Genomic DNA, 72,089 nt, shown 5'->3' on the forward strand with positions numbered 1-72,089 from the left:
AGGATTTATATCTAATTGACTAAAAGTATGATAATTGTTTACATATTTGACTTGCGGATTAATATTTATAAGCCTTTCCAAATTTTATATCAACAAAGGATTCATAGTTTCACTTCGAATTAGGAAACGTAGCGATAAATCGAGGAACCGATTTTTCAACGGCATTACACCCGCCAGTACTTCGAGACTCATCGTATGTGTCGATTGCATACAACCCATGGCAATAAGCAAACAACGATAATGTATTCGTTCTAGTTTGATCAGGTGGGTTTTCGCGGCGGACCCAAAGCAAAAGCTTCCGTATTCTATGACCGACAGTATCGTCGTTTGGTATAACCTGATGAGGTCCTGTGGATGAGCACCCCATCAGGTTCCAGTAATCGTTCGAAGAAAATTTATCCTCTTTTGGCATTTTTGTTTCAAGTACCTAGTATGTTTTCCCCAGAGGCATTTAGAGTCGAACCAGACACCCAAATATTTAAAACTAAGAGATTGAGTTAGAGTTCTACCCATCATAAGGAGCTCTATTTGAGGAGGGGAATGCTTCCTTGAAAAAACTACTAACTCGGTTTTACTAGGCGAAAACTCGATGCCTAGATTCCTGGCCCAATGTGATAAGTTATTTAGAGTTTCTTGTAACGGAGGTTTAATTTGAGTGCCTGTTTTACCTGTGATATGAACAACACAGTCATCCGCAAGCTGTATTAGCGTGCAATTTTGTGCCATACAAGCATCGATTTCTCGGACATAAAAGTTGTATAGCAGGAGGCTTAAACATGAGCCTTGGGGTAGACCCATGTAACTAATTCGTTTAACGTTGGTTTCTCCATGACTAAAATTCATGATTTTTTCAGACAACAGGTTATATAGAAAATTGTTCAATATTGGTGAAAGTCCGCAAGAGTTAAGATTACTAGATAGCACTTCTATGGACACCGAATCGAATGCCCCTTTGATGTCCAGAAAAACTGCCCCCATCTGCTCTTTTTGGGCAAACGTCAATTGAATGTCTGATGAAAGTAATCCTAGACAGTCGTTCGTACCCTTGCCTCTACGGAAACCAAATTGTGTACTTGACAACAGATTGTTTGATTCAACCCATTTATCCAGCCGAAAGAGAATCATTTTTTCGAGCAATTTCCGGAGACACGAGAGCATTGCAATCGGCCTATACTAATTGTAATCAGAAGCTGGTTTTCCCGGTTTTTGGATGGCGATGACTTTCACTTGTCTCCAGTCATGCGGAACAATGTTCAGTTCCAAACACTTATTGAATAAATTCAATAAACGTTTTTTAGCGGAATCTGGTAGATTCTTCAACAAGTTGAATTTGATTCTGTCCAGTCCGGGAGCTGAATCGTTGCAGGACCAGAGCGCAAGTGAAAGTTCGACCATCGATAATTTATCCTCGGTTTCGGAACTATCCTCTGTATCCCGGTATATTTTCAGAGCTGGTGCTGCGTCCGGGCAGACCTTTTTTCGCGAACTTTAATAGCCATCGACTCGAACTTTCCTCACTTTCGTTCGTGGAAGTGTGATTACGCATGTTTCGTGCTGTTTGCCAAAGTGTGCGCAGAGACGTTTCTCGAGATAACCCATCAACGAATCGCCTCCAATACCCACGTTTCTTGGCCCTTATCAAGTTCTTGAACTTGCGTTCCAAAGCCAAGTAACGTTGGAACTTCTCTGGCAATCCGGTTCTGCGAAACTCGACAAACGCCTTGCGCTTTTCATTTCCCACGCGAGAACACTCACCGTCCCACCACGGAGTAGGAGGTCTTTTCAGGATCGTCGAGTTTTCGTTTCGTCTGACCTGTCCCTCGTTTGCACAGTCCACAATTGTCCCGGAAATAAAACTGTACTCTGCCTCCGGAGGCAGTTCGTCTGTTGAGTCGATGGCTTCAATGACATCCGATGCATACTTTTTCCAATCTATATTCCTTATGAGGTCATAAGGAATATTGATTTCTTCGGGTGAACTACGACCACTGGTAATAGAAATATGGATAGGCAAATGATTGCTTCCCTGAGGGTCTTGGATTACCTTCCACGTACAATCCAAGCTCAGAGAGGAAGAAGCTAAAGAAAGGTCTAAAATACTATGCTGTGATTGGGATCCATTAATTCGAGTCACTTCCCCATTGTTTAAGACAGTTATGTTGAAGTCGTCGCACAGCTCATAAATAATGTTAGCACGTTCATCATCACGTGAGCAACCCCATCCCACGCCATGGGAGTTAAAATCTCCCAGAACTAGCCGGGGTTCTGGGAGAAGTGAAATAATATTCGCCATTTGGTTCCGGCTCACGCTTGAAGATGGTGGAATATAAACCGAGGCTAGACAAAGGTCTTGACCTTTTATTCTAGCTTGGCAACTAACGACTTCAATAGCTGGAGATGGTTGTAGTGGAATACGATAGAAAGAGTGGCATTTCTTGATCCCCAAAAGAACGCCGCCCCCTCTTTGACCATCACGATCCAGGCGAATTATGTTGTGGCTATGGAAGGTGAAATCTTCGTTTGGAGAGAGCCAAGTTTCGCATAAGACGAACACATCACAATTCAAATTGTGTACCAATATTTTAAATGGGTCTATTTTTGGTAAAATACTTCTGCAGTTCCATTGCAATACAGAAACAATTTCTCTCCCCTCATTGGATGAATTATCCATCGAAAGCAATTGCTTCTGCGATGAGGGTCATAGTGAGAGCTTTCTTTTTCAAGAATTCTCTCAAAAGGGGTACAAACATATTAACCATAGTCCTCCATCCTGCTGGTACACTGAAAAAGTCCAGGATGAACGCAACAATTTCCGAGAATTTCATCTTACCATCAGCCGAAAAGCTGAGAAAACCATTTGACGATGGATCAGATGCAGTTTCTCTGGGAATTGTTGCATTCCTGTTAGCTACTGATGGGCCTGAATTCTGAAGGAAAGCCTGGGGTTTTGACTTCCCAGAAAGTGGAGGAAAGTTCTTCGGGGACGGATTTAAACCCGGAGGACTTTGAATAGGAGGGTTAGAATCACTATTTCCACTCTGAGGATTTCTTTTAGTATTAAGTTTGCTGGCAGCTACTCTGGTTTGTGTTTTAGTGATGCGTTTCCTTTTTGGAGCCTGTGAAACATTATTTTTTGAAAATGGCCCAGTTGATGTTCCTTCACATGGATCCTCCCCTTCGGATTCATAGTCACTTAGAAGGTCAAACTGGTTCTCTGAGACGATTGGCAAAGACTTCAGAACCATGTCTCTATAGGACATTTTTACACGATTTTTCAAAGAAGTCTTGATTTTTTCCCGGCGCGATATGTACTTCGGACACGCCGAGAGAGCATGAGAGGCTTCACCAGTGCAATACAAGCACCTGCTTGATGCTTGTATTGTACACGAAGCTTCCTCATGCTTCTTCCCGCACTTAGAGCAGCGTGCCTGATTGCAGCAGTAGGCGGCCGTATGATCCAACTGCTTGCAGTTCTGGCAGAACATGACCGAAGGCACATAAAGTCTCACAGGTAGACGAACCTTCCCGATCGCAACGTAATCAGGAAGTGCAGTGCCGGAAAAAGTAACCCGAAAAGAGTTCGACAGGGAAATCTTCCGTTTTCCCCCTCGCCTGATGCTGATTTTAGTTGACACGCGTCCAACACCTTGACCGTTGGAAGAGCAGGATCCTTGAATCGGCCAACACCTGATTCTATTAGGTCATCGACGGTCAAACCCTCTTCGGTCACCACTCCGTCGATTTCCACGTCACGAGCGGGAACGTAAACGCGGTACTCGATCGTAAACCTCTCGTCACAAGCAATGGCGTTTGCTTCCTTCAAGCTACCAACAACAACGCGCATTTTGTTCCGACTCATCGGCTGGTAGCTGACTACGGAAGAGTACGATCGGTCGAGGTCTCGGGAAATTGAAATTGTGTTTAGAGGTTTCGATTTGGACCGGAAGTATACTACCCATGGTCCCGTCGATTCATTTTGATAAACCCGACGGCGAGGGGGAGATTTCGGCAATGTTGCAACATTATCGGAGGGGGAATCAGATTGGTCTGTTGAGGGAGTACCGAACATAAATGGTTTGGCTTGGTTTGATGTTCTGGGAAGAGTTTCATTAATTGAAAGGGAATTGCCGAATCTAAAGGGCTGTTGAGCTGGATTGAGAGCGGGGGAAGGGGAATCTTCGGTGTCCGATAGGTACATCGGTTGGATGGGTGTATTTTTAGATTCCACGGGAGGGATTTCTTCCCGATATGGAGGGTGCTCATCATCCTCGCCGTCGTCATCCGATAATCGGTTGCTTTCCGACATACCGGGCTAACGTGGAGAACAAAACCTTATTAACTCGATAATAAACAGAGAGAAAAAAAAATTGTGACAAAAAACACAAGGAAAAAAACTTATATAGAAAAAAAAACTTATATAGAAAAAAAAATATTAGAAAGAAAGTGAAAAGTTATACTTATTTGGTACACACTGTACCGATCTGTATTCGAACCAACAGCGAGGTCTATTGTGTTGAATGGCTGACAATTATGCACGGTACCAATGTCTATTGTCTACAAGACGATGATGGTGATGATAATGGCGGCCAGCTTCGAGGGTGATGCGATGAATGAAGAATCCTTTTAACCTTGGTCACAACACACGCGGATAACTTTAATAACTTATCGCACTTGCTCGTAACTGCAAAACTGCTCTTACGATAACTATTCCCGGATTTAAAAAAGCAAATAAACTTCTTCTTATATATTATAAAAATTATTCATTGAAATCATATTCACGTTTGAGACTCAAGTAACCCCTCCTCATGGTCAGATCTTTCTGAAATATGGCAAATGATTTTTGGTAACCTAATTATCTATTTTTAACTCGAGGGAGTGAGATTTACTATACCTATTTAATCATTCCTTTCCTATGGTAAGTACAACGCGGATCGTTGAATTTTTCAAAAATTTAAAAAATACTGTTATTGTAAAAATTAACCATAACATCAGTAATTTTCAATCGATTTTAACAAATCACCACTTGAAAACTTTGTCTTGAATTGACATTTAAAGTCAATAAAAAATCAGATTTTTTGAATGTTGGCATCGAGTCTAAAACTTTTGATAGAACAAAATTTTCTGTAAAGGATTGCGTTTTTTATAATTTTTTCTATCACAAAGACAATCATATCAACAATACTGTGGATCATACGCAAATATAAAGCTCAGATGATCGAAAGAAAATAAATTCACCTTCAATATGCGAGAAATATATTTCAAATTACTGCAATGCTGTCAGAGATATTTGAGCCTAATTACAGATACTTTTTTTTTACGAAATTTCATATTTGGAGCATAACTCAAAAACTATTATACTGAGATTTTTTTCAATTTCATTTTCGGATTCAGCGCCCGATTTAAACTTTGAAAATATAAGTCGACCATTAAAGTTCATTATTTTTTAATTATGTAAATTAGTGTTATCATCTCTGTTAATTTGATGGTTAGGAAAAATCCACGGTTTTTTGCGTGGTTTTTCTCAAATAACGCGGTATCAGTCTATTTATTTCAGTGGAAATAAATTGGATCTGGCAATAAATGACCGGTGGCATGAAATCCCCAAAATATGACTAATATTTGACAAAAAAACTTCAAATAAAATAAAATCCCAAATATCTGACGCCGAAATGCCGAAAAGTAATTAAGGAAATTTCTGACAAATGTATGATAAAACTGTGAAAATTTATGATATAGATGGTAGAAATTTGGTAAAAATTTGACATTGAAATTACAAAAATATGACAAATTATCTAAAATATTCCAAAGTTTTGAAAAAAACATGAAAAAAGGCAAAACTTTGACAAAATAATGAAGAATATGATAAAAATTGAAAAAAAATTTGACAAAAATAAATGAAAAATTTATATATGTGACAAAAAAAATGAAAAAAAATTATAAACATGTTACAAAATATGACAAAAATATGAATCAAGAATAATATGCTACAAAAACATGAAGAATGTGAAACAAAGCGAAATTCCTTTGTCCTAAATATGACACATCTATGACAAAAATACGACAAATGAAAAATTTTAAAAATTATGACAAAAATTGACAATACAAAGACAAAATTGTGTCAGAACTATTACAAAATTTGTCAATTTTTTCATATTTTTGTCATAGTTTTATCAAATTTGTCATATTTTAGTCACTTTTGTACTATTTTTATAACATTTCATACCTTGAGAGTCAAATTGATTGATTTTGAGGTAATGATGCCAAAAATTCTTCAAATTTCAAACTAAGTTAGCGGATTTTTTTCTTTTTTTAGAATTCTATTCACATATTTTACATTCGAAAAAACAATACAAATTCTCGAAAAATATATGGAAAATGTTCAAATACAACAATTTAAAAGCGTGTTTTAATGCTTTCATGCACTTATACCCCTTTGGCTCCAAGGGCCTCATTTTTATTAGTATTTTTTTCGAGTTTTGTCACTTTCGTTAATTTTTGCCATAGCTTTGCCAATTTTTTTTTTATACTTTTGTCAGACTTTTTTCTTCATTTTATTGTAAAATTTCTGCCATCTGTTTTATCTCTTTTTTTCATATATATTTTGGTTATGGCATTGTCAATTTTTTGGTCATAGTTATCGAATTTGTCTCAGAAGTTTGTCATAATTTTGCCGTTTTGCTGCATATTTTCATCACATTTTCATATTTTTCTCAGAGTTTCTAATTTGTTTGAGATAACTTTGTCATTTTTTTATGGTTCTGTAAGATTTCTTTTCGTGGGATTATAAGTTATTTATAATATTTTAATGTTTAGTGGAAGCCACCATTTTGGATTTCAAGATGGTGTACCATAGCGTCAGGTAGCGAAATTAAACTTCTACAAATTGAGTCCTTTTACTCCGTACCCATATCTCCCACAATATGCGATTATGCGATTTTCAGTCATTTAATACCCTTTGAAATAAGGCGAAAGCCGCCTTTTTCTATTTTTCTATTTTCTGACCTCTACACAAAGTCCTGACACTGTTTATTAATTTCCTCAAGATTCCTCTTCATGCCCTCTGTGGTCTTGTTTTACTTTACTTTACTTTACTTTACTTCATTTCTTATGGAGAAAGAGATTTGTAAAGGAAATTTCATGCCCCTAGATAAAGAACGTTTCCCAGAATCTATCCAGATAAAAATATGCAAATATTACAAACTATTTAGAGTTAATATAAAATTAATAGCGATGAGTTGGCATGTGTCGAATTCTTTTACCCATCAGGGTAGGTCTCCGAAGTTGGTCCTCAATGTGTTCAGATATCCTAATGCTTAAAAAAAAAAAATTAATACTGCTTCGGTGTTTAAAATTCAAACCTTCTAAAAACCACAAAAAACTTTCGGTCGGTAAAACTCGGCTCCAATAAACCAGATTATATCAAATGTGAAAATGGCGAACCGAACACTGGTCACAAAAACCGGAAAGGCGAAAGCCGAAAATATCAAAAGGAGATGAATAATCCCCTTTCTCAATTACCAAATATTTGCAGTGATTTGTAAAATTTTATGTTTATATCTCTATCGGAAGGTGGCAAAGATGGACGGAAAAATCTCACCACGAGACGACGACGGGTGACACTAAAACCTTCCATGATCTTCCATACGCTCGCGGGAAACTTTTTGAAGAGCAGCCATTCGAATGTGGCCTTTCGATTGGACTGTGGTTAATTCCTGGTTCAAAAATGGGCATGAACCGCGGCCTCGGATCGGTGGCAAGCTTTTGACGAGAGCCGGCGACCAATCGGATTCAGTGCAACTTCAAAGCCAACCACACCGGAGACTTAATCCAAGTCGGGCAGTCTGGCTGAAGAGAAAAAAAAACGGCGGTCATCAAAAATCCTTCCAGATCGAATGTTGCCATTTGTTCGCATGAAAATCATAAATTCGCATATTTTGGTATCCACTTTTCGACCTGCTCTAATCGGTTTACGGTTGAATGATCCCATAAACCTCCCAACTAGGAAAAGGTTGAAGGTGCGATTTTTTTCCTACCGGTTGCCACCCAAGAAATATCCAGTGTAAAAAAAAATCTTCGAAAATATTATTCATTTTTGTTTTCCGACATATAAATATACGTATATGCAAAAGTTTTTCACCTCAAATTTTCTTGTACTAGGTTGAAACAACAGTAAAATTGATTTTCTCTACATAAAATCCATCCTTCGCCTCCAATATCCATACGTACCAATTCGTCACAATTCGTTCTCTGTCAACCTTAAAAAAAAACACCGAAATGTGTGAGAAAAGTCGGAGACAACCATAAAATGCCACACACGGGGCGGTCGCGTCTCCAAGTCAAAGGCCGAACAAGCCTTCCCGGAGATTGATGTCCAAATTCCCAAACATGTTCATCCGAAAAGGGGCTCACAGTAAACCTACATCCGTTTCCAGCAAAAACCGAAAGCCCTTCTCGATCCAAGGGAACAAAACGAGAAAAAAACCTCATTCGTGATGCGGGTCTTAAAGCTTGATTTTCTTACCACAATCACGTAATTTTGACACCGAACACGGAACAGGACAGGAGGTATGGTTTTCGAAGCCCGGAATGGTAAATTCAAATTTTCTAGTTTAATGTCCTATCATAAAATCAACAAATTTGTCTAGTTAAAATGTGTGTGCAGCAAAGCTGGGTTTTTTCGATCGATGTTGATCATGGTGGTGAAGACGCCGGTATAGTTTGAGTCTGTCGATCATCACTTGCACAGACAGCCATATACACCTTAATATTTATTTAGCTTTGATCCGCTCCGTGGGGTCGTTCGTGTGAAACCGATCACGATCATGGCCAATAAATCTCCGCTGATCGAATTTGTGAACCATTCTCTCAGTACCTACATTCAGGCCTCCAAGATGGTAGAAAGTCGTTCCTAAACGTTTGTAATGGGACCTAACAGGAAAAGAAGAGAATGAACGCCTCAGGTGACGATCAGGTGGTGTTCGGTTTGATTTGTGAGAAGATTTTGTTCTAAATAATTATCATGTAACGATCCATTTAAAAAAGAAGTAATTAGTTGAACGCGACAAAACAAAAAAAAATAATTTGAAAAAAAGCTTGTTTATTTACTACATCCGACGTTTCGTCATGTTTATTTGGCCTTTATCAAGGAATAGTGATTTTTCGTTTTATTTGCCCAGAATTTTTTTTTGAGTCTTTGTAACTGTCTCGAAAAAAAAAGTCATTTCGTTATTGGCTGAGCGTATGGAAATCTATTGCAAAAGGATGAGCTTTTCGTATGGTGATACTTTTTACTACTTGTTAAAAGATTCTTATAAAATGATAACTCTTTGGTTTTACTCTTCGTTCTTTCGTTAACCACTATCACTAGTTATTCAGTTGATTATTGAGTTAGAGTTGATTATTGTAACATCAAGACAAACACAAAACTTAAGTTTACATCTACATCAATGTAAAGTTAAAATATTGTTTCATTTGGTTATTAACACAAGTACGTCTGAATGTGTTATATGTGGCATGTAATTTTAAGTTTTTTTTAAGAACAAGATTACTTCGGATTGTTAAACAGAGCTAAACTTCAGTAGCAATACCAGATCTAAAATCAGCAGCATCGAAAACCAAATCAGCACCAACATGTGAAAAGGATATTGAAGACAAAGTTAACAAATACTGTTTTCAGTGGATTTAAGCCCAATATGAGTTCTTTTTATAACAAAAACCGTTTTAGTGTAACAGTTTCCATTAGATTTGAAATTAGATTCGAAATGCAGCTTGATATGCTTCCATCGAATGACAAAAATTGTTTTATACACCCTTTACTCCACAAAAAAAGCAAACGATTTAGCAATGCAAAACATTAAAAGGGAAAGAATGCGAAAAGCTTTTCACTCAGTCTTAAAGAAAGACCCGTTTGTCAAAAATTATGGGAAATTTTATCTTCATCTTACTTACATACATTAGATATATAGTACATGGCAAAGAGCGTATAAACCATTTAGACGCAATTCATACTTCAGCTAGGTTCTGTAAGCCATTGCGAGCTATTTTTCCATGAAAATACCCTTTTATTGAAAGAAACATATTAAGAATGATCCTACCCACCGTTTGGGTCAAAGAAAGATTCCATGTGAATTTTTATTAGCAATTTAAAAAATGTTACAATATTTTCGAACGCATCGACATGAACATAGACCCTAGCACGTGTTGGTACTGAGATGATTTGTGCGAATCACAAGAAATTATGAATGAAATGAAAGCTAATAAAGCTTTTAATAAATATACTGTTTAAGTTGTATGGACAAAGTTCTGAATGCTGTGTTAAAACTTCAATACATCATACCCTAAGATGTTTATTCCAAGCTTTTTTTTGCATGTTTTATGAAAGCACCCCGTGCTTGATTTCAAAACCGTAATAAAATCAGGTGACAGTTCTCGATCAAGAAGTCAGAATTGGGCACGCCTAGAATAGATTGCACATATTGGCATTTGAATTCCTATGTTTAGATACACATTTTTGGTAAGTCTTGTGTGTTGTTTTTGAGATAAATAACAGAATACCTAATAATCTTTGAAATTTTTCGAATCACCGGAAGTGGTATGAATATCTCTACAATATGAGTTTTCAGTGAACAGCTCAACTACCTAATAGGAGAGAAAAAAAGTTGCTTGTTGCCATCATTTATCCAATATGGTGACTTCCACTTTCTTTTCAAAGTTGTATATTACTGAAAAATTCATGAAACTTCCACCATATGGGTATTAGATGAAAGGGCTAAACGGGTAGAGGTGAATTCCGTTGCCCAACACCATCTTGAAATCAAAGATGGCGGCATCCACTCATTTTAAAAATGCTGTAAATGACTGAAAATTGCTTGAAATCTTCTAAATATGGGTACCCAATAGTTAAAAGGGCACTAACAGAAGAAATCGAAATTCACAATCCGATGCCGTCTTGAAATCCAAGGTGGTGACTACTGATAAACTTAAAAAATTCTATGAATTACCGAAAATCGCATGAAAACTCCACAAATTTTGTATTGGGTGAATAGGTTTCTGCAAGTACAGTCGAGTCGAATTTCGCTATCTGACACCATCCTGTAATCTTTTTTTAAACCTGTATATAACTGATAATCGCTTTCAAGCCCCATAATATGGGTATTGGGTGAAAGGTATAAACAAGAAGAAGTATTGATGTATTAAATGAAAAATAAATGAAACCCCCACAATATTCGTATTGGGTGAACGGGCATTACAAGAAAAAGGCTTTGGCTTTTCTTTTCAAACCTGAATATTAATGAGATTCGCTTGAAACCCCCATAATATTAGTATTAGATGAAAGGGCTAAACTAGAGGAAGTCGAATTTCACTATCTGACGCCATTTGAAATCCAGGATTGCGGCCTTCTCTCAACTTTCAATTCTGTAAATGACAAAAAAAAACGCATAAAACCCCTACAATATGAGTATTGAGTGAAAGTGCTTAACTAGAGGAAGCCAAATTTCGCAATCTGACGCCATCTTGAATTCCAATATAACGGCTTCCGCTGAACTAAAAAGTGCTTTAAATGAATGAAAATCACATGAAATATTATTGAGATTTTCGACCATTTACATTTTTTTAATGATACGTTTGGGTGACGGCAGAAAGCGAAATTTGACTACTACTTGTTGAGCCCTTTCTCTCAAAACCCATATTGTGGAGAATAAATGTGATTTTTAGTCGTTTTCAGAATTTAAAAACTCAGAATGCGGAGGCCGCCATCTTGGATTTCAAGATGGCGTCAGAAAGCAAAATTCGCATTCTTCTAGTTTTATTGTTTCACCCAATACCCATATTGTGGGAGTTTCATGCGAGTTTAAGTCATTCACAGCTTTTTCATATCAATCGGAAGCAAGGTTGCCGAAACATCTGTATAAGGGGCCGTTAACAAATTACGTAAGCACATAGGGGGGGTGGAGGGGTTTCACATTTTCTTACGATTTCTTACTAGGGGGGTAGGGGGGGGGGGGGGGTTTACAAAAATCTTACGTAAGAAATGTTACATTGATAATTCGTCACACACTGACGGTCACAGCCATAGCCATTTTATATTTTATTCTTGATGTTATGTCATTTATCTTTTAATGTCTTTAAATTAATAGAAAAAAGCTGGTTCTATAAAATTTACAGAGAATCAATTCAAACCAACATGCCACCAAAAATACTTAGTCACATTATTGAAAAAGATCGCCGCTTTTTGCTTTCATCATAGCAATCTTTTTCATTGAGAAATTTATAGAAACTTAAAGGAAAGTGACACGTTGTGACACCTCGATTTGAGTCCATCATATTTCGAAAATGACATCATCAAGAAAAAATATTTAAAATCAATATGAGGCGCATAAGATAATGAATTTCTTGACAGTTTTTTTCAGTGAAGGAAACTACCAACTGTAAAATTTACAAAAGATGTCTCAAAAAAATCCTTAAACTTTATCGCATACCGCTGAAATAAGCCTAAGCTTTAAGGTTAGTTGACAACGTAATTGTCGTTTAACATTTTTACACCAATTCTAGTAGTATGAATTTTTTATTTGATTTTTATGACTTTCAGGCCAAAAACATAACAATGTTTATGGTACTTTAAGGTGCTAACCTGATCTTTCACTCTTTTTTTAAATGGAATGGAATGGAACTATATTGAAAATTATTTGTTCCTTAAATATTCTACGTCTAAAATAATGTTCTTTATAATCGTTCATGACATTTCATCTGTTGTTTTGTATAAATTGTGATTTTCAAATGCAGTTTTTAAGTTATACTTAAAAAGTGCATTGCTTTGAAGCATAGATGTTACATTTTTAATATTTTCAAGCTGTTTTTGAAAAAAAAACGTGCCAATTTTTCATAGAATAAAAAACGTAAAATCTTACGGGGGGGGGGGGGGGGAAGGGGGTTTGGAAAAATCTTACTGTGTCTTAACAGGAGGGAGGGGGGGTTGAAAATTTCCAAAATTGTGCTTACGTAATTAGTGAACGGCCCCTAATCACAGAATTTCGAGCAAAATTTCGTCACAGAATCTGTGTCACAGATCACAGAGTTTTTATAATTTTCACAGAATTCACAGTTCGTAGCTTTACTTGAACCCCTACCCCCCCCCCCCCCTCTCGTCACACAAAGTCAAGCCCCCCCTCCCCCCAAAAGCTACGTCATTTATGGATGTTCCTTAATATAAATTTTTTTTTTCAATTTAAACTGTAAGAAATTTGCAATTTGTTAATGTTTGACATGATTTTCCTATAAAATTCATAGAAAAAACGTCATAGAAAACCGTCACAGAATTTAAGGATCAAACTACAGAACTCGAGATTTTTTTTTGTCAAAAACACAGAATTTTTTTCGGAAACCTTGATCGGAAGCTGTACCTTGAATATAGAGTGTCCTACCCGGGATTTCCCGGGAATTAGAAAATTTCGGGAATTCCCGAATCCCGGGAATCGCTTTAAAAATCCCGGGAATTCCCGAACCCAGTAAAATGTTCTAATTACTACAAATTTACACGATCTAAATTCCAAAAATGAGTCATATTGGGAAAGGAAAATGATAGTTCTACCACTGATTAACTGACTGGAAACTCGATTTCGTTTGTTGGATAATTTTGATGATTTAGTCTCAATTTTTTTTCTTAAATCTGGTTAACACAAGGAATTTGATAAAAACATGTTTTTTTCTATCAAAAACTTAGTGTAATAGTGAAAAACGCCAAAGAATCTATAAAACCAATAATGAAACGCTACAGTAGCAAAATCATCAGCATAAAAATGACATATTGTTAAACAAATGGATAGTTATCTGAAAATTTACGATGTTCGATGGATTACAGTGTAGCTAACTAACTTCTATCGATAGTGAGAAATCTTTCTCAATGATTTCAAATTTTTGAAGCTAGAATCAGACCAGTTTTTCTGTTAAAGTACTTTGTTTTTGAGTCTGGGTTTGCTTATTGAATTTTTGACGCATTAAAAAAATTTGAAATATTTTGCAATACTAGGTACTACCTTAAATTTAACAATACCATATTGCTAAGAATTCATACGCAGTAAAGGATTAAGATCTTCATGTTAAAATCTTTATTTTCAATTTTTCCCGGGATCCCGGGAATTCCCGGGAAAAGGATCTTCAGATTTCCCGATTCCCGGGAATGTTAAAATGGCCGGGAAATGGACACTCTACTTGAATATCAAGATAGCGTCAAGTAGCCAAATTGGACTTCTGCTAGTTTAGCTCTTACACCCAACACCCATATTTTGGGAGTTTGATGCGATATTGAGTCATTTACAACCCTTTAAATTCAAGCTGATTTCAACTCATGGAATCATTTCACTGGACATTCACTACCAATCCCTTATTTGTTACATTTAAAAAGTCTGTCTTCGTTTACTGTACTATTTATTGATTAACACCTCACGAGGAGCTCATCTTATGCGTGTAATTAAGAATTGAATTGACTTATGCCATGTTGGTTGCAAAATCGAATGGCACAATATGGCATCATGTTGATGGATTCACAATCTCAAGAGTGTAGAAATATTTTTCCAGGCCGATTTTCAATCATTTTCATCATGTTTGCGATGCCTTTATGTCATGATATTTTGTAATTTTTTTTTCCCATAAAAATAAACATTTCATTAATATTTTCTATTTCAAAAGATTTGATTAGGCGCATTCATTTTCAGATACTATTTCAAATATATTTCACCTGAAATCTTGTTGATTTATAAAAGCTTTATAAATGCTTCGTTGACCAAAAGTTTAAAGCATAATGATTTTATGAAAGCTTAAGAATTTGATCATGATGAGGTTTCTAGGATAGGGCGAAATAGACTAATTTTAACTTTATAAGTGTTCTGGTGATACATAAAATGCGCTTTAGCTTTTTTTTTAGGGAGATCAATGCTCTATCAAAGTTGTGCTGACCAAAATTAAGTTAAAATTTTTACTTAGGATGGATGTTCAACAACACAACAAATTAGGCTTACGCTTTGTATCCTAAAATAGACAATGTATCAATGTAGGCAACAATGTAGATTGCAAAATTTAAATGCCAGTTGAAGACAACTCCTAGCTCAATGCTAAAAAATGTGTTGAAGCGGGCAATGGCGACATGTTTGTAACTACTGGAGGCATTACCAATAAAAATTTTTCGAGGTTTTTCCGCCTTTTGAATATGGTTTCATCGATAAATAAATAACGTAACGTGTAAAAATGCACGTTTCTAACCCCCTCCGCTAGTAATTCACAAATCGTAACACTGCGACGTACCCTCCTATGAAAATAACATAACCCAAGCAAATAGTTATTTTTATATTTTTTAAAGTATCGCTGCGCTTATGTTATTACTCCTCTAGAATCGGTATGAAATTGACTTTCTGGTGAATCTTTCTATACCGGAAATCTTGATACAATATACTGAAAATCCAATGCAAAGAAGAAATTAAGTCTTGGAAAATCTGAGAAATTGCAAATTTACAAAAAATCGTAAAGCATCTACCTTTAAATATTCGTTAAAAATTCTGAAAATATCAAAATCAATTAATATTAATATCGATCTAAAAATTTATCTGGAGAGACTTTTGACGGTTCATCGATTGAATAGTACGGATTTGACACCACTTTTCCCATTTTAAAAAATTTTCCTTTCCTTATAAGCAACGTATAGTTTCTAACTTAAACCTTTTTCAACACCTATTGAATTTTTTTTAGCATTTAATAGTTGATCTACAGTCTTTTTTTCGAAGTATGTTTTTTGTGGATTTCTTTTTCTTGGACTTTGAAAATCAAACACTGAAGTGTTGTTGGCGAATATTGTCTGTGAAACATACTTGAGTTACAGTCTTGAGTTAGAGTCTGAAATTGAACAAATGGAAAAAATGTGAATAGCAAAGATGCAAAGCAAAAAGCTGATTCACTAGAGATGTAAATTTTACTGAATAGAATTAAATTTATCTTTAAATTTATGGTTTGATTACTTTAATAAATTGATGATTGTGATTTTTCACCTCTTTTCAACATAACTGAATTTACGTGAATCTGATGTAATATAAGATATGTTTTGCAGCACATGTCATGTACATAAAAACTGTAAAAATTCGACCAAATTTTTTTTTTATTTAGTTGTTTGGCTGAATAACAATTATGCAAGTTTTGGTGGTGTCATGGTCTCAAATAAAAAAATCAAAACTGTTATGGGAAATTGTTTTGAAAAAGTGAGCTTTTGGTGAAAAAATCTTGCAGTCTTATCACTTTATCAAAACAAATTTCTTAGATTCAAAAAAGAACAAGTTTGCAGAAAACTGTAAAGTGCATTTTTTCAACCTTGTCTTTTGCATATTTTTGTTCTTGAAATACTTTTTAGTTTTTCCATTACAATCAACCAAAACTGATTGCTTATCATTACTAGAATCTAATGGTGGAGACGAATAGTTCTCAAATTATCTTCAGCCCAGCTCTGCATAATCTCGCCAAAATCGATTTATATGAAATAATCAGAAATGAAGAGGGCCCAAGAGGAACTGAGACGAACTGGGGAGGAGCCCCCAAAGTCAAGGTGTGCCAAAGAATTTAATTATGTCACGTTTGGATCCCAACATCGACATCGCCCGACCCAAACAAAGGTCCCAGAGGCTTCCATCCAAATACCTGAGAAGATCAGCCAAGCGAAAGATGGCGACAAATTCAAATATGATATCTTTCCTTCTGTTGCTTTTTTTTCTTCTTTTCCGGGTGAGGGGACATTCCGATTCTCCCCAAGATACAAATTGAATGAAATCGAAGACAGTAGTAATTATTTTTCGTATTTTGCCTTCATTTTTTTCTTCCTTCTTTCTCTCTGTGCTAACCGTCCCATTGAGAAGGTACCTACTACCTACAGTTAGGACTTTGGGGGCTTAATTTCCATATTGTGGTGTTTGGCGTGAATCTTTCTCGAAATGATCTCGCGCTGATTGCAGAATGGGTCTGGTCCCTCAGGGGGTCATTCGAGGAAGGCGCTACCAGGCGCTATCATCAATCTTTGTTCCGAAAACAACACAAGCTTCTATGTTTATCAAAGAATATTGAAGGAATCATGACCCCATTCAAGGATGACCCCTCGATTCTTTCGACTCTTTTGCATATCCGAATCTGTTTGCGGTGTGTATCGGTTCAGTAATTGGATGACGACGACTGCTTTTGGCCAACCAGGCGTTAAGCATTCTTATTCCCGCTCCGTTTCGGCGGAATGAAATGGTGGGATTGAAAGAAAACGTTTAACACACAAACCGTCGATCGTCGAAGGAAAGGAAGCCGGAGGTTGTTGGTTTGGTTGGCGCGATTCCAGGGCATTCGATCATGATGAAGGAAGTGTGAGCGAGTTTATTTACACTTTCGAAATGTGTGAATTAATTGGAGGTTAATTATAATGTTAATCCAGAGGCAAGTCAACGAGCTGCCATTGGGTCGTATTTTATTTCCGTCGATTTGTCCCAAAGTTCTCGGATGGTTCCCCCGAATCAAGGGAAGGCAGCTGACCGGTTTCGGTTTTCAGGAGGGCTTCTTTTCTGGAAGCAAATCGAGGAAGAAAGTCTCACACATTCAAGAAGGCAGCTGACAAACAGCCTATGGACGGTTTCAGATTTTGATGTTATTGATGGTGTCGAACAACAACAACAACAACGAACCGGTAAGCTGGAACGGCACCGTTCCTGGAAATTGCTGTAAGGTTTATCGATTTATTGACACCTGGACCGGAATCTGGTTCACTGTTTGGGGATATTTCTTACGAAGGTGTGATAAATGTCATAAATTTGGGTTGAAAACAATCATGCTAATGTGGGGCGATCAATCATCATTCGGAAATATCAACAAAACTTATCATGGCAAATTGAAGAAAAAAAATCATATTGAATATTTATTTGTCAAATAATACTAATGACAATAATAGGAAGATACAATATTTAAAAAGTAGAAACTCAAAGTCTTTTTGTTATGAATTGGGTCATTGAGGCGTCTAATTCATTATTATTATTAGATCTCAGATAAGTTTAAATCAAATCATTCCAAAGAAAATTTCAAGCCTTTCGCTTCATAACCGTTTTGTAAGATTTTGGCGTCTTGAAATTCAATATTTTATCTCTAACCTGGTGGTTTAGGTTTAGTTGGGAAAAAGTAGTAGAAATTTTGAAAATTTTACCATGCAAAAATGTTCTCAAGATCTTGGGGCGTTTTATTTTTTTTTTTTTTTGCAACACTGTTTCTATTTTAGCCGTATGTGATAGAAATATTGCTATTTTAGCATCACAGCATGCGAAAATACAACACGTGTTGTAGAAAAACTTGAAGGCCACAGATCTTGAAAATGCTTTTGTATGACAAAATTTTCAAAATGTGCAAAAAGTGACAAAATTTCTACCACTTTCTTCCAACACCAGTGAACTTGCTCTAACTGAATTTAAATAAGTATTGCTGTGTGTGATTTTGAAGATTGCAATTTATTCCAAAATTTTCTTGAAGCTTAAATGTCCATTTATTTTTAATAAATATCTATTCATTGGAACTATTTTTTTCTAAATAAAGAACAGAAAGTAAAGTTATATTTTTCAATTAAAGGGTATCGTACTGTTGAAATTCCCACTTATAAAATGTGATAAATCAAACATCCATGTACTGTTTATCATTGTTAAAACTTACGGTTTCGGCATACTTCGGATCCTTAGCCGCTTCCACATTGCTGTCGATTGCAGCAGAACCAAAACAATATTTGTTTTGGTTTTCTTCTAGCTTTCGGCAAGTGAGTGGATAACTCAGAATATTCGCACAGAAATCAGTAGTTTCTCATTTACTCATTCAGAAATGAGTTGTTTCCCGGTTAAGGAAACATAAGAAGTGGAGAGTGAGAGAATAGCAATCGATAATGAATTGTGTAGTTTTGTAATGACTAGACTGACGAAACATGAATAAAGATAACTCTTTTCCACCACTGAAACCTGCGTTTTCAACAGGAACGCATACTAAAATAATGAATAAAAATAGAGATGAACCAAACATTCGACCGGCCAAAAATTCATAACAAATATTACTCAAAAATCCATTAGGCCGAATTTTTGGCTCACGCAATAGTTGAGCTTAATATTTTGCCCAGAAGGCCGAATATTTGTTTTACCAAAATGTTGAAAAGTTTAATATTCGGTGTTCACCCAATACCACTATTCGGTACATCTCTAATTAAAAAAACTTACTTTACTTTACTTAAAACTTTAAGTCACTGGAAGATTAAACTAGAGAAAATCGAGTAAGCGGATGACTTTCTAAAGGAAATTTGCTTTTCAATGTTTTATTATTGAATCTTAATTAAGTTCTTGAATTCCTCCAAGACATTCTTTTCTCAGTTAATAATTCTCAAGAAACACTTTATTATCTGCTTGTACATTTCTGTACATTTCATAGTTTTTACTACCTTGAAAAAAAAAAAGAAATTAAATAGGAAAAATTTGCTTTAGCTTTTGATCGCTTCATTCCCTTGTCCTTCCAGACACTACATTTAGAAAATATGAACTGAACTCAAGAAGAATGATGGCCGTATTGGTGGGAACCCTCTCATTCACTTGTTTTTTTTAAGGAATCACTAAATCGTTTTTATTCTTGGATCAACAATTTAACTGATCTCAATCAGCGTTCGAAGGTGTTTCCTATTATTTAAATTTTAGGGCCGATGATTTTCAGATTTTCCAGTGAACTTAAAAAAGTGGTTTCCACACATATAGTTTTTTGCAGATTTATAATAAATTTAGTTTCAGCGATATTTCAGGTTAGATTTTTCTGTTATTAATTTGAAATTTAAATCAGATATTTGCATCGAAAACGTGTTTAATTTTTTTCACATTAAAAAATAACCTGAAATATAACAGATTTTTTTTTTATAAACCTCCTAAATAAAACTTGTGTATCAAAGTCGCCGGAATAACCCTAATTTGAAATTTAGGGGAAAGTTCAATAATCATCGGGCCAACTTATCATGCAATAAAAAGTAATTTTTTTGTTTTTATATTGTGTATCATTTCTCTATGACAAGGAAATCCAAAAAAGTCACTTCAACTGGTATTGATATTTTGTGAGCTACTCATAAACATGCTTAAAAAATTGGTGTTAAATATTAAATGAAAATTCGTAAAAAGACTTTCAAAAGTTTAAAGAAGTATCGTGTGAATCATCAAAAATTCTGTGAAAGCAAAATTTCTTTGCCCATATTTTGTAGCAAATTAGACCGGAACAAATTTGAAATCCTTCTTTTGTCACTTGGAGTTGAAACTTCACAAGAGGGGGAATAACAAAAAATAATCCAAATTTTCAATAAATTGGAACAAATTGGACAACAGCTTTTATGTAATAAACTTGCATACAACCAACATCGCAAAACATTGAAAAATCAAGTTATTTAAGATCGAAAATTTTGAAAAATCTCGAATATAAAAGGTGAGAAAATTTCCTTATGCAGTTTGACTTTTGCTCTTCCAGTTGTTCGAATTTTCGCAAAATTTTCAAATTTTTCAGTAAAATACCTTGAACTTTATATATTTCCCCCTTCTAGATTTTCGAACGAATTCGAAGGGGGGTGACGGAAGAAGAAATGAAAAATTTGTTCCGGCCTTGTCCGAAGGCACCAAAATATTATATTCGCTCCTTTAAAAGCCATGGAAGAAATATAGACAATTAATCTTTCTATTTGCGTTTAAAACTTACAAACATTGTAAAGTATACCGTTTGTTCAATTTTTTAATTAATCTTCTGCTTTTACGCTGTTAGAAGCATACGCTAGATGTGTATGTGAGTGAAGATGTTAAAAAATTTTAAGCTTTAGTGAATAGTTCATTTTACTCTCTTCAGATGAAAATTGCAACATTGAATGAGCTACAAAGAAGTATTTTTCGAGAATTAACTTAGAATGCAGAAGATAATTTTTAACACATTTTAAATATTCATTTTATTTCATTTTTAAGAATATTTTATTTGAGTAACTTATAAAATTTTCCCATGACTTCTGTTTTTTTTAAGGACTATCGTTGAAGGATGTGCATTTGAAACATGGCTTATATTTCATTCTATCAGCTCTCATTTTTTAGATTCAAGCTAACATTTAAAAATAGGTAAAAAATTCATTAAATAAATTTAAAAAAAATTTACAATGTAACGAATATAATGAACACAAAGGTTTAAAGTTATGGTCTACTTTCTCTATAATTTTGAGTTATTTTTACTTCTGAGAAAAAGTTACCTAAGTGTTTTGTTTCCAATTCAATGAAAAATCAGGAATTGATTTCATAGAATTTTTAAACCAAAACGCGTCCTAGATATTTTCAAAGCAAAACATATTGCAGTACTGAACAAATTGGTAGGTAAAATGATAACTTTTATATTCAAATCTTCAAAACTCTCTTGTGTGATATTGGGTATCAGTTTTTTTTACTAATTAAGTTTTCTAAAAATTGCCAAATTATTTTTTTTTTCGGGAGCTTAGCATCTCTGAAACGAGAACCTTGGCAAAATTTCAATCCTTTATTGAATAAAGGTTAATAAAAAGATTCAATTTTTTTTTAGTTTTAATGTAGGTTTATTAGTTTATTAGCTATCAGTTTTCTTTTTTATTCTTTTCTCTCATGGTTTTTTTTGGCATGTCAGCGAATATTCAAGGAAGATAGGTTGATAGGTGGAAAGATCAATGAAATTGAAATAATATAAAAAAATGAATTTTGGGTGCCAAGAGAAGGCTCAGGGGCGGTGAGGTTTTGGCATATCACATCCAAAATTGGAGGAGTCACAAACGATTTGTTGTTTTGAGTATTGAAAAATTTCCACAGGAAAGAGGTTTTTGTTAATTATTACATCACATCATCATTAAGTTTTTTATTTATCAATTCAAGCGTTGCCATACATCTGAAAACGAATATTTGAAACTTATTCTCGACTGGATTTTCAATGACTTCAGAACGAAATCTTATGGAGAAACGTTTTAGTTATTATTGAAGAATATCGAATATAAGTCATGATATTTAGGAATGCAGTGGTATTAGTAAGCAAACAAAATAAATTACTAGTTCCAGCATTTATATAAGCATTTTCCTCTCTGTTAACTGAAACAATCAAAACAGTGATCCAAATATTGTGTTGGTACCATCTCTAACATTAAAAAATAAATTCAATCGATTTAAATAAAATAATTTGTTCGTTTTTGATATACGTTTTAAAAAATTAAGAATTGAATTTTTTGAAATTAAAGAAAAAAAATTAAGATAAAGTTCTATGAATCTGAAATTTACACTAGCTAAAGGTTAAGGTGTGTTTAATCATTTTGCATTATTAACTCGAACTTAGTGTTTGTTTTTTAAACTTAATTACAAATTACAAAAACTTAGTGTTTTTGTAAATTTTCCTCTTTGACTACAAACGACTGGTTTGATTATCTAAAGAGTTATTGATATTCATGTATTTTTTTTTTATGTCACAGACTTCTTTTTTGTATAACAACTTAATTGTGAACATTTGAACCAAATTTGATTATTTTATTATGGTTTATGCGTATTTTGTAATTTGAACATTTTTATTTAGAAAATTTCCTTTATAAGCTTCTTTTTGAAAACTTAAGTAAAATTATTCCATTTTTTGTCAAACCCAATACTGCTTTATGGATTCGATAACGTTGGTTCATGGTTAAAAATAAGGTTGCCAGGTTGCTCGGTTTTATCCAGGTTTAGCCTTCAAATTTTATCTGGTCTAAGGTTGTTGAACTTTAAAAAAATCTTCAATATAAAAGATTGTGGAAATGGGGTCTGTTACTGAATCTGCTATTAAATTCCAGATTTTCAATTTTTTTTTTCACATAAAGAATTATGACGATCTTTAAAATTATTTTTCCTGTCATTTGACTACGACATGATATATTGGACTGATAAGTTTAACCTAAATGTTAAAAAAGGTGTAAATCTGAATCGGCATGAACATGCCAAACGAATAAACTAAGGCTTTTTTACGCGGTATGAAATCCATCGTTTGCGTATGGGACTTATATTTTCGCTCAAAAACCATGTCAACGTCGCTAAAGTAAACCGTGTATAAAGAAGCTGTATTAAAAAACTGAGCAAACCCAAACTGCTAAAAAAACTTAATGATTTACATTAATTACGATTAACATTCGAATAAAAGTTTTATTATTATAAATCAGAGTATTGAAATTAAATAAATTTGGCATCCAATTCACCCAAGTGGATGAAAAATCAGCTGTTTAAAATTTGCTTCCAAAGTAGCACATCAAACTTATTCCTATCCTTAAGTTGAATAATCTCAAGAAATATGCCGTTAAAACATTCTCATGAACTAATAAGTCTAAATTGAATTTAAATGTCACAAAAAATACCCATTTTGTATTAAAATTTGAAGCTTTGATTCCGATTTTCGAAATATATAAATATGGAATGTTCAAGAACATTGCCTTAATTTTCCTAAAATTTTAGAAAACAATCCAATATTTACTAAAAGAGCCAACAAAGGACATTCACCAAAGGTTTTTTTTCTCAAGCGGATGCTAAAATTCGCACCAATCAAACCCGACAAAGGGAAAACAAAGCGAGACTTCAAAACAACGAAAGCGGTTCCGTCCTCGGGATGCACTTCATTTAACTGCAGTCGTCGGATTGGACAACAACAAGGAAAAATTATGTTTGTTGGTTTTTTTTCGTTCTTTCTACCTTCACGCGCCAAAAACAAAAAACTTTCATTATTCGTGTCGGTTTTGTATTTGTTCGATTTCGGACAAGAGCACAAAAAAAGTGCCGACCAAAGTGCAATCACGAGACTATTATGAGAGTGAGTTTCCTTTCGGTTCCCTAAATGCACTTTATGGGTTCTCGATAGGGCGGTTTTTTGATTTTCTTACGATGAAATGGGTCCAAGGGGCTTAGTAATGAGAAAAATCATTTTTTTGAAAAATTATCTAGATAAATTGTTGAAGGAGCACAAGACAAATAAATTCAGTGAACTTAAAAAAAATTTAAATCCAGACCAAACCTTTTATCGCTCTATCTATGAGAATTTTCAACGTAAACCGAACCCTCGGGCCCATTTTTTCATTTGATGTAATGAAAAGTGAGATAGTTATGAAAACAAAGGCAGTCTGATTTTAGGCGGTTTGAAAAGCAAATACGATAAACTGGGACGTTCGAAAAAGTGAATTTTACGGTGAGAAAGGTAAACAAAAATGCATATCCGGAAAGTTGGCTGAGAGATGCTGGAAATTGAATGTGTAAACTTTGTTAGGGAATATGCTCTAAATATAACTCCATAAATTTATTGTATCAATCAAGAGTAAATAACAAACATTCCGAGCAAAATTTTCATTTCTATTCATAAATCAGCAATTCCGTTCAGTAATTTATTATTGATTGGCTCAATTTCCATATTTCTCACCATCGGTGTGCAAAGCAATTCATTCAAGCCCACCTTCCCATTGGATTGGGAGGACCATGGAAGGCAGCCAATGCAGCCAATTCCTTCCGTTCTGAAGCTGGGCGGCTGGCTGCCAATTGCATTATTGCATGCCCAGCCCATGTTCGTCTGGTGGAAAAGAGCACCTTTCCTCTCTCTTCTTCCGGAGTATAAATTTGTCCAGCTCCCCACAATGCATGCAAAACAAGGTGCTGTACATGAATTCACTGGGACCCTAGAGTCTCACTCAAAGAAGTACCCACCGAAAGACTTAGGAAGGAGCCAAAGCGCTAAGATCGCGAGAATACAATTCATTCAATTTGTTTGCTATTTTATTGGCCTCTAAATTATTCCTCAATTCCTGTCCTGATTCGCTGTGCTGCAGCTTGTGTCCGCGCTCTCTGTTTCAACATCTTGTTCACGGGTTGGTCGAGCGTTGCTTACCTACGTTTGTTTATAAATATGTATATATTTTAATTTAATGAAACAATTGTGCCCCTCGGAAGGGCTTTGGATCGGATTGAGGCGAACGTGATAGAGAGCTCTTGCTAGACTCGCAAAAAGGGCACAGGGGCGAACCTAGTTAAACTATTATATGAGGACCACAGAGCTTAAGGGGTAAAAATGCAAAATTGATCAATTTTGAATTGTCACACCAAACGATTTTTCACATTTAAATTATATTTGGAAAAATTTGTAGATTTTAAGAAATTTTTAGAAGTTTTTAGCAACCCGCCAGCCGTAGCCTAGAGGATAACGTTCCAGTTTTTTAAGCCAGAGTCCATGAGATCAAACCCCGATCACGGCACATATAGTACTCTTTCTGTGGTCTGGTGGTTTAAGCATTTGTAAAATGCTAGCCATAATATCGTTGAAAGATGTACGGCTCTTAAAAGAAACATGAAGTTTCACTGAGATCCTATATGTGTGTGTTCGTTTTTAACTTATACCTTTATAGCCTCAAGAGCCTTATTCGTCTGATAATATTGGACATGACAGAGGCTCATTGCTTACCTGGAAATCGAAAGAAACTAACGATAATAGCTTTCAACCACATAGCTATCATTTAATTGACCATTCATTTTCTTTTTGAAAATTTTTGTTGAATATTATTCTCATTAGCATAAAATATTTTTATGTTAACAGTTTATCACCGCTGGTTTATGATTTTTAATTTAATGATTAATGGCATTTCGGTGAATTATACATTCTGATAGGAAGAATTTCAAATGAAAGTAATGAAAATTATAGACGGATAGATTAGATTAGGAAGCATGAAAGGTGTTGAAAATGAGCCAAGAGCGTGATTTGAGAAAACTTCTTGCCGCACAAGACCATTTGTCCCACATCGTATTACTGTCTAGAAGAAGCAAAGTCGATAGGCTGACTTTGCATTGATCTATACAATGATACATGGATGGATCGAAGCACGTGTTTTTTTCGTACCCCGATCGGACAAAAGGAAATGTACGGCCGGCTCAGATGAAGTTTTCTATTGCGAGAGCTGGTTCGATCGATGTGTAAGCTGTTTTCGGGTGTTCGTTGTTTGCACGGCAGCGCTACTACTTTTATTGTTTCACGCATTTGAGTAACCGTCAACGTCCCTACTTCTTAAGCCATGCACATCAATTAGTGAACTGCATTTTTATTTCCCCATATTTCCCCCCCTTTTTCTTTGCCAATTGATTTTGTGTTAACAGTTTATCACCGCTGGTTTATGATTTTTAATTTAATGATTAATGGCATTTCGGTGAATTATACATTCTGATAGGAAGAATTTCAAATGAAAGTAATGAAAATTATAGACGGATAGATTAGATTAGGAAGCATGTCAGCCTATCGACTTTGCTTCTTCTAGACAGTAATACGATGTGGGACAAATGGTCTTGTGCGGCAAGAAGTTTTCTCAAATCACGCTCTTGGCTCATTTTCAACACCTTTCATGCTTCCTAATCTAATCTATCCGTCTATAATTTTCATTACTTTCATTTGAAATTCTTCCTATCAGAATGTATAATTCACCGAAATGCCATTAATCATTAAATTAAAAATCATAAACCAGCGGTGATAAACTGTTAACACAAAATCAATTGGCAAAGAAAAAGGGGGGGAAATATGGGGAAATAAAAATGCAGTTCACTAATTGATGTGCATGGCTTAAGAAGTAGGGACGTTGACGGTTACTCAAATGCGTGAAACAATAAAAGTAGTAGCGCTGCCGTGCAAACAACGAACACCCGAAAACAGCTTACACATCGATCGAACCAGCTCTCGCAATAGAAAACTTCATCTGAGCCGGCCGTACATTTCCTTTTGTCCGATCGGGGTACGAAAAAACACGTGCTTCGATCCATCCATGTATCATTGTATAGATCAATGCAAAGTCAGCCTATCGACTTTGCTTCTTCTAGACAGTAATACGATGTGGGACAAATGGTCTTGTGCGGCAAGAAGTTTTCTCAAATCACGCTCTTGGCTCATTTTCAACACCTTTCATGCTTCCTAATCTAATCTATCCGTCTATAATTTTCATAACTTTCATTTGAAATTCTTCCTATCAGAATGTATAATTCACCGAAATGCCATTAATCATTAAATTAAAAATATTTTTATTGCATTGCTCTTAAGTGGAACAAATGGTTTTTTAAACTTTCATAATACACCTAAACATGACACATTTTTTCAAAATTGAATACAATTTCTTCTTAAGCTGCATTGCTTGTTTGGAAATTATGCAGCTGGATTATGATAAAATTAAATGAAGATATGCTTAATAAAATCAACTTTTGAAACTACTTAATTCCGTATTTTTATCAACAGCCACAAGTACAGGAGAACATTGGATATTATAAAAAATAATATATTACTGTAGGCGGATAATCATATTTTAGTGTAAGTATGCTTATGGTAATCTTTTTTTCTTGTCAGTTCTTGATCCTGCTATTATCCTGCTTTTCAATTCCTTAAGAATCAAAAAGTTGTTATTTGCAAAAATAAATCTGAATCCTTAACAACACTAGAATTGAAAACCTTTAATATGACATGACGGAGAACGCGATTCATTCATATAAATTTACAGATTTAGTTGAATCCTTAACAGCACTGAATTCAAATGACACAAATATAACTTCACATGAAACGTGATTATTTGATGTAAATTTACATCAAATATTGTTCAAATAAAAAGAAGCATCATTCATGACAGAATTTTAAGTGTGAATTGAATATTACACGTTTTTAATAGTTGTTCATGATTTTCAAATTTTCCATGTCTGTTGAAGTTTACTAACATGTAATATTCAACTCTCACTGAAAATTTCATATGTACATTTTTTCGGGACACATACAATTTTAAACAGTACTTCATGAGTTAATTACAAAAACTACACACAGTCAAGAGGAGCCCAGACAATTGTAAACAAAGTGAACATTTAAGTTGGGGACCAAAGCCGAAACAGTTGAAGCAGTTAAAAGAATTCATGTAGAACTGGCTACCATTTATTATTGATGTTTTTCTCAGAAATAATCTACTGAGAATTTTAAGTAGAGTCATGATTATTTTAATCGATAAAAAAATCCTCCATATTCTCGATTCTTTCCCTATTTACAATAAATGGTATTTCACTTTCTTGTTTTCTTAGTTCTTGTATTGAATAATCGTTAATTGAGAAATAGACAGGTGAGTTCTCAGACAGAAAAAAGACTATCCTTGCCCGTTTGCCAAATTTTGTTAAAAAATCCTGATTTAAAAACTTTATTAGCAAACTATAACGAAAAACACAAATTCAGAATTTATCATTTTTGAATTTTACGCCTATATGTATACCCAAATTTTTAAACAAGTTTTATTTAACCGAACACAAACGAGTTATAAGAGACCTTTTAATCGATTCAAAATCTTAAGATTTATTTTATTAAAAAAATCCAAGTATTTTTTCTTTGATTTTTGTTGAATAATTCCTGGATTCAAACAAAATTGGATTGGATATTAGACGCATTTCTGGTTTAGTTTTTTTTAAATCAAATAGCAAGAATTTGTGAAGTTTTTACAAAAAAGAAAGCAGCCCGAATATGCCATGTTAAAAAAAAATCTCATAGACTTAGTTAAAAATTTGAACTGTTGTTAATGTTTTGAAATTTTGCATTAAAGTTTTAGGAGAGATACTTGAAATTTTCTATGTTTTGAATGTCTTTTGATTTTTATTTCATGAGTTGAAATAGGAATAAAAATTTTTACTAATTTGATATCCATAAGATTCCGTTTTTCTTGTCCAATTGGAAACTTTTTGATTATCTTCATTATCATGTTTAATATATCAAGAGTTTTCAGTTTGTTGACAAAATTAACACAGAATTTAAAGCAAATCGAAGCAATCGACTGGTTTGTCAAGACGAATTAAATTTTGCTCTCGATGAAATTTTTTAAAGTTGTTCGGAAAAATGGAAATTTTTCGAAGTTTTGGTGAAGTTGTTAGCTGCAACAGGGAATGCAGTCGGATTTGGAATTGGTATGGCCGAGTTGTTTCTGGAGCTCTAAACCAGGATCATTATCATTGAATGCTGTGGACCGCTACGCTGGGTGAAACAAAACTTCCGGATAGCCTGAAAATCAACATTCAAACTCGGGTCTCTGCAAAATGGTTAAAGCTAAGTACCTTACTAATTTTTAATTATTTCATACTTTTAAGACAGTGAACAATTTATAAATTTGAAAGGGAAAAAACATCTGTGAAAATTAGAATACACTTCTCAGAAAATATGTTCACCATTCTATGTTGAAAATGTAGCCAAGCGTAAGAATTGCATTACGCAATTCGACTACCGTATAAATTGATTCAAATTCAAAGATGTGTTCAATTGATATCTTGTGGAATACATCATGTTGCATTTTACTTTTAAATTTTTAAGGAGTACATAATTGTAATAACTGAAGATCTGAGTCGTTAAAAATTTCGATAGCTCTAGTCCTATCTTTATTTTGTGTTCAGCAAATACAGTGAAGAAACAATGGTCACAAGACGCATTCGCTCCAATTTTCGCTTCAAATGGAGCAAACGATGTGTGTGGATGGATCTTACTAAACAGGCCAACGGTCATAAGCCACGTGAGTACCCTTCGGCCAAACAAACAAACGGTCAGCAATTTCGAGCGAGCTGATCAAGCGGCTGAAAATGGTTACCTTCTGCCGGTTGAAGTCTTGCGGTACAGCATTGGCCATTTCTGCACACCATGTAAAAACTGTGTTCCGAGGGTCCTTTCAAGCCTGATTCAAATATGTTCTTGGAGCAGTAGTGAGAAGCCCTCAAGCTAAGTATTCATCAACTTGTACATCTATAGTTCTATCTAGAAAAATGAAACTAAAGGATATAGTTAAAACATTACATGTACCAGTTGTGTAGCATAGTTAGAGCTCTTTTGTTTGGTAAATATGTTCAATCAAACTCATCACCAACACTGGTCAAAAGTGTTTCCTGATCATATCCTTTTCCCCCCATCCTAAAAAAAATGTTTTGCTAGGATGCAGAGGTGACCTCGGTCCTAAAGCATGAATTTATTTTCTATCATCCCTTTCTCTTATTTTCCTCTATCCATTGACTACTAGGACGTGGCCGGCGCCGTTATTGATGTTTAAAGAGAGAGCATCAGTCTTGTTCATTGTGAATGTGTGTCAATCCCAGACACCGTTCTTTTGACCTCTGGACAAAATTGATGGCCTCGGTCAATCACGGAGTAGCAACCATTGGCGATGTGGAATTCGTTCTACTGAGCCACACCTGCGATCATGGAATTCGAAATGTATTTTTATAGTAACGATTCTGATCATAAAAAAGTAAATCAAAAAACCCTACGAAGTTATCAGCTGATGAGTTGATAAGAATGATTAATTTTGATCATAGAATATTTCATTGTGCATTTCGAGTTCAATGATTTGAGGTGGATGTGAGTAGTCAATCAAGCTAAGCTAAAATTAACACAGAATTTAAAGCAAATACGTAACGTTTAGTTTGACAAAATTCAATCACTAAGCAACCTCAAGATAAAATACGATAGTAAAACCACGTTAAACTGTTATCATAAATGATTTATTTATCCTAGGCCGTGCTGTAAATAATCAGTGTGAGCCTGATATATTCTGTTGATTTTATTGCTGTGTATCGGTCAATTTAATGCTAACTGGATTTATACGAGAATGAAAAGAAAGCTCAATATGAGGTTATCCAATCTTCATTTTCAGTATCAAGCAAACATGGCTGAAAATGAAAGTATGACCAAACAATGGCGAAAAAATATATAAATCTGACAAATCTGAAAAATACGACAAATATTACAAATTACAAAAATATGACATGTGTGGAAAAAATATGACGAAAGTATGATAGTAAAATGACAAAAAAGGATAAAATTATGACCTAAAATTGTATTGAAAATATGACAAATTAAGGACAAAGATCTGAAAAATATGGCAAAATTATTATTGAAATATGAAGAAAAAATTGAAATTAAAAGATCAATTATGACATTATGTTATCAAATTTTATGAAAATATTTTCGTCACTTTATGGTTAAATTAACGTAATTTTTTTGCGATCATTTTTACATATTTGTCAGATTTTGTCACAATTTAGTTGATTTTTGTCATGTTCTGCCATTGTATTACAAAGTTTTGTCATATTTATGCCAAAACTCTTGCTCTATTTTTAAGATACTTGTAATTTTTTCTTCACATTTAACAAATTTTTGTCTTGTTTGCAGATTTTTGTCATGTTTGTCATTGTAAAGTAGGGGAGATAAGGGCAAAATGGCCACTTTAAGGAAAACGTTTTTTTTACCATAGAGAACAGCTGAAATATGTGAATTACATCATGGTTTCGTGTTCAGACACTCAAATGGTCTATTGCCTAATTGGATGAAACTTGAAAAAGTAGATAAAAACGTTTAAACGTTTAAAAATCCATTTTAAAATCTTTTTTCGAAAGCTGAAAAATAGTCACTGTAGGGGCATAATGAGAACCCCCTGAGGCAGTATAAGCACAATTAATCGGGGCAAGATGAACGTTTTCTGCCGGGGAATCTAGCAGCGAATTCGACTCGATAAAGTCAACTGAATAAAAGAGCTACAGCATGACTTGTTTCATCTGACGATTTGGCCTATTGGTAAGGTGTCGGAGAGATGATCAGTAGATTCGAGTTCGATTCCTGGTCAAGGTGTTTTTTTTTCATTTATCATTCATGATCGATGCATTTTGCACTAAACGGTGAGGCGTAGATTCATCAAACAAAGCAGTTACAAAATAATCTAGGTCTGTTTGTAGAATTCAAAGAATTAACACATGCTCATACATTATGTTTCTGGTGTTTTGTTTGACGGATGGTGCTACTAGCCGTACAATGAAAAAATCAATCATGAGTGGTGTGTGAAAAAAATCTCCTCGAACAGGAATCGAGCTCGAGTCTACTGATCATCTCTCCGACACCTTACCAATAGGCCAAATTTACAGATGAAACAAGTCAAGCTGTAGCTCTATTATTCAGTTGACTTCATCGAGTTGAATTCGCTACTAGTTTATGTGGCAGAAAACGCTCATCTTGCCCTGATTGATAGCGCTCTGTTCGCCCCAGGTTAATACATTTAAGTAAAAACGCGTTTTGAAATTGATTAAAGTGAAAAATCAATAATTTTATGATGGTGTTAATTGAGAAACAATGTGTAAATCATGTTGCAGTGCGTACATTTCAGATCAAAATGATTTAAAGGTCATAAAAGCTTATTTGGTGGTGCTCAAAAATTATTATATTTTCGTCACTTGAGAACCTAGCTGGTTATTATTGAATATTTCTGCAAAAATGAGAAGGATATTTCTATTTTGGTGAAAAATTATTAGGGGAGAATGAGGATACTTGATCCCTGGGGATACTTGATTCCTTAGCTATATCTCGAAACTGGAATGTCTTACAAAGATCAAGTGTTCTAGAAAAATGTGCCAAAATGGGCAAAATAACGATGCTTGTAGTTTAAAAATTTTTAACGAAATAATTGTTTGAGTAATTGAACTTGGTTTGAAAAATTTCACAAAATGTAACTTGAAGATCTTTTTTCATCACTTTAAAATGTTCCATACATGGGAAAATTATGAAAAAAATATTTGTTCCAATGTATCAATCGTTCGAACGTAAAATGAACTTCATAATGCCTTAGTTTCAAAGCAATGGAAAACTCTCAACTTTTTTCAGGAAAAGCTTTCTAAAATGTTGATTATGGGTACAATTGATCCCCTAGAATTGGGTACAAAGATGTGAATTCAAGTCTCACCGGGAGACAAGGCGAATTTATTTCGCATGTTTTTCAACATCGATTTTCTCTTATCTAGTCCCTGAAATTTCATCTAAGTTGGATTCATTTCTCTACAAAAAAGTTTCGCTGACTGAATGTTTGAGTCAAGACCCATCTCTGGGTCGCAATTTAAAAATAGAAATAAGGCGGTGCCAAACACCGAAATTGGTTGGATATCCAAATACGGCAAACGCATCAATTCTCATCATAACTGACAACCCGTGCAGGATATGAGAAGGCAATGCAAATCTTGCCGTGCTTAAAAATGTCCAAACTTGATTCCAACTACCGTAAGATGAAATGATGGGAATAGAAATAGACCAAGAAAAATGATTATGATCACATGGGAGAACTATTCCCTTCATTCCGATAGACATCGACACTCAACCAGTATAATATTAATACGCCAGGTTGGTCTCCTGTAGTAGAATGTTAATACATGGGCCCCGGAGAGGCGCAAGATGTGGGTTCAAGTCTCACCGGGAGACAAGGCGAATTTTTTTCGCATGTTTTTCAACATCGATTTTCTCTTATCTAGTCCCTGAAATTTCATCTAAGTTGGATTCATTTCTCTATAAAAATAGCGCCTTTAAGTATGCAATGTTAATAGCGTTGAGACAAAGTTATAGAATTTTCTTCTTATGTCTGCTATGAATTGTGAAATGAGAACAAACATGACCAAAATAGTCAATTAACATTCTATCTTGTGGTTTTGTTTGATTTTTATACAAGGATTAGGGCTTCCTGAATAAAAGATCAAGTCTCCTTCAATAGGGGATCAAGTCTTCCCTAACTTCAGAAAAATTGCAATATTTTTACTCCCACGAAAATGCTTCTAGTTCATCAACGGGTTCAAGTATCGTTCTAATTTTCGGAGCATAGAAACTTGAAGCTACAAATTGCTAATTTTTTTCAGAAAGATATGGTGAAAATAAGAAAAGAGGATCAAGTATCCCTACTCTCCCCTACTATAGATAGTACGAAACAAATTCTCATAAAAATTTATTTACAAAAATACGTACTTTTGTAGAAAAAAGGAGTGCTTATTATGCCCTGGGTGCTCATTATGCCCTCATCTCCCCTTCATGACAATAAAATGACAAAACATAGTAAACATAGTAAAACCATGATTATTATGACAAAAAAATGAAATTTTTATCCTTTTAATTTCTTCGACTTTGTTCGGATAAGAAAAGAATCCTCAAAGCAGCCTTTCTCGATTGTAGCAGCTTGAAGCTAAAATATTTCACATTTTATTAATTTAGAGTCCTAAACAATTGTTAGCTGAAAACTTACATTTAGTTTTCTTCTACTCGGGCTCTCACACTTGCTCACACTTGTTCGGATCGGCGAATGACAATCGCTTTTTAATTTCCGTCCGGAACCTTAGTTTTAAGAACATAATTGTTAGGCTGACTAATTTAGAATATAGGTTTACTACTTACGATTTACAATACAGTTGTTTGGCTATAATTAAAGCTGATCGAAATCGTCCTGAACCTAGTTTGTAGGTTAATTTCCTCGTACGTGACCTATGTGTGTTTAATTACATTTAGCAAACAATTTCTTCAGCGGATTCGTTTTGTACTCACTGTTTCACCTTTTAGAGGTTTGAATAATTATAATCAGTCACTCCCGTACTACTAGTTTTAAGAAATATCCGTACTATTAGGATTAGGAAATACTTTTAAGTTTTATTACTCCGTACTACACACGCTACAGATTTCCAAACTATCTCCCGCTTGTTTTTGTTTTTGTTTATGTTTTTCCCCCGTTCGTGATGGCCTATCTCGCGCACACTTTCTGACAAGGGCTGCCAAGTCGCGCAGTTTTTACACGCTCAACAGACTTTATCATCAAACTATGTAAACATATAACAAATTGATAAAAATATGTCTGATGTATAATCTATCAGATTGTAGCCATTTTTACCACATTTGTCATAAGTTTGCATTTTTTTATTTTATTGTAATAATTTTGTTATATTTGTTCTAACTTTGTCTTTTTTTTATCACATTTGTCAGTCAACAAACACCTTTTTAACAAAAGTTGATCAAATTTTTTCATTTAATGGTTAAATTTATGTCATATTTTTGTCATAATTCTCACATATAATGACATTTTGGTCTGAATATTGTCATGTTTTGTCAATTTTAGGTCACATTTATGCCATTATTTTTCTTTTTTTTATGATACTTGTCATATTTTTGTCCCTTTTTTCAAAATATTGCCTTATTTGTCAGATTTTTGTCAAAATTGTCATTTTATTATCAATTTATTGTAATTTTTATGCCATAACTAGCTGACCCGGAAAACTTCGGTTTACCTCTGAATAAATTAATCGTTACAAATGTTTAACTTCATCTACACCTACACGTCCTTTACATCTTCGTGCTTATAAGTCGATTTTTTTGACAATCATATTAAAATAATTCGATATGTGTGCAATTTTAAGTCCATTTTGTATGGAGGCCCCCCTTCCATAAAAATTAGATTCTTGATTTTTTTATACAAATCATCTCTGACCTAAAAAACTCTCGGATACCAAATTTCATTTCATTCTGATCGTTCGTTTATACATGATGGTGTTACCAAGAAAACGCCTCCATTTTAATATATAAGATTATGATATATTTGTTATGATATTTGTCATATTTTTGTTATATTATTGTCACATTCGTCGAAGTTTGGTTTTGTTGGCAGATTTTTGTCATGTTTGTCATTTCATATTTAGTCAATTTTCTGTCATTTTCTATGCCATTATTTAGTCATATTTGTCATATCATAGTCAGATCACTGTAAAATTTTAGTCATATTTGTCAGATTTTGGTCAAACTTTTGTTATAATTATGTCATATAACATTTATCATTTTTTTTCTAAGTTATGTCGTGAGATGAAAAACTATAAAAACAAATTATATTTTCATAATTCACTCATTTTTACCTTATATTGTTTTTTCCCAACAATGCACAAATACAAAAAAAATTAAAAAGAATATGTTTATTACTTTTTTTTAAATGTCAAAGTCCTTTTTATTGAATAATCATATATTATTCAATTATAAAGACTTTGACATTAACAATTTGTTGTATTAAATCGTAACTTAAGATAGTTGGTCCTTAACCTTAAAGGTGAGTTGAATTCGCTTCCATCGATTGGTAAAATCTTTGAAATTGTTTAAAAGTCTAGACTTAGTTGATATGAGTATAAAATAAGCTGTTTTGAGAAAAAAGAGCCTTCCATTTCTAAAAATTACTTATTCTATTCTCAAATAAAAAAAGCCCATTTTTCCAAACTATTTTGAAAATTCAAAGATGTTAACCTTTTATAAAAATAAATGAAATTTGAATAATAATAAAAGATAAAAATCAGATTATCGTATATATCAGATATTAAATAAGCAGAATTTCGTCTATTAGTTTTTAAAATATAAATGCCCATTTTGGTGTCCCTCATGTACAATGCCCCGAGAAAATATACAATTTTGTGCAGATTTTTTAGGTGCAGACCAGGTACATGTTTCTTAAACAGCAAATATTTTTCATAAAGAGTCAGTTCCATAATAAAAATCCTGTGGATGAGTTTTTAAAATAAAATTATGGTTTACGCACAAATTTCGATTAAAAATTTGAAATCTGAAAATTGAATTGACAAGCAATCTTAAGTTCATGATCTCTTGAATTCCTCAACAGTTTACGTTGATTTTGAAATTCATTAAGAAGTTCAATCTTTTTCTGAACTTTGGATCTGCATTTTAAATCTGAACTATGAACTTCAATTCAAAAACTGCGCTTTGAATCTGTATATAAATTTCTATACGATTTCTGAAATGTGCAAAAAACGATTTCCGAATTTTATTCCAGATCAGAATTTTATGAGCTAAGGTTTGGAACTCTCGTTCATGAATCTATTATTTAAATTCTGCAGTTCAGGTTTTATATAAATTCACTATTTCAATGGTTTATTTTTAATCTGTATTGTGAATTTGAATTAAAATATAAATTTCAATCTTAGTTTCCAATTTGAGATTGCAATTTCGAAGCCTAAAATGCTTGAATTTTGTGTAAGAATTGAATATAAGAACTTCGAATTTGAATATCAAACGAAATATTTCTTTTTTTCTACTCAAAAAACTTTTATCAAAATATTGAAAATACATATGATCTCGAAAAACATGATTCTAATTTGTGAGAAGACTGAGAATTTTGAAAAACTGTAGCAGAATTTTGAACTTGGGGTGGATTTTTGAGGTTTTGGAATTAGTTTTGAGTTTAGATTGATACTCTTGATTAATCTTATACCTTTATCATAATTTGGTTCTGATTTAAAAAATTTTGAGCGTAGAGTAGAATACCTTGTTTGGTTTTTTGGATCCTCATGGTGGGGGGGGGGGGGGGGGTGGCTTTTAACTCCCAAGTCCCTTCCATGCTACGGCCATGGGGATAGTATATTTTAATATTTTATGTTCGAATACTAAATAAAAAGTTAAAAAAAACCAAATTTTAAAATTTTAATTTCAAAATTGTAAGAATCGAACGCCGAAAGCCGTCAAACATGAGTCCAAAAACTGTAAAATGATAGGTTCAATAAAAATGAGAAATTTCAAACACCTTTTATTGATTCCGATTATAATTTGTTCAATCGAATATTGAAGTATGTAGTATTTTTTGTCGTTATTTACATTTTTCGTTAACCGATTGCATTCGATCACCCTAGAAACGCCTATAGTCAAGAATGGAATCGCAATTGCACCGCATAGGTTCCTAACAGATGAACAACAGCAAAATTTGCAAAGATCGCAGTCTGCAAATCGTCTAGAGATGCATCTTGCTCGAATGAACCGTTTGCTGGCTGCTTCTATCTCAGCCTCAGAGCTGGGTCCCCAGATCTCCAAGATGTCTGGTGTCTGTGGTGTTGCAATTTAGATTTTTTTGTTTTATATTGGACCTTGCACATTCGTTGGGTCGTCTGATGGCTCCAAGGTGAGAAAGTAAGAATAGAGACAACCGTTTAAACCTTTTGGGATTAGTTTATTGGGTGGGGAAGGGAAAAACAAGTGATTTGCAAATAATGATGTCAATTTATGATAACTCCGATAGTAATGAGAGTTTCTTATGGATTCGATAAATGTTGAGGGAGCTTATGACTTCCATATTTTGCTGAAAGGTAACATATGAGAAAGTGTATTCATCTAAATGATCAAAAAAAAAAAAAATTCAAAATGTCTTTTTAAAAATCCATTAAATTCAGAAAAATTTTGCATTAGTAGAATGTGAATGGCTCCACCGATCTTCAAGATCTCTCCAGCAGCCACCGGGAAATGTCCCCCATATTATGTCAAAAGCAATTGATAATATAAATGTTACCGAGGTGAAACAAAAGAGACAAATAGAATGCTAATGTAGCACCCATCGCTCCCGTGTTGCCACAATTTATCATTCCGGCAGTAGTCGATTGATTATTCGTTTGTTTGTTTTTTGCTTACCTCGAACCGAACCATGCATAAACATAAGTATGTGAATGTATGTTTGTTTGTTTGTATCTACCAAACGCGGCTGATTCACATGTGCTGCTGGAAGGTAGGCATCGAGAATTGATTTGAATATCTTTATACTTTAATCTGTAGCTGTAGGAAGCGAAAGGGATTTCCTGTTCGAGTGAAGCTTTTTTTTGTGTTCCTATTCAAACAACTTGTATAGATGGATGCCAATCGTAAGCGATAAGGCCCAGCAATTATGTTTATTTCAAAATTTAAGTTAAAGAGTCGAACGATAAACCATCAAGTTCAAAAGTAGCAGAAATCACTTTAAAAAGTGTCATAATTGACAATTGTCAAAGGTCGTTTAATCGGATCGCTTCCAGCTTCATAAATACGATAAACAAACCAAACAAAGTTAAACGCTATAATCACTATGTGTCGAGACTTTCGAGAGTGTTTCGCAACCTCCCGTCCAGAAATGGGCTGAACCAACCGGAATATATAGGTTTGCCTTCACTTTGGTCCGATCAAGAAGCATCGAAAGACTTCAACGCGCTCAGAATGAAAGCCCCGAACCTGCTATTTCTGCTGCACCTTATCGCTCATTCGGTCGCTCCAAAAGTGGTTAGCTGCTTCCAACAGATTCCCAGAAAAAAGGCAGAAGTCTCGAGCGAAAAAAAAAATGTTTTTCAATTATAACATCATCTTCTCACTCAATGGATCGACTCTGGTTCTTCGCCAGTTCTCGGGAAGCAAATGATCGGGGTCGGTGGAGCTTTATTCAACATGCTTGCCTGCTTGCTTACTTACTTACTTACTTTCGGACGGACTTCAACCTGAAACATTCGAGAGCCGGACCAACGCCGAATCGATTTCGAACAAGGCGGACGATGACGAATCTACCCGAAATTCGGCAGCCAAATATTTACGTTTAATAAATAAATTATATGGCAATCAAGCCGAAGCTAATGAGTATATTAGTGTTTTCGTTTTTCGTTACCCGTGATTGAATAGGTGTAATGATTGAGGAGATTGTCCGAGAATTGAAGGTTTTCGGATCGAAGCTGTTTGAAGAGGTTGAACCTGGATTAATTGAGCGCTAATTGAATCAATTTGCGATCACGGCTTAGGTTTAGTAAGTGCAATTCAGTCTCAAGAAAGCATTACTGATATTTTGTTTTATTACTGGTGAACTAAGAATTAAAACAATAGAAATCAACAACCAACTTTCAATAAACAAAATAAAAGTTGAATCTATAATTCAGAACAAAAACTCATAATCCTTTGAACACGCCGCCAATTTGTTGTTCGTAACGAAAAGTATAACTCAGTGTTTAAGAAATTCGGAAATTACCCCAATTCACCTCTGTGTAGCATAGCAAAACTAAAGGGGATTTTCTACTATCTGACAATTTACGTCGGAGGTTTAGACATCCCAAAAATGAAAATTAGTACATTTTTGCGACTTAATTCATGTATTTTGTCAGATTTCTTAAATTTTTTTTATTTTTCAAGATAAATTCGGTAAAATTTTTTGAAATAAAAATTTACCATATTTTAAAGCTACATAACCCTATTATTTTTCAACGGAAATCATGAAATAGCATCTGAAAAAAAAGTGTTTATAAGTCATAAAAATTAACAAAATTGACAATTTTGGGGAAGATCTGAAGACCCACGACGCAAACCCGCAGAGAATAAAAAAAAAGCCTTAACATACATAAGAAATACCGTAATAATCACGTGAGTGTTCAAAGAAAATGTGCATCTGGGAATACTTGTTGATCAATTTTTTTTAAAAGAACTGTGAAAAAAGTTGAAACAATTAAAAGAATGAATAAAATTAAATTTAAAAACATGAATATAGCCGAAAAAACAATTTCTTAAAAACATAAAAACTTCAAGTTTTTTTTGTCGATTTGGTAAATTTCATTTGTAAAATTTTTTTAATGTTAGAGCTTTGTAGATTTTTATTTTTTTGTTTTTTTTGTCAAAAATGACAAAAATGACAAAAATGACAAAAATGACAAAAATGACAAAAATGACAAAAATGACAAAAATGACAAAAATGACAAAAATGACAAAAATGACAAAAATGACAAAAATGACAAAAATGACAAAAATGACAAAAATGACAAAAATGACAAAAATGACAAAAATGACAAAAATGACAAAAATGACAAAAATGACAAAAATGACAAAAATGACAAAAATGACAAAAATGACAAAAATGACAAAAATGACAAAAATGACAAAAATGACAAAAATGACAAAAATGACAAAAATGACAAAAATGACAAAAATGACAAAAATGACAAAAATGACAAAAATGACAAAAATGACAAAAATGACAAAAATGACAAAAATGACGAAAATGACAAAAATGACAAAAATGACAAAAATGACAAAAATGACAAAAATGACAAAAATGACAAAAATGACAAAAATGACAAAAATGACAAAAATGACAAAAATGACAAAAATGACAAAAATGACAAAAATGACAAAAATGACAAAAATGACAAAAATGACAAAAATGACAAAAATGACAAAAATGACAAAAATGACAAAAATGACCAAAATGACAAAAATGACAAAAATGACAAAAATGACAAAAATGACAAAAATGACAAAAATGACAAAAATGACAAAAATGACAAAAATGACAAAAATGACAAAAATGACAAAAATGACAAAAATGACAAAAATGACAAAAATGACAAAAATGACAAAAATGACAAAAATGACAAAAATGACAAAAATGACAAAAATGACAAAAATGACAAAAATGACAAAAATGACAAAAATGACAAAAATGACAAAAATGACAAAAATGACAAAAATGACAAAAATGACAAAAATGACAAAAATGACAAAAATGACAAAAATGACAAAAATGACAAAAATGACAAAAATGACAAAAATGACAAAAATGACAAAAATGACAAAAATGACAAAAATGACAAAAATGACTAAAATGACAAAAATGACAAAAATGACAAAAATGACAAAAATGACAAAAATGACAAAAATGACAAAAATGACAAAAATGACAAAAATGACAAAAATGACAAAAATGACAAAAATGACAAAAATGACAAAAATGACAAAAATGACAAAAATGACAAAAATGACAAAAATGACAAAAATGACAAAAATGACAAAAATGACAAAAATGACAAAAATGACAAAAATGACAACAATGACAAAAATGACAAAAATGACAAAAATGACAAAAATGACAAAAATGACAAAAATGACAAAAAATGACAAAAAATGACAAAAATGACAAAAATGACAAAAATGACAAAAATGACAAAAATGACAAAAATGACAAAAATGACAAAAATGACAAAAATGACAAAAATGACAAAAATGACAAAAATGACAAAAATGACAAAAATGACAAAAATGACAAAAATGACAAAAATGACAAAAATGACAAAAATGACAAAAATGACAAAAATGACAAAAATGACAAAAATGACAAAAATGACAAAAATGACAAAAATGACAAAAATGACAAAAATGACAAAAATGACAAAAATGACAAAAATGACAAAAATGACAAAAATGACAAAAATGACAAAAATGACAAAAATGACAAAAATGACAAAAATGACAAAAATGACAAAAATGACAAAAATGACAAAAATGACAAAAATGACAAAAATGACAAAAATGACAAAAATGACAAAAATGACAAAAATGACAAAAATGACAAAAATGACAAAAATGACAAAAATGACAAAAATGACAAAAATGACAAAAATGACAAAAATGACAAAAATGACAAAAATGACAAAAATGACAAAAATGACAAAAATGACAAAAATGACAAAAATGACAAAAATGACAAAAATGACAAAAATGACAAAAATGACAAAAATGACAAAAATGACAAAAATGACAAAAATGACTAACAGTTTTAGGTAACTTTTAAATTCCGCCAATTTGTTGTTCGTAACGAAAAGTATAACTCAGTGTTTAAGAAATTCGGAAATTACCCCAATTCACCTCTGTGTAGCATAGCAAAACTAAAGGGGATTTTCTACTATCTGACAATTTGCGTCGGAGGTTTAGACATCCCAAAAATGAAAATTAGTACATTTTTGCGACTTAATTCATGTATTTTGTCAGATTTCTTAAAATTTTTTTATTTTTCAAGATAAATTCGGTAAAATTTTTTGAAATAAAAATTTACCATATTTTAAAGCTACATAACCCTATTATTTTTCAACGGAAATCATGAAATAGCATCTGAAAAAAAAAAGTGTTTATAAGTCATAAAAATTAACAAAATTGACAATTTTGGGGAAGATCTGAAGACCCACGACGCAAACCCGCAGAGAATAAAAAAAAAGCCTTAACATACATAAGAAATACCGTAATAATCACGTGAGTGTTCAAAGAAAATGTGCATCTGGGAATACTTGTTGATCAATTTTTTTTAAAAGAACTGTGAAAAAAGTTGAAACAATTAAAAGAATGAATAAAATTAAATTTAAAAACATGAATATAGCCGAAAAAACAATTTCTTAAAAACATAAAAACTTCAAGTTTTTTTTGTCGATTTGGTAAATTTCATTTGTAAATTTTTTTTAATGTTAGAGCTTTGTAGATTTTTATTTTTTTGTTTTTTTTTGTCAAAAATGACAAAAATGACAAAAATGACAAAAATGACAAAAATGACAAAAATGACAAAAATGACAAAAATGACAAAAATGACAAAAATGACAAAAATGACAAAAATGACAAAAATGACAAAAATGACAAAAATGACAAAAATGACAAAAATGACAAAAATGACAAAAATGACAAAAATGACAAAAATGACAAAAATGACAAAAATGACAAAAATGACAAAAATGACAAAAATGACAAAAATGACAAAAATGACAAAAATGACAAAAATGACAAAAATGACAAAAATGACAAAAATGACAAAAATGACAAAAATGACAAAAATGACAAAAATGACAAAAATGACAAAAATGACAAAAATGACAAAAATGACAAAAATGACAAAAATGACAAAAATGACAAAAATGACAAAAATGACAAAAATGACAAAAATGACAAAATTTACAAAATTTACAAAATTTGCAAAAATTGCAAAATTTAAAAATTTCACAAAATTTACAAAATTTACAAAATTTACAAAATTTACAAAATTTACAAAATTTACAAAATTTACAAAATTTACAAAATTTACAAAATTTACAAAATTTACAAAATTTACAAAATTTACAAAATTTACAAAATTTACAAAATTTACAAAATTTACAAAATTTACAAAATTTACAAAATTTACAAAATTTACAAAATTTACAAAATTTCCAAATTTACAAAATTTACAAAATTTACAAAATTTACAAAATTTACAAAATTTACAAAATTTACAAAATTTACAAAATTTACAAAATTTACAAAATTTACAAAATTTACAAAATTTACAAAATTTACAAAATTTACAAAATTTACAAAATTTACAAAATTTACAAAATTTACAAAATTTACAAAATTTACAAAATTTGCAAAAATTGCAAAATTTAAAAAATTCACAAAATTTACAAAATTTACAAAATTTACAAAATTTACAAAATTTACAAAATTTACAAAATTTACAAAATTTACAAAATTTACAAAATTTACAAAATTTACAAAATTTACAAAATTTACAAAATTTACAAAATTTACAAAATTAACAAAATTTACAAAATTTACAAAATTAACAAAATTAACAAAATTTACAAAATGAACAAAATTTACAAAATTTTCAAAATTTACAAAATTTACAAAATTTACAAAATTTACAAAATTTACAAAATTTACAAAATTTACAAAATTTACAAAATTTACAAAATTTACAAAATTTACAATATTTACAAAATTTACAAAATTTACAAAATTTACAAAATTTACAAAATTTACAAAATTTACAAAATTTACAAAATTTACAAAATTTACAAAATTTACAAAATTTACAAAATTTACAAAATTTACAAAATTTACAAAATTTACAAAATTTACAAAATTTACAAAATTTACAAAATTTACAAAATTAACAATAATTAGAACTACACCTGCCAAGAACAACAGTCTTCAAATTCCCAGAATGCCCCCCGTGGAAACGACTGAAACTCAACGTGGACAAAAGCCTTCATCACAAACTTTCCCAAGGCTCAACATCGAACGATCTAAGGCATATTTTCAACGAATTACGGCAAACAAAATACCGTATTCACAGAGCAATCTATACAGACGGATCGAAAAGAGACTTGAAATGCGGCTATGGAATAGTGAGTGATGATTTCGTATTCCGGAAGCGTATGAACAACATAAGCAGTATTTTCGCAGCAGAAAGCGAAGCAATTAAACAAGCGCTGATTTGGATAGTTGACCAGCGAGAACCTCGAGCATATCTTATATGTACCGATTCCATGAGTGCTGTAACAAACCTCGAAAAATGCAAATTAAACTCCAAATGGAAGGACTCTGTACAAACCCTGTTCAATGAGATCGTCGAGATGGGATCAGAAATAGTCATTTTCTGGGTCCCCAGCCATATAGGGATTCCGGGAAATGAGAGAGCAGACATCGAGGCAAAAAAGGCTTTGGAATTGCCAGAGGATGAAAACCAGATTATTGACATCAAGGAAATACGGAAAATCGTTAAGGCACACTTCACGAACCGATGGCAGATGCAGTGGCATTCAAACCTAAACAACAAATTGCGTGAAGTGAAAAACACTGTTCTCCCATTCAAAGCTGCACTATTGGGAAATCGACGGGATGACGTGATCCTAGCACGTTTACGCATCGGACATACACTGCTTACACATTCCTACCTTCTGGACAGAGTTGATCGCCCATTATGTCCTAGATGCAACGAAGTATTAACTGTGAAACATATCATCGCAATGTGCCCACAATTGGAAGAGGAACGGATCAATCACGGAGTGCCGAGTAATCTTCGAGAGGCATTAGCAGACGATAAAGAAAGAGCAACAAAAGTGATAGAATATTTAAAATCAATCCAATTGTACGATAAAATTTAACATTACTTTGTAACTTTGGAACGTCACGGACCCGAATGCAAAAAAAGGTCCTAAATAAATAAAAAAAAAAAAAAAAAAAAAATTAACAAAATTTACAAAATTTACAAAATTTACAAAATTTAAAAATTTTCAAAATTTACAAAATTAACAAAATTTTCAAAATTTACAAAATTTACAAAACTTGCAAAATTGAAAAAAATGACAAAAATGACAAAAATGACAAAAATGGCAAAAATGACAAAAATGACAAAAATGACAAAAATGACAAAAATGACAAAAATGACAAAAATGACAAAAATGATAAAAATGACAAAAATGACAAAAATGACAAAAATGACAAAAATGACAAAAATGACAAAAATGACAAAAATGACAAAAATGACAAAAATGACAAAAATGACAAAAATGACAAAAATGACAAAAATGACAAAAATGACAAAAATGACAAAAATGACAAAAATGACAAAAATGACAAAAATGACAAAAATGACAAAAATGACAAAAATGACAAAAATGACAAAAATGACAAAAATGACAAAAATGACAAAAATGACAAAAATGACAAAAATGACAAAAATGACAAAAATGACAAAAATGACAAAAATGACAAAAATGACAAAAATGACAAAAATGACAAAAATGACAAAAATGACAAAAATGACAAAAATGACAAAAATGACAAAAATGACAAAAATGACAAAAATGACAAAAAATGACAAAAATGACAAAAATGACAAAAATGACAAAAATGACAAAAATGACAAAAATGACAAAAATGACAAAAATGACAAAAATGACAAAAATGACAAAAATGACAAAAATGACAAAAATGACAAAAATGACAAAAATGACAAAAATGACAAAAATGACAAAAATGACAAAAATGACAAAAATGACAAAAATGACAAAAATGACAAAAATGACAAAAATGACAAAAATGATAAAAATGACAAAAATGACAAAAATGACAAAAATGACAAAAATGACAAAAATGACAAAAATGACAAAAATGACAAAAATGACAAAAATGACAAAAATGACAAAAATGACAAAAATGACAAAAATGACAAAAATGACAAAAATGACAAAAATGACAAAAATGACAAAAATGACAAAAATGACAAAAATGACAAAAATGACAAAAATGACAAAAATGACAAAAATGACAAAAATGACAAAAATGACAAAAATGACAAAAATGACAAAAATGACAAAAATGACAAAAATGACAAAAATGACAAAAATGACAAAAATGACAAAAATGACAAAAATGACAAAAATGACAAAAATGACAAAAATGACAAAAATGACAAAAATGACAAAAATGACAAAAATGACAAAAATGACAAAAATGACAAAAATGACAAAAATGACAAAAATGACAAAAAAGACAAAAATGACAAAAATGACAAAAATGACAAAAATGACAAAAATGACAAAAATGACAAAAATGACAAAAATGACAAAAATGACAAAAATGACAAAAATGACAAAAATGACAAAATTTACAAAATTTACAAAATTTACAAAATTTGCAAAAATTGCAAAATTTAAAAAATTCACAAAATTTACAAAATTTACAAAATTTACAAAATTTACAAAATTTCCAAATTTACAAAATTTACAAAATTTACAAAATTTACAAAATTTACAAAATTTACAAAATTTACAAAATTTACAAAATTTACAAAATTTACAAAATTTACAAAATTTACAAAATTTACAAAATTTACAAAATTTACAAAATTTACAAAATTTACAAAATTTACAAAATTTACAAAATTTACAAAATTTACAAAATTTACAAAATTTACAAAATTTACAAAATTTACAAAATTTACAAAATTTACAAAATTTACAAAATTTACAAAATTTACAAAATTTACAAAATTTACAAAATTTACAAAATTTACAAAATTTACAAAATTTACAAAATTTACAAAATTTACAAAATTTACAAAATTTACAAAATTTACAAAATTTACAAAATTTACAAAATTTACAAAATTTACAAAATTTACAAAATTTACAAAATTTACAAAATTAACAAAATTAACAAAATTTACAAAATGAACAAAATTTTCAAAATTTTCAAAATTTACAAAATTTACAAAATTTACAAAATTTACAAAATTTACAAAATTTACAAAATTTACAAAATTTACAAAATTTACAAAATTTACAAAATTTACAATATTTACAAAATTTACAAAATTTACAAAATTTACAAAATTTACAAAATTTACAAAATTTACAAAATTTACAAAATTTACAAAATTTACAAAATTTACAAAATTTACAAAATTTACAAAATTTACAAAATTTACAAAATTTACAAAATTTACAAAATTTACAAAATTTACAAAATTTACAAAATTTACAAAATTTACAAAATTTACAAAATTTACAAAATTAACAAAATTTACAAAATTTACAAAATTTACAAAATTTAAAAATTTTCAAAATTTACAAAATTAACAAAATTTTCAAAATTTACAAAATTTACAAAACTTGCAAAATTGAAAAAAATTTACAAAATTTACAAAATGAACAAAATTTACAAAATATTCAAAATTTACTAAATTTACAAAATTTACAAAATTCACAAAATTTACAAAATTCACAAAATTTACAAAAATGGCAAAATTTACAAATATTTTAAAAATCACAAAAATTGTAAAAATTACAAAAATGACAAAAAATACAAAAATTTTAAAAGTTTAGAAAAAAATCAATTAAATACAAAAAATTATCTAAAACTTTAAATAAATTTAATAAATGTCTGAATGTTCAATTCAAATACAAAATAAAATCATAATAAAAAATGACAACAAAATTTAAAAAATTTCCATAATTTACAAAAAATGACAAAGATTCACAAAAAAGATTAAAAAAACTGCAATTAATTTAAAGTTCCAAAAAAATTGTAAATATCATATTTATGCTCATAATACGAAGAAATTTGCAACAGAAAAAAAAATAAAAATCTACAAAGCTTTAACATTAAAAAATTTTTACAAATGAAATTTACCAAATCGACAAAAAAAACTTGAAGTTTTTATGTTTTTAAGAAATTGTTTTTTCGGCTATATTCATGTTTTTAAATTTAATTTTATTCATTCTTTTAATTGTTTCAACTTTTTTCACAGTTCTTTTAAAAAAAAATTGATCAACAAGTATTCCCAGATGCACATTTTCTTTGAACACTCACGTGATTATTACGGTATTTCTTATGTATGTTAAGGCTTCTTTTTTATTTTCTGCGGGTTTGCGTCGTGGGTCTTCAGATCTTCCCCAAAATTGTCAATTTTGTTAATTTTTATGACTTATAAACACTTTTTTTTTCAGATGCTATTTCATGATTTCCGTTGAAAAATAATAGGGTTATGTAGCTTTAAAATATGGTAAATTTTTATTTCAAAAAATTTTACCGAATTTATCTTGAAAAATAAAAAAAATTAAGAAATCTGACAAAATACATGAATTAAGTCGTAAAAATGTACTAATTTTCATTTTGGGGATGTCTAAACCTCCGACGTAAATTGTCAGATAGTAGAAAATCCCCTTTAGTTTTGCTATGCTACACAGAGGTGAATTGGGGTAATTTCCGAATTTCTTAAACACTGAGTTATACTTTTCGTTACGAACAACAAATTGGCGGAATTTAAAAGTTACCTAAAACTGTTAGGTTTTGTACAAGAAAATTTGATTTTTTATAACTCTAGAACCTAGACTTGGGTGAATGCCAATTTATGAATAGTTTAAAGGGAATTTTGTGCTGAATATTTCCGTTCAAGATAGAAACTTAGTATCTATTTTGATATCCCATGTTTGCCTGTTTAATGGAGGTCTATTTTTTTAGCTTTTTCAGATTCTGCTGCACATTTATGTGAAAACCCGAGGAACCCATGGATACAAAATGTGAGCTTTTCACACATTATGCAAAATGTAATTGAAGCAAGAAAAGAGGTTTCAAATGCACATAGCCAGGGAAGCAAATCAAGCAGAACTGATAATGATAACTGGTTTATCACTTGTTTAACACTTAGCGATAAATGTGAGAACGCGATGGCTTCTCATTCGTTTCCAATGACGATCAAGATAACTCGCATTACATTATTTTCTTTCAGTCAGTTTTAGTTCTGAGAATGTTCAACTACAAAAAAGCAACAAACGCACAGATAGTGCTTTTTCCATCTTTTGGCGTCCATCCTGACTTTTCGCGTTCTTTGCTTTATGCAAAATAGGTAGATATTTTCTCTCCTCCGTGAGCAAGAATTTATCTTTAACGTTACAAGAGCCAAAAAATTTGAATCGGAATGCACAACTCATCGAGAGCAAATTTGAAATTGATATGAGCTGGTCTAGTTTGCTTGCGGATTTAAATCTCTCTCACAGGTGTTTGATTGTCAAACTATATCGGAGGGAAACGATTTTTGGATTCCCTGTACATAGCTTAATTTGAAAAATGTGTAAAGTCAAGAAAAACAAGTTTCAATCATTTTAAATTAGGGGATATGGTTCGGAGCTTAAATTAAATACATACTTATTTCTGTTTCAGTTTAAATCCCTTTTATTCAAAGGTTTAATATTAAAAAGGGTTACTTGCCAAAATTAGTTTTAAGGACTCAAGACGATGATTCGATCTAAGAATATCATGGACAGATTTTTGTTCCTTCTGGATAAGTTCAAAACTGATGAAGGAAGTAGTAAGTGTGATTTCACAAACTATTTCCTTACTTGCTAATTTCAGATTATGTATAAATATGAGAGTTGCATAGTTTTTGAAAACCACACATCAGTTTATCAGGGCTTGTGATATAGCTCAGTTGGCAAGTCTGTTGTCTCCTGAGCCGCTGTCCGCGAGTTCGAGCCCAAGAGTAAACATCGAACACAGTTGTACCGGATAGTTTTTCAATAACGATCCGCCAACTGCAACGTTGATAAAGTTGCGAATGCCATAAAGATGGTAAAACGACTATAATCGAAACAAAAAAAAAAAGAAAACATCATGATTAAAATGATGTATCAGTGCAAATAATGTCTAGCTTACAGCTGACAGCGTTGCGTGTTTAATTTAACTGCCTTCAATGCCATAATATATAGCGTGTTTACTCGTGTAAACGTTTCTTTAAAATTCTGCAAAAAAGTCATCAAATTTAGAACTTCAACAAATCTTTAAGATCTCAAGGTTGAGAAGTTAGAAATTGACCACAATGTTGTAGTCAAGAATACTTAGTAGAAAATGCTTTCGAAATTAGTTTTGTTCAGTTAAACGTCAGATAATGTCAATTTCATTCCCACCTCAAGGTGCCAATTTTTTTTATTTTTTTTTTTTATTTTTTATTTTGTAGCGGCCCACCACACTCCCCCACACCAAAAGGTTCAATTGAGCCTCCTGGTAATGGACGCTACTGTTCTCAGCATGTCTAGCAGCAAAAGGCATTAAGTTAAACGCGGGCAAAATTTAACTCATGCTGAGAACGCAATAATAGATTATTGAATTCGAGGAAATGTGACGATACTAATTAAACTAACTAACACCATGAATCTCAATGAAAAGAGATTTCCTTTTAAGAGATCCATGTTAAAATGACATTTTACTATTCTTTACAACAACAATAAGATTTAAATGTTTTACTAAGATTATACATAAATTATTGCTACAAAAATTTTAAAAAAATAGGTACTGAAGACTAACCTTGTTCGACATTTTTTTAACGACTTAATTTAGTTTTGAATATTTGGAGTAACTTGTTTTTGAAAATGGAACGAGAATTGGTTTCTTTTAATTCGTTAGGTAAGGAGTTATATTTTGTAGGGCCAATGAAAGAAATTCTTTTCTGTCCTAAACTAGTTGATGATCGACATCGTTGTAATTGATTTAAATGGCGAGTATTATGTGTTCTTATTGCAGTCGAGAAATGAATATTTCGGATGATCGTTGTTGATTTTGCTCTGATTAGTAAAAACCTAATTATGTCCAAAAGCAAATAGGGTTTGAATCAAGTTATTTTTAAGGATCCTCAAAATGACTTTATTCTATTTCAATGTTTCTAAACTACCGATTCGAAAAGGTTCCACCAAACTGAAGCGAAACAAATTTGAACCTCCCCGGAACGCTTACACTTGCTGGTGATTGTAAGATCATCAGGTGCCCCGAACTCGTCGTCCACGGACAAGTCAAAAGAACTAAACGGTAAGTAAATTTTAAAGGTTGGTAGGAAAAACATTGAACCAACTGTCCTGCGACGTGTATATTTGTATGTAATTCGAGCCACACGCCCGACTGACAACAACAAAACCGGCAACTGACTGTCATTCGGTAGTGAGCAAATTGAAGATTGATGGGACAGATTGGGGAACGCTTACCTGTTGTAGGATTTGGCACTCGACTCTCGGATGGGAGCCACACCAGAGAAGGGATAAAAAAAATACTCGAAACCTGAAATCATTGATGATTGCAGCTGGACAGCACGACGACATCGATTAAATTCGTGACTACGGTAAGGTTAGCATATTGAAAGCGTACAGGTAAACGCTCTGTGAAGTTTCACGGTTTGTCAGTTTGACATGTCAAGTGGTTTGGATATGAATCTATCGTTCGGTAGAGGCACGGGTGACAAATTGGTGATGAATGGGTGTAAAGTTGTTGTATCAATACGTTGATTTTCTGATAAACTACCCAAGAAACCAATTCAGCTGTAAGAGAACTTGTAAATAAGGTTTGTACTTTCTGAAATCTGGTCGTTTACTTTTATTTACTGCAGCGCCTCTAGTTATTGTACCGAGAGTCTTATAACAGCGATTTGATCTAGAAGGTTCTTGTTCTGGAAATTTCGTCAGGATTTATAAAAAAAACCACACAACTTTTATCCAATTGATTTCTAAGTAGGTGCTACGAAATAAATGCGTAAATGCGTCCTTAAAAAAATTCGTTCTTGATGGAACTCACCTACAGTTCACGTGATTTTTTAAGTGAGTTCAACGCGGTGTGTTTATGAATGCAACGGGAAATAAAAGGTGTTTTTTTTCTTTGTATTTTAAACTAACAAAATTTTTTTATGAATAAACTTTATGTTCACAATAATTTGCACATAACACTGAAATAACACATTTTTAGAAAAAAAAAACACTTCCATTGCTGCAGCTGCTGCAACACAGTTTGGTTTGTGGAATTCTGAAGAAATTAAAAAGTATGCATTAATGAAAAAATAATGATTTAAATTTAAACTATCTTACCATGTTCGTTGTTGTGTAATTGGTGCTCTGATGAACCCGGGTCTACGGTAGGACTCCTGCCAAAAAACGAGTGACAAAAATTAAATAATTATATTTAAGTTTCATTATCACTTATCAGAAGATAAAGCTTAATTCAATAAAATCATCCTTGGCAATGCACGCAGTTCATCTTCTAGGGAAGATGTAGGAGAATTAATATCTTCTTTAACTGCCGCTAGAGAAAAATGTAATGAATTATTACTATAAGTGAAATTAATGCGCAAGTTGCGTAGAAGTAAATGTGTTTCTACAAGATACACGTATAATCGATGTAATGCAGTAAAATTTTGATTAACGTGAAAATTCCTGTAAAACTAATTTCAATTTTCTTTTTCGTCCATCCAAGGAGGAAAGCAAGAGAGGAGAAATAATTTTGCACAAAACTGTTGAATATCTATCATAGTGAGATGCTAATGTGCCTGATTTTCGAAGATCTAGCCTGATAACCTAAAAAGCTTCGTTTTTTCTATGATTTTTGCAAATAAGCCTGATTTTGCCTTTTTTTTCGGTTTCACAGAAAATTTGTACAGATCCGTTCAAAACTCAATAGAAATTCAGCACTTGGTCATTGTCATGAACTCAATAACTTCACACTCTGTTGGATTCAAATAATCGGATCGGAATTCGAATTTTTTGTTTCAAGCTGAAGTGACAGTGAGCATGTAGCTATTTTATAAGAATTATGAACGGTACTCTGTATCAGCTTAATAAAATTTTACAACTGCGGCCAAAAAAGGCACACATCTCGTTCATTTTATGTTAGCCTGATTTATACTGATTTTTATTTTCAAGCTCCCTGAATTTGGCAACCCTGGTGAGGAGGGAAAATGATCGCCAAGCTGAAATTCGAAATCGAATTTGAATAATATGCCCAAACGTAATCTGGATACATTGACGGTAGATTGTGCTAAACAAACCAAACTTTGAAGTGAAAAATTGGATCGGAAACTACTTGCAAACGTCATCAGGGAAACCCTAAATAATCTTTGGGTCTCTATAAGTAATCTGGCGGGAAGGTCAATGCAGCACAGAGTACAGTTCGCATAAGAAGAATATTCAAGGTAGATTCAAATTTGTTTTTGCGGATAAATTTGCCCGCAAGTTTATGATTTGGCAAGCCATCTGTAGCTGATGGAAGAAGACAAAAGTTTTCATTACGGGAGCAACCATAAGTGGACGAGTTTTCAAGGATAAATGGCTTCTGGAAACAGTTTTTTGTAGGTTTTGCCACTTATCCAGTCACGTGAAAGCTCCGTGGATTTCTGGCCGATCTACACCCGAGAAATATTGGAATGGTACCAGCAAAAATTTTTGATGTTTTTGAAAAAGTCGTATGCTGTCGTGAATTTGAAAAGGGTAACAAATCCATCAAAAATCATCTGATAATGCAAAGAGGGGGAAAATGGCCAATTACGGTTGATTTTGAAACTGTGCACACATTGATGGGAGGTATTTGACGAAAAGTTCTGAAATTCAACAAAACATCAAACTGTTTTTGTATTTTTCTCTAAAAATATAAATAAAACCCTACAAAAATATATTTTTACCAATTTTGTACATTAATTTCTCATGAAGAATTCGGAAATTATCTTGCATTAAAAGCTATTTATTTTTGAAGATAAGTCCTAGGAGTTGCCATTTTTTTTTCATGAAAATATGTTAGTTGCCTCCAGGAAAGTTTTTCAATGAATGGTGTGCCAACTTTATCGTTGATAAAATTCGCAAGTGATACAATGATGTAGAAACGACTTTAATCGAAACAAAAAATAATTTTGAACGCTTCATTCAGAAAAAAAACTTTTTTTATTCATTAAAATAAGCAAGAACATTCTTTCGAAGCACAAGCATAACGATTTTAAGCATGGGTAAAAATGTATCAACTATTCTGAAATAGAAGTAAAAATTAAGGTTACAGTTTAAATAAGGTTTATTTTCTACTCTTGTAAACTCCATTAAAATTTAATATTTATTTTGAACCTTTTATTTTAAAGAATCTGCAATATATGTTAATAATGTTAAATAAAATTTCCAGCAGAAATTCAAACCTGAGAATAAAAAACAAGTTCAAAATTATCATTTATTATTTGATATTTAAATCTTGTGATTAAAGTTTTAAAAAAGAAAATCTTGATTTTTCAAAAAATAAATTCTTTGAAATGAATCTAGATCAGGGGTGAGCAACCTTTTGAACCAACGGGCCAATTTAAATTTGAAATTTTGTCGGCGGGCCGCACTTATAATAACTTTTTTTTTTTTTTTTTCAATAATAAGCAGAGCTTCGTGGCATTTTTATAACCGAAAGTTTTTAGCGAAAACAAATCTGAAAAAGGAAAGATAAATCGAATTCACTTTTTTAACATCAGAAATTCAACACGACATTTTGAATACCCGATATTGAGAAGGTGTATCATTAACTGTTTGACATTTTTCAATTCTCTCGATTTTTTTTAAATTACTTCTTGGCAAACATTCGTTCATAAAACATTCTTTTAAAACCGATGGTACTACAACTCGTCATCACTTCCATTTAAAAATCTCCTGGAGCCTCCCACAGTGATAACTTAAAGTGTGAAAAATATGTATTCGAAGAAATTGCTGTCTTCTTAGCGTTGGAAGTTGAATCGCTAATTGACTTTGTAGGATTTTTTTCCACAGTTAAAACTTGTCCTCAAAGCCTAGATTTTCTCCTTCAAACGGTAAAACCCTCGTTTTTTAAATTGAAATTGAACAGGGTGGTCAAAATCACAGAAAAAATTTCAATTTCACATATTTTTAAGCAATTATCTACAAAACTACATTCTTAATTCTAGAATTTTTATGCAGATTTTTTAATTTTTTCATCTTATTTAGATATTATTGGGATATAATTTCTCTAGTAATATAAAGACTTTGGTAATGAGGAATGCGATTGAAAAGTGAAATAACTCAATTTATCGATGTTTGTTATAAATTTTCGATCAAATTTCTAAAAAAACATCACAGATAATTCTCAAAGACCTTTTGGGTCGAATCACAGAATTTCAGATATCTATTGCTATTATCAAAAACTTTGATTTTTGTCGGTAACTTTGATGCCGGATAATTCAAGTTGATAAAAAATTCAAAAACGTTCACCCAGTCATTATTATTAAACTTTCGTAATTTTCGCCAATATTCACAAGGTCCAAAAATATTTCACAAGGTTTTGGTTTTAATTTTTTCCAGTATTTTAATGCTAACCGAACCATCCTTTTTGCCGAATTCGATAGAATAATTTAAAAATATTTTCTGCTGAGCATATTTTTTATCATAAAACTTTATTTTTACTTGAAACGAAAATAATGACTTGACTAACGGGCTTCGAAATTCCTTTGATTATGTGTAGCTTCCGATTTTTAGCTGCTCTTCCTCACTTAAATGGATTTTGCTTTTCAAATTTGAAGGAGTTGAATTATTAGGAAAAATGTATCCTGATTCCTGAATAATAAAAAAAAACTCCAATATTACATTATGCCAATAAACAATATTGCATTTATGCCTTAAACAGCACATAATAAATGCTTTAAAAGCTAGGGAAAAGGTCAACGATCTGAATGACTATTGGGAAAATGCATATAAGCGCATATTTGACCATGTCATATTCATTTTTCCTAGTAATCCATTGAAGAAAAAAGTTTAGGCATGAACATTTGAAAAAAGCTTCGCGGGCCGCACATAAGGGTCTCGCGGGCCACATGCGGCCCGCGGGCCGCGGGTTGCTCACCCCTGATCTAGATCATATTTTTCATATGTGATTTCCACCAGGTTTGAGTTTCTTAACTGACTGTGATTGAATTCAATATTTCAATTTAATTTAAAATTTGATAATTTCCTCTAATTTCAATTCTTAATTGAATTCTAATATTGCTTTGCAATATTAATTGACTATAAATTTTAAATTTGATCTAAATCGATTGCCAATCCTGAATTTTCGTTCCAAGTCTGAATTCTGCAATATGAACCGAAATCCGAAACCTAGATCTTAAATCCAGATAAGAAATCCTATGAATTTAAAACCAAAAAGCAAAATTTGTATCAGAATTCTCTTATTTCTTTTCAATTTGATTTTTTTTTTCAATTATAAATTCGTGAATGTACTTGTTAATTAAAATAAAATTGTGAATGATGAAATCGTTTTACATTTTCCATATCTTCTCTCATGAGTTTTTCTTATGTTTCAACTCCGCATATAGATTGTGGATAAAAATTTCAGATCCAAAGCTTGAAAATGGTTTGAATTTGAAATATTTAAACTGATCCAAACTTATATTCAAGAACAATAAACTGGAAACTTACTAGATATTTTTTCGCAAGTTTCCGGCTGGGCGAATCCAGGCAATTTTATCTTAAAATCTGGCGAAATAAGGGCATATTGTTTCAAATTTTTTCTAATATCCAGCTAATATGCAGACAAATTTCGGAATTTTTTCATTAAAATCCAGATGAAAAACACGAGAAAAACTGATTTTATTTGATTGAAAAACATCATCCGATTCAGAATCATATTAGGGCACCAAAAATTGTTTATGTTTATGTTGACAAATTTGTTTAAAAAAAATTATTTGGACGCTAGATACATAATTCTAAGGACTGTATGAGACTGTGTGACTAAGTGAGAAAATCTGGTTAAAATCCGGACAATCTAGTAAGCTCAGTCTAACTTTGTTGGGGTTCAATATATGGGACTCAATTACTATTAACTAGTAAAAAAAAATTAGAGATGTGGTCCTGGAATGAGATTTCGAGGTTTTGGAGTTGAGATTGTTACACTATCTGATTAGAAATGTCAAATTTTATGCTTAGCAAAAAAACAAATTGGCATTTTTGGACCTTCTTGGGGAGGGAGGGGGGTTTAACCCTCAAAACCCTCGCCCCTCCCCCCCCGTTCCTACGGCCATGTCTACAATACAAGAGTCAATAAGTTTTTGTATAAATTTATTTTTTGCTGTTTTGTAGAAAATATACTCTGGTACAGTAAGTTTAGAAATGGATGACGGACGACTTTTACGTTTGAAGAATTTTTTTCAAAAATTTTCAAATCCGAATTCAAATTGTTAATATTTTGCTGAAGTGAATCTTAAGTCAAAACCGAAGATTTGTTATGAAGATCTATTAGATATTTCGAGAATCTAGAAGAGAAATTTGGCTGAACTTTGCGCGGTAAAGACGTGAAATTGGAAGCTAGCGATGAAAAAGTGGGTGAAAAGAACGGATCCGAGGTTTTTCATAAAAGAGCAGTTGATAGCAAATACGAAGATCTCAAAAAATGTGGCATGATGAAGATAAAAAAAATACCCAAAGCTAAGTATTATTTTGATTTATATTTTCTCAAATCATTGCTACATTATTTTTACGGTAGAACCAATTGGCAAGATTTTTCATCAGCTGTTTTCTTATTGATGGTTGACATTTGTTTAAATACGCTGGTTTGCACTACGATTGATGATGAAAAATCCAAAAATCAACATTATTCTTCCAATAGTTTCAAACGAAAATTTCAATTCAAGAATCGGATTACCGATTGACGTAATGTGAATCAATGGTGTTTTGTTTTTTTTTAAGTTATTCTGGAATCCTTTCGATTTGGTCAAGTTTGTTTTGTACAGTACTCGCTCATTAATAGAACATTTTTTTTTGATGTTATAGGAAGCTGAGATAAAATCCATTTATTTTACGATTCAGCATTTAAAAATCGGTCGTTTTTTCGAATATAGCAAAGTTATTGAATATCACTGTTGTGTTTATAAGTTTGAATACAATGTTCGTAGCTTTTGAGAATTGAGTATTCGTATTCAGTTCACCTCACCCCTCATTAGTTTGCTACCTTTAAAACATCAATTGTTTCGATATAAATTAGGGATTTGGCGAAAATTATGTTCAAGAACTCATACCTAATAGCTTTGAATATCCAACATTCAAAAATTATGAAAACTCGTTCATTTCACGTGAAACAGTTTGAATTGGCTTTGAGTTTCACTTTGCTCTAAAATTTTTCTTAATAATAATTAGTTCAAAAACAAATTAACAATTAAAAACGCACAGTGTGACAAACTACTCCAGCACATATTCACTAAATTTTTTTTTATGCATGTTTAGTTAAACGTTTTCAAAGTTTTGGTCATTTTCAATAGGGATGGTGAAAGTTTGAGATATTTTTTTTTATCTGGGTTTTTGAGATATGTAAAGAAGAATATTTTACCTTCAAGGAATATTTAAAGTAAGGGGTTTTCAAAAGAGTAATACCAGAAGGGTAATAAACTATAAATATTTGGCATTTCCAGATTGCGTTTTGAGTCTATTCTAAAATAAAGTGTCGCAGAAACAATCATTGAAAGTTTGGTCATACAGTAATAAATTTAGGAAACATTAAATTTTAAAAATATTTCAATATAGGTTTGATACATAAAAATTAAATCTGTAAGTTGTGTGATAGTAAACTTTTAAGTGTCCGCCAATTTCCAAACAATTAACAACAGCTCAGACAACGATCTTAAACCTTGGAAAAAATGTAGCATCTTGTGTCTATAATATTACTAAGGAGGTTCGTTAGGAAATTTTAGGAGATAAAAAGATTGATAAAAGTCAGATCCATACACTTGTCAAAAGTGTTTCCAGATCTTATCCTTTTGCCCACATTCCCTTACAATTTTTTTTGCTAGGATGCAGAGGTAACCTCGGTCCTGAAGCGCAAATTTATGTCTTTCAACCCTTTCTCTATTTTCCTCACTATCTCTTGACTACTAGGACGTGGCCGGCGCCGTTATTGATGGTCAAAGAGAGAGCATCAGTTTTGTGCATTGAGAATGAGCTTCTAATCCCAAGATCCATTCTTTTGACCCTTGTTCAAAATTGGTGGCCTCGGTCAATCACGGAGTAGCAACCATTGGCGATGTGGAACTTGTTCTACTGAGCCACGCCTGCGATCATGGAATTGGAAATGCATTTGTTTCAAAACACTGACAAACAAATAATCATTTGTTTTAAACTTCTATGCCTCAAAAAATAATGATAAAAATTGTTAAAACATTATCTTTAATTTGAAAACTGTTGATAAAGCATTTCGGGTTCAATGATTGAGGTGGATGTGAGTAGTCAATCAAGCTAAGCTAGCTAAGCTAAGCTCTGGTACAGTAAGTTTAGAAATCTTATGTCTGAAGATCGACCTGGTCTCGTCAAGTTCTAGTCAATCTCTTCATCAACAATTTTTAATCAGGATATTTTTTTTTACTAATTCGTGTGAGGTATTTTTCCACTAAATTCCAATCACTGCATGTTTTGTTGTCCTTTTTCTGTTCAATTTGGCATTGGGAAGGAACATGCGGTCACTATGAGTTGATTTTTAACAATGCTTTATTTGCTTATTTTAATTTGCAATTTAATTAATTTGCTTAATTACTTCTTTCCTACATTTCCCACATATATCCCATCAAAATGTTCACTCAATTACTAAATTACTTATTGAAAAAAAAATTGTCCGGCTTGGGGATCGAGCCCCGACCTTCGCTGTGAGAATCGAACACGCTACCACAAGACCACGCCTAAATGTTGTCCTAACAACTCAAAGTGGTGATTTGATTTTAAGAGCACATCATTGCACTTTTTGTGACTCACCCAGCCCTTTTGTGCCCTTTATGTGAACAAACAAAACAACAAAACAAGTCACATACAACATACATATTAAGCACATTAGCAACTTTCAAGTTCATTAATGAGTATATAAAGTTCACTAATGGGAATTAGGCAGTAGATTCTCTTTGTCAGCCAATATTTAACTATCAATGCTTTCGTTCAAGTAAATATGTGACTTTTGGTTGCTTGGGATATCACTTAAAGAACGAACTCATAAGTTAACATAGAGCTGTATAAAAGTTCTGTGGAACATTTTTGCTGTTCAAAATACTATTTCGAGGTCCATGGAACTTCATTCTCTATCAAGTTCAGTCAAAGCTCTAAAAAGCTTCAAAGTACTGTTTTGGTTCCTGTTTCTACTTTTTGAAAACTTGAAAGTTGGTATGAAGAAAAACAATCTACTTGTTACGAACTTCTCATTTTTTCAAAATAAGTTGCTATTAAAGGGTTGCAAGTCTTTTATTACAGCTCAATAGTTCGTAAAAAATATCTGCTGTACTCTTTTGTAAACTTTTTTTTTACTGTGTTTATTTGAAACGGCTCATACCGAAGGTTGTAAAGAGAAAAACCCTTGTTTTTGTGTTTACAATTCATACATTGTATAGATGAAGAAAAAAGAATAAAGAAAAAGGGAAAACGTATTTATACACGAAGATCAATAGATTAAAGAAAAGGTATAATTCGAACATGTAATCTAGGTCCACCGCAGCCAACACAACCCTCACTGGAACGTTAGATGGTTTCCCTCGGGCCCGAAGGGAATCTATTAGGTTTGCTCTGGCGATAAGGTGGTCCTCACAAGACCAAACAAGATGCTCGACATCATGGTAACCCTGACCACAATCACACAAATTGCTGCTAGCGAGATTAACACGAACAAGTAACGCGTCTAAGGAACAATGATTGGACATGAGACGGGAAAATGTTTTAATAAAATCCCGACTTAAAGTAAACTTGAAAGTTAATAGTTCCAACGGGCGTTCAAAAGCATTTTCACAATTTAGGAACTTTGAAGTAGATTTAAAGGCTTAATTCTACTTGTCTCGTACTTCAACTCATGTTTGCATAAACAAACACGTCGTTACTAGGGAAACGACCATGTGAAGCACACATTTAGTTCCGGAAGAACTTTTTAATAGCTTGAAAACGGAAATGAAGTAGAAATTATGGATTGGATAGTCGTTTTGAAAAAAATCATCACGTCAAGTAAAATCGTTGCCTACTCATGATGTTCATATAGAGCAGCACGTACGTAGCTCGGTTTTCAAGCGGTGAGCTCGGGTTCGAAGCTTAGTTAGAACATGTTATTTAAATGTGAGTTAGTAACAATTATGGTTGATTGGTTTGAATCAAATTAGGGAACTTGAGAAAGGATGGCATATAAAGGATCGAAGAAGTATTTTTTTTCTTTATTTTTATGGTTTTATTAATGATACTTTACCATTCTTGTGGTATTCGTGTCTTCGTTTTTTTTCGATTTTTTCTATTGCTTCTAAAAGTGCTTTTTGAAGCTGGTTAGAAGTTTTTTAGCAATTAATACGAACTTTTTGTCAACTTTGAAGTTCGTTTAGCTACTTAGAAATTGATTTTTTTTTGTTTCGATTATAGTCGTTTTCCCATCTTTATGGCATTCGCGTCTTAACTTAAAAATGTAGCTGAAAAGAAGTTATATTACAATACACGATTGAGTTGATCAAACCTGATAGAGGAATGTTATCCGAACTTTTGGTTGCTTGGGCACTCTTCTGCCTCTTTTAAAAGTCACGCACGCCAGTTCTGCTACACCTTTGTTTGATTCGCTTACTCAAGCAATAAAACAACCTATTGAAAAAAATTAGTCCTGATACCTGATTTGAACCGCGACCCTTCGACATGATAGCTAAACACGCTGCCACGACACCAAGCCTCACCGACAGCTAAAATTCGGGCTAAATCGAAGTAGTAATAAGTTTTCCTAGAATACCCGTAAGGGCAGCCAGCGGCCAGCGGCCAGCAGCGAAGACGCATGTAAATTTTTACTCAAAAACATTACGAAACGGTATTTAATTCAAACATTCGTTGAAATAATATCTGTTTAAAAATAGATCTCCTTGTTTATAACTGTTAAGCTTAAATTATATAAATTTTTGAGTTAATCTTGATATTAAATTCATGAATTGCTTCAACAGACTTTCAATGTGTGATAAATTCGTAATAAGTAAATACAGTAGGACGAAATTTTTTAAGTCAAAAATTTACTCTTTTCAAAAACAATCCTTTGCGGGTTAGTTCTGAGTTGAAATTTCAATATAAATTACACATTTTAACAGTTTCCAAGCTACAAAAATGATTAATTGATTATATGCCCTTTTGTGATGTTCGTTCACATTTCAAATTCATGAAATGGCAGACATGTGTCAAAGAACGCTATTTGAGGAACTTTTTGGAACTTCGAGTCCATAGAAGGCTATTTGCACCCCGATTTGTAGCTTTTATACTGAATGGATGCGATTGACATATCACAAAAAGGCTATTGAGGGATTTTTTGAAACTTCAAGTCAAAAAAAGGCTATTTGAGACTAAATTGGTAACTTTTAAACTGAATGGATGCGATTGACATATCACAAAAAAAGACTATTTGAGGAACTTTTTGGAACTTAAAGTCCATAGAAGGCTATTTTAGGCCCTATTTGTAACTTTTATACTGAGTGATGTGATTGGTGTGTCACAAAAATGCTATTTGAGGAACCTTTTGTAACTTTCATGCTCGCATGCATGCTTTGGTTGCTTGGGTTGCCTGGGTAGTCAGTTATAGGACGAAACCCATTACCTGTCGGCCACTAAAGGGATTCGAACCCAAAAGTTTTCTTGCCGATTCCAGGAATCGAAACCAGTACGCCTGGCATACCAAAACCAGACTTGCGCCAGCCTATCCGCTTGAACATATCGGCGCTCAGAAGTCGTGGCAATGTTTTTGGTAGCCTTATACTGGTTTGACGTAGAAATGGTCCTCATTCAAATCAAGATTTTGTGTTATTTTTTATATGGAGGATTTTAATCGCCGGAAAAAATTTGGTTCTTTGGTGATTCTGTCTAGCTTCTTTAAACGCACGTAATCGGTTTGCGTTAACCGTTTAACGACAGTTTAATCTGAAACTATTTACTTGATTAGATACCTGATATCTCACTTATAATGATCATTAAGCTCACTCCTTTCGTAGTGCTCACCTGACGGTAGCTCTCAGCAGTTCCAGCGATTTCATGTTCTATTAACTGAACCAAGCGGGATTTTAGACGTTAATGTTCTGAATCGAATACAGAGATTGAAAATTCTACTATCATAAACGCTCATGATGCACAGCTTCCTAATCCTCAATAAGAAGGGCCTTAATAGTTCATTGGGTATGTATGAAGTCGCCCTGCAAATGGTTATTAATTTAAAAAACTTGAATTCCAGTATTTAAAATCGATGTAAAAGACCTCTACTGAGCTTTTAATTACGCTACAGACACATTACCGAGATAATTGATTAGTTGTTCGGTAAGGATAATAAGCTCAGAGTAAATCTTATTAGGGAAGCTAAATTAAACCGAGCTGGCTACAGTAAACTTTTTTCAATCAAAAACCTTGCCCATTGAATGGAAAACCTGTTGACAATTCCAATTAAACGATTATCGTATTGCATATATCTCGTAAAAATCTCCGCTAGGATTGGTTGCTACCTTAACAACTCAATCCGGGTGTCCAAATGCCTGTGTTGCGTCCTCTACTTTCTGTAGCTCACAAAAACGAACCAACCAGCATCATCGGTCCATAAATTTAGTATCTAATTACTCCAATCGACACCGTACCACCTCTTGTTTACGCAATTAATTTACCAAGCCCATTTCTTCCGACCAGCTTTGGTCTTCGGCTTCGGTTTGTGACGCTTCTGCGGCTTCTGCGTAGCTTCAAACATCCAGTAGGAGTTCCCCTTCGCTTGCGCTTCGAGACGACCCAAACCCATCATCGACCGAGAGCAAGGTGTTGATCTCAATCGATGGATCCATCTTCTAAAGGGGAAACTCCTCTTCTACTACATCTACCACAACTACAACTACTACTATCATCGTCGTCGTCGTCTTCATCATCATCAATAATAATAATAATACTAACAAAAACAATAATAATCGCGAATACGCATCATCGGGTTGAAGCAGAGGCACAGAAAACGCACGAGAAATCGTTCAGGCGGAAGTGCTCAGGCTGGAACCCGCGTCTTGAACCGGCCAAACCGGGCTAACGACGACGACGAATAAACGGCAGCAACGAGCAAGCGGCACGAGCAAAAATAAAAGGTGGATCACTATTAAATAACCTTATAAAACTACCCATTTTGGGATGTTCGCTGCAACCTACCTCTTGAGCGCCACGGAATATTTCTTGGGCCGCACGTTCGTGCGTTCGTTTCGTTGTTAGGGTCGAAAATGGGGCGGACTTTGATCATCATCGCACTCTTGGGCCGTGTTTGGCGCGGAATCTTCGATATAAATCAAATATCGGTAGCCGGTGATCTTCTGCTTCTGTTGCGTGATTGGGGGATCATAATTACTATATTTACTTTCACCAAGTGTTTTGCTAATGGATGTTTTACTGGAGCAAGCCGGAGAAATTAAAATCAATACTATAATTAAACGGTAGAGCTTTTTAGCGCCCCCTTAGAAATGATATGAAAAATCACTGAGTGAATTGAATTATCTTTCATTTGAAGCAAAGATGATTTCAGAGGAGAACCTAACTCATCGAACTTATGATTTTGTTTTTCACTAATTTCTTAATTTTTGGCAGTCAAAATAGCATAATGGTAACATTTCAGTTTTCTGAGCCGAATTTCAGACATGACAAACAATGACTGTTTTTGTCATAGGTAATCAGCTTAAAAAGAATATCAGGCTACGCGTCATTCGTTCGAAGGTTTTTCTGCCGAAACTATTAGGTAGAATAAACGTTAGGCCAAATAAACGTTCGGTAAAATAAACATTGCTAAAGGTGATACGATCAAAATTTGGTCAAGGGAAAACGCGTGTAAATCGGTGAAATCGTTGATTTAAAAGATCAAATTAAATTTCTTTTTCAAGTTTAATAAGTATAAAATTCAGGAAAAATACTCAATTAAGCTTCCGCTTTTCTTAATTCGACTTGCCGGGCCTTACGCTTAACCCCTGCCATCTGTTTTTGTACAGCCACCTTGTCCACCTTATTCGCCGCAGAAAGCAAGTTTGCCTTGAACTGCTGTTCGTCCTTAGCAGTTTCTTTGGTCTTCTTTAGGTTCCGCTTGACAATAGCCCAGTATTTCTGAAATGGGTGGAGCTCTGGCGTGCTGGGAGGGTTTTTTGTCCTTGGGAAGCACCTGCACGTTGTTGGCGGCGTACCACTCGTTGGTCTTTTTACCGTAATGGCAAGATGCCAAATCCGGCTAAAACAGTACGTTCTCTACGGGCACGAAACATGGATATTGCTCGAGGAGGACCTGCGTACACTCGGAGTATTCGAGCGACGAGTGTTAAGAACCATCTATGGCGGCGTACAGGAGAACGGAGTGTGGAGGCGGAGGATGAACCACGAGCTCGCGCGCCTCTACGGCGAACCCAGTATCCAGAAGGTGGTGAAGGCTGGCCGGATACGCTGGGCGGGACATGTTGCGAGAATGCCGGACGACTGTCCTGCAAAACAGGTGTTCGCTACGAATCCGGTAGGAACAAGACGAGCGGGGGCGCAACGAGCGAGGTGGTTAGACCAAGTGGAGCGTGATCTGGCGAACGTGGGGTGCCCGAGAAATTGGAGAACGGTTGCTATGAACCGAGTGAATTTTAGGAATTATGTTCGTCAAGTTATGTCGTGAGACGGAATACTATGTAAATAAAATAAAATAAGTACGAAAAAAACGTGTTTCTTCAGGAAAGGCAGCAGACATTTATTCAAACATTCTTTCACGTAAATTTCTTGGTTGACAGTCTTGGAAGCTGTGAAAATGCTGCTTTCCAACCCACAGGTACAGATGGCTTGCCAAACCAGATATTTCTTCGCGAACATTGACAGTTTCATGTGCTTGAAAATATCTGCTACCTTTCCCCTTCCTTTTGCCGTATAAAACTCCTGACCCGGAAGCTGCTTGTAGTCGGCTCCGACGTAGGTTTCGTCGTCCATTACCACGCAGTCAAACTTCGTCAGCATCGTCGTGTACAGCCTCCGGAATCGCAAAGGTTCCCCAAATACTTTAATTACACTTGTAACGGTGGATTTGGCAACTTTTAGCGATTTTGCCAGCTTTGCGTGCGAGTAGCTCGGATTTTCGCGATGCGCGAGCAAAATTTTGATACGCTGCTCTTCTTCCTTGGACGGCATTTTGACAACTGAAGAGTGAATTCCAAAATAAAAGTAGGAGCAACATTCTACACACACACACACCTTCAAAATGAGGGGTGTTCAGGTTTTTTAAATGCAAAATTGAAAGAAATACGTCAAGTTGATATTGACCAAATTTTGAACGTATCACCCTTTACCACTTGAACACAAGTTTTCCGCAGACCGTTGCCTAAAGGATAGCGTTTAAGTCTTCTTAGCCAGAGGTCATGAGATCGAGTCTTGGTCTCGGCGTTCAAAGTATACTTTCTTTGACTGGTGATTTAATAAGCATTTGAACAATGCTAGCCATTATAAGCCCTTGAAAGATGTACCTACGCTTTAGTGTTAACATAAGGTTGCCAGAATTTTTCAGCACGTATCCGGGCCTGGAAATCCGGGCAATTTTTTATAAGAAAAAACTGGCAAAATCCAGGCATTTCATTTCTAAATCGAGACCAAAAATCCGGGCAATATTTGGGCAAACTTTGTCAAAAAGCCAGAAATTACTCAACAAAAATCAAAGAAAAGAGTTGAAAAAACATTTTTTTCATCAAAATTTTAAAAAAAAATGAAATCGTATTTTAGTCTTCGAGAAATCCTTTCATGATTATTTTTGCAAAATCTGCTCAAAATTTTTTGTTTCGGTGAATGAAAAAAAAATTGACAACTCAATTCTTTTTTTATTATTTGCCAAATATAGTGAAAAAAATCCGGGCAAAATCCGGGCTTTTTTTTAATGAAATCCAGGCAATCGGGCCGGGCCGGACTGTTCTTCAATTATGTATCAAATATCCGGGCAAACCCGGATAAAACTGGGCAATCTGTCAACCTTATGTTAACACATTAAGGACCACGAAGAAATCTAAGCCGGAAAACACCGATATTCGGCATTTTATATCTCAGAATCCAATGAATTTAGTTCTCCAAATTAAGTTTTTTTTGATTTCCGGAGGGGGTATTGTTTGTTTTTAGAATATAGTTTTACGATGAAATTAAAAACATTTGAGTTATGCGGTTTTTGACAGATTTTATTCTTTATTATTATTTTGAAATACTTAAAATTATAGTTTATAATATGTAATATTAGACTTAAATTTTTTTGTTTTTCTCATTTTTATTAGTTTTAGAATTAGTATTATTTTTTTTTTTTTTTGCTGCCTTAAACTAATTTAATTGAGCCAATCAAACTTATTCAATTAAAATATTATGTTTTAAATTAATTTTAATTACACTATATTAGGATCATTACTCTACTTTGAACCTATTTAGCGGTATTTTTAATAAATCAATTTTTTTTCTCACAAAAGGATGGTAATTTTATGTTTTTCATCGAATCCATTAATAATTGATGACCTTAAAAAAAGTAGGCTGTGGCCGAAGTAAGAAGACGCGTATTTGTCTCTGTCATCAAAACTTTAATCCAATTTCAAATCTGAAAATTGAACGTGTAACTCTCCTTTCGTTACGCCCGCTCAGTCACAAGAGATTCCCCAAGATTCCCAGGGTCGGCTCAAGCTTGCCGTAATTAAGAAAGTGATAAGAGGAGGTAGAAATCACACTTAGTTACCGAATTTAATGATTTTTATTCGGCACTTCAATCCCTAACATGCCCTAACGTCCCTAGCTAAGGTTGAACATGACGAACTTACTTTTTATGTGTGTGGTGTCAGTGTCTGGGCCCGCCGCTACCGATGATCGTCTGCTTGGAACACCCGAGGTACCGATCGGAGGGTTTGGGGTCTGCTTGGATTCGCTCGGATCCTGGACCGGATCCTTCAGTCGGACTCCGAAACCACGAGGCCGTCTGAACTTTGGATTCGATTTGATGACCACGTCTTCGGAGCCTGGATTTCCCGGTTCGGCCACCAATAGGGGATCCCACACCGGCTTCCGGTGCGTCTGACCGCGGGGCCGTCGGAGCGGATGTTGTTGTGTCGCCCTTTGTCGGAACTTCCAACCACGAGGTATGCTAGAGCGTATGTTGTTGGACGCTCTTTCGGGATTTCCGAAAATGAGGTGTTCCACCTCAGCCTTCTTCTGGACCAGAGTTCGGATTCGTGCTTTTCCTGGTAGAAATTTTACGCTACCACAGGATTAAGCACGAGCTTTTTCGTATATGAGGCCACTGCAAATAACTAGGCACTCGCGGAACTACGTTTAGTTCGATTTTAAGATTTCCGAATAAACACTTTTTGTAACGTAGTGTTGCTTCTTTGCTGGTCCGAAACGAAGTGGAAGATCAGCGGAAGTCTCACTTTTTTCCAACTCCGTTTTTTCCATTTTTCCATGAACTTTTACCATAGGGCAATACTATACCACTTTGGTAAAGTTCTGTGGTGTTTTGTGGAGAGTGTGGTGATGTTGCTTCTGTCTACAAACCTAGCAGTGTACTGTTGGTTTAAATTTGAAAAAGACGTTGTGCCGCAACCTACTCTTTTCTTTTTCTATGTTTTGATTTTTATTTGTTTTATTTTTAGTGAATTTTTGATTGCATTTTTAGTTTGTTGGTTGGCTTTTTATTCTTAAAACTACCCTAAATAGGTTACTCGGTAGAAGTGTGATTTTTACCCTATATTTATAAATAATAATTTTGAGAAAATTGAGGAATTTCAAATAAACGAGTGATCGTTCAAATATGGACGGTTACAAACGAAGCAAAACTTCATAACTTTTGGAACAGATTTACTGACTTCCAATGGGACTTTCAGAAAGTAAATCCCAACCCCCGAAATTCCAAGAACCAAATTCTCTAACGGACTCCTCCAACATCTTGGATTGGCATTTTATTTAAAATTTCTTGTGAGCCTATTCCATTACTTTACTTTTTTTGTCATTTTTGCAAGCACTTCCATTATACTAAGGTCGTGCGATTTGAGTTGTATGTACATAAGACTGAGTCGATTTTGGGACATTTTGGGATTTCTCAAACCCTGGGGTCTTAAAAGCTTCGTCTTGGTTCAAAACTCATCCATGATTTTTTTGCAAAATTTTTAAGTTACGTTTACATGAGTAAATTTGAACTTTTAGGTTTGTATGGGAAAATTGAATATTTTGTACTGAAAAATCAACATCATTTTTGTTTCGTCTGTGGAACGGAGCCAGCTGATGGTTTTTGTGCAAATTTATAAAATTCCTAAAGGAAATTTTCCGCTAAGCAACTTTGTCGAAGACCGTAACTTCTTATTATATTAGAAAAAAAAGTTATTAGCTGTTTAACAGGGGTATGTCTTTTCGCATTGATTAACAGTAAATTCAATTGACATCACTGCTTGAGCCTCGCGAAGTGTTGCATGGAAAGTTGTTACGCAATACCTCGCTAGGCACCCTGTTACATAACTGGGCCGTAAGAAGAACAGCCTCATTAGTCTCTTTTACTTTTCATTTTTAGTTCTTTTACTTTTTTTTAGCTTCGATTATAGTCGTTTTAACATCTTTATGTTATTCGCGACTTACATCAACGATGCAGTTGGCGGACATTCATTGAAAAACTTATCCGGTACAACTGTGATCGATGTTTGGTCTCGAACTCACTGACATCGGCTCATGAAGCAACTGACTTGCCAACTGAGCTATATCATTATTTCTTTTGCATTATTAGTTCAATGTATTAAATCGAAAATTTTGAAAATACATCCGAAAATCTCTAAAATGGTAAACTAGATTTGTATAAGGAATCTTGTTATAACAAATAAGAAAACTTACTTCCATCCTTGATTGAAATCTTTGAATTTGCTCTTAAATCTGGTCATTTTAGCTTATTTGATTTGAATATTTATTTATTTATTTAATTAAAATTTATTTAGGCAATTTACTTTTACAAGTTTCTCCGTGCCGAGTAATCCACATAAATTTAATTTTAAAATGGGAATTGGAAGGAAAGGGAAAGTTGTATGTTATCGGGGCTTGCGAATTTGTTGTGTGATAGTACTCACACGGAGATCATAATTGGTCCTTTCATCACTGGTCAGTGGTTACTTCATTTGCTGAAGAAGGGTGAGAAGGGACCTGTGGGGAACTGGGAGGATTTCCTTCGATGATAACATTTTTATCCATAGCTTCTACTGGTGATGAAACGATCTTCTTCCGAGGCGGAGAAGCGCTATCCGTAAAGTTGGTTCGCTGCGTTGGCTGTGCTATTGTTGCTGACTGGTGGTGAATTCTTTTCTGCTGGGTGATTTGCTGCTGTGTTTTTTTTTTACTTCGGTTTGTGTTTTCTGCTGCGGTGTGTTGGTTGAAGTAATAGTCTGTCTTGGCTGGTTTTTTGTAATACTTGCGTAAGTTGGTAATGCATTACTATTGGTTTCGGCTAGTTTACGTGCGGACGAAATAGAAATATTGCTGTCGGTGCTTAGCTTAAGAATTGCTTCTTCCCTTCTCCATATCGGGCATTCACGAGTAACGGGAGCGTGTTGTCCTTTGCAGTTTTGTCAAACGGTTTGGATTTCGAAGTGCAATTATCGCTAGCATGCAGACCAGAACAAACATTACAGGCTGTTTCATTCTGGCAGCGGCTCTTTGGATGGCCGTACTGTAAACAGTTTCTGCAGAGCAATGGTTGGGGATAGTAAGGGCGAGTACGTACACGAAGGAGACCAAAGTCAATGAACTCAGGTACTACTGTTGAGTTGATGGTCAAAACGAGTGTGGATGTACCTTCTATACCTTTTGGAGTTTTTTTTTTGTAATTGTGCGAACCTCCTTAATTTCTTGCGGAGCCAGTTCCTTTTTGAGTTCTTCATCCGTCATTTCGTCCACTTCTGAGCATCGGATTACAAATTTACGGAAGTTCAATTTCGGATGGCGCAAAATCTCGATTGGTGTTCCATCGAGAAGATGCTTTAAGGAAGCAATTTTTACTCATTGCTCGACACTCCGACTTTTCACCACGTACCAGTTGTTCTTCCTCTCAAAAAAGGCACCTTCTATTTTTCCTGCGCGCTGCTCGAATGTTCTGCCGATAACAAACGGATTTTTTGGAAAATTAACTCCTCCAAGTCTTCGTAAAACAATGTAATAGATCCGTCCATGGACGTTATTTGGATCCATCAGTTCCGGTAACGTTCGACTGGGCTTGTCACCCGGTGACGGGCTCATCTTCACAACTTTTGCACTTAACGCTCGAATAATCAGAACCTTTTGACGCGACGAGAAAGAAAAAAACCCGATTTAATACACTTAACAGTGGATTGGAGCCTTTCTAACAGAGTTTAAATTATATTTGGAAATATATAAAATAATATAGAATATACATGATAGATTCCTTCCCTCTGAATCATATAAGTATGATTTCAGATATTCAAACACGAAAAATTCCAATCTCAATATAAAAAAATGATGCCTGATACGTTTTTTTGGGGAAAAGCGAACTGGTATGTAAGGAGCTCATTTTATGTATGGAAAGAATGGTATTTAAACAGTAGAATTTCCAAGATTTATAAC

General features: G+C 33.2%; 1 protein-coding gene across 1 annotated transcript; it reads left to right on the plus strand.

The window, feature by feature from the left end:
- The first annotated feature begins 4,530 nt into the window (after nucleotides 1-4,530).
- Nucleotides 4,531-45,359, plus strand: LOC129741768 (uncharacterized). Its single transcript, XM_055733553.1, has 3 exons — nucleotides 4,531-4,598; nucleotides 29,572-29,688; nucleotides 44,549-45,359. The coding sequence occupies exons 1-3, from the start codon at nucleotides 4,531-4,533 to the stop codon at nucleotides 45,357-45,359; spliced, it is 996 nt and encodes a 331-aa protein (XP_055589528.1).
- The last annotated feature ends 26,730 nt before the right edge of the window (nucleotides 45,360-72,089 follow it).

Source organism: Uranotaenia lowii, chromosome 2, assembly GCF_029784155.1.
Source record: "Uranotaenia lowii strain MFRU-FL chromosome 2, ASM2978415v1, whole genome shotgun sequence".
NCBI lineage: Eukaryota > Metazoa > Arthropoda > Insecta > Diptera > Culicidae > Uranotaenia > Uranotaenia lowii.

Bases quoted from the DNA above. Each gene is read 5' to 3' on its own strand.
- LOC129741768 (XM_055733553.1), top strand. From the start codon at position 4,531: ATGCACGGTACCAATGTCTATTGTCTACAAGACGATGATGGTGATGAT. The intron at 4,599-29,571 runs GTGATGCGATGA...CTTACTAAACAG, and splicing joins AATGGCGGCCAGCTTCGAGG to GCCAACGGTCATAAGCCACG. The intron at 29,689-44,548 runs GTACAGCATTGG...CCGTATTCACAG, and splicing joins CTGCCGGTTGAAGTCTTGCG to AGCAATCTATACAGACGGAT.